Source organism: Bos grunniens, chromosome 14 (genome assembly GCF_055505025.1).
Source record: "Bos grunniens cultivar Pamir isolate PY7600 chromosome 14, Bosgru_T2T1.0, whole genome shotgun sequence".
In the NCBI taxonomy this organism is placed as follows: Eukaryota; Metazoa; Chordata; class Mammalia; order Artiodactyla; family Bovidae; genus Bos; species Bos grunniens.
Genome location: NC_141178.1, coordinates 35,500,442 through 35,572,530, shown reverse-complemented (window position 1 = coordinate 35,572,530; position 72,089 = coordinate 35,500,442). Strand labels below are relative to the sequence as shown.

The 72,089-nt window shown below is 39.5% G+C and overlaps 1 protein-coding gene across 3 annotated transcripts; it reads right to left on the bottom strand.

The window, feature by feature from the left end:
- Window positions 1–16,999: 16,999 nt before the first annotated feature.
- Window positions 17,000–36,054, bottom strand: MED30 (mediator complex subunit 30). 3 transcript variants are annotated; one of them, XM_086336341.1, is made up of 5 exons: window positions 35,748–36,054; window positions 30,003–30,161; window positions 27,954–28,055; window positions 26,089–26,204; window positions 17,000–17,400 (listed from the first exon to the last, which is right to left on the bottom strand). In XM_086336341.1, the coding sequence occupies exons 1-5, from the start codon at window positions 35,922–35,924 to the stop codon at window positions 17,373–17,375; spliced, it is 582 nt and encodes a 193-aa protein (XP_086192467.1). In that variant the 5' UTR covers window positions 35,925–36,054; the 3' UTR covers window positions 17,000–17,372. The 3 variants fall into 3 exon arrangements, with proteins under 3 accessions (XP_086192467.1, XP_086192468.1, XP_086192469.1); XM_086336342.1 differs by lacking the exon at window positions 26,089–26,204; XM_086336343.1 differs by lacking the exons at window positions 26,089–26,204; window positions 27,954–28,055; window positions 30,003–30,161.
- Between the last annotated feature and the right edge of the window lie 36,035 nt (window positions 36,055–72,089).

Genomic DNA, 72,089 nt, shown 5'->3' with positions numbered 1-72,089 from the left:
TTGCTCCTTTTCCTTGAACACTAACCAAAGCCTCAAAGCTTATACTCCAAAAGGGTTGAAAGGCCATACCCTAGTTAGCACCAGAGGAAATGGAGATAAAGAACTCCAAACGTGAGAAAAATTGTCCTGGTATTTGGTCAGCCAGTTCCACAGTGTTCTTCCTCAGGAAGAGAGTAATTGGAATGGGAAGAAAGATTTCTTTTGCCTAGAGACCAAAATCAAAGGGCAGTTCCCTGCTTGTGTGGGTGACTGAAAATGGAGATCAAGAACAAAAGCTGGCTCTGAAATCTGCTTTGCAAGAGATGGCTGCAAACATGATAAATCGATTGCCCACCACAGGCATAATGAATCAGTTGCCTATAGAGGTCATATTAGATTTGGGAGGACCCGGGGCAGCCACTGTGGTTAGGGGTTCTGCCTGATGTCGCTTTTTTATATGTACCACTTTAGTGTTCCTAAGGCATCTTTGAAAGATTAGCACTGGCTTTTGGAGCCAAGAAAACCATTCTTGCTAGTAAAACAATAGGTCTCTCTCTTTTGACGTCCGGACAATAATGGAGTGAGTGTATTTGAGTTTTTCTGGGTATTAAGCATTGTGGTAGTTCACTTAATTTTTTTTCAAATCTCTCACCAATTATGTGGGAAAGGATTACTGTCCATATAGTCAAAGCTATGGTTTTTCCAGTAGTCAGGTATGGATGTGAGAGTTGGACCATAAAGAAGGCTGAGCACCAAAGAGCTGATGCTTTTGAACTGTGGTATTGGAGAAGACTCTTGAGAGTCCCTTGGACAGCAAGGAAATCAAACTAGTCAATCTTAAAGGAAATCAACCCTGAATATTCCCCTGAATATTCATTGGAAGGACTGATGCTGAAGTTCCATCCTTTGGCTGCCTGATGCAAAGAAAGACCTTGATGCTGGGAAAGATTGAAGGCAAAAGGAGAAGGGGGTGACGGAGGATTAGATGTCTGGATGGCATCACCAACTCAATGGATATGAGTTTGAGCAAATTCTGGGGGATAGTGAAGGACAGGGAAGCCTGGCATGCTGCAGTCCATGGAGTCACAAAGAGTCAGACATGACTGACTGACTGAACAACAACAGATTACTGCCTTAATTCTCGAGTGAGAAATTGAGGCACAGTGAGATCACGCAGTGTGCCTGCTGTCAAGGAACAAGTTTCAGAGCCAGAATTTAAACCCAAGTCTGTTTCTGCATTTTCTGTGTACGTTTGTCCTTTTTGCTTCTTAATTGTAAACTTCTGAGAATAAGGATTATGCCTTCTCTCTTTATTTCATCATGGAATACCCAGACAGGATCGTGTCTGTGTGTGTATCTGTTGTTTATATACACAAAATATCTATACACAATACTGTGTTTCTTGGAGCTCTTGGGGACTGAGAACTGTGCAAATAAAAATCCACATTATTTATCTACTTATATGTTCATATAAATCAATATGTTACAAATAATTCCAAGCTATTTTATGATTATTGCATATAATTTTCAGTATGTCACTGGTAGAATTCACTAATAACGTACAAGAAAATACATGCAGTATGGTATGAGCACATATCTGGACCACTCAGGGAGAAGCCAACAAGCCCAACAGCAGAATAGAGTTGGAAAAGCTCTATGTATCCCAGTGGGTATAAGACTGGAAGACACTTAAAAGCTTAGCATGATCAGATCAAGATGATAGAATGGGAGAACTTGTACTCACTTCCTCCTGCAGACACACCAAAACTAAAACTGTTAATGCATATAGAGTAACTATTTCTGAGAACAACCTGAAGATGAGCAGAACCGATTTTCTACAACGAAGGATAAAAACAAACTGTTGTGGATCACAACAAACTGGAAAATTCTTAAAGAGATGGGAATACCAGACCACCTTACCTTCCTCCTGAGAAATCTGTGTATGCAGGTCAAGAAGCAACAGTTAGAACCAGACATGGAACAATGGACTGGTTCCAAATAGTCAAGGCTGTATATTGTCACCCTGCTTATTTAACGTATATGCAGAGTACATCATGTGAAATGCTGGGCTGGATGAAGCACAAGCTGGAATCAATATTGTTGGGAGAAATGTCAATAACCTTAGATATGCAGATGACACCACCTTTATGGCAGAAAGCAAAGAGGAACTATAAAGCCTCTTGATGAAAGTGAAAGAGAAGAGTGAAAAAACTGGCTTAAAACTCAACATTCAGAAAACAAAGATCATGGCATCTGGTCCCATCACTTCTTGGCAAGTAGATGGGGAAACAGTGGAAGCAGTGACAGACTTTATTTTCTTGGGCTCCAAAATCATTGCAGATGGTGACTGCAGCCACGAAATTAAAAGATGCTTGCTCCTTGGAAGAAAAGCCATGACCAACATAGACAGCATATTAAAAAGCAGAGACATTACTTTGCTGACAAAGGTCCGTCTCGTCAAAGCTATGGTTTTTCCAGTAGTCATGTATGGATGTGAGAGTTGGACCATAAAGAAAGCTGGTCTATGTGGCTTCTTATAAACCTCAAACTCAAGTGACACTCGGGAGAGGGAGTTGAATAACCCATGCTCCAGAGCGAGAATCCGAGGTCCACAGCATTAGTGGTCTTCTTGACCACCTTTCATTTGTTCAAGAGCAGGGCACTAATGCTTGAAGTTGTGGACTGCCCCCATCTGGGAAAGGGCTTTCCTTCCTTGTGTTTCTGCTTGCCATGGGTTAAGGGGTCTGTGCTTCTTGAAATGAGAGCCAGATCTGTCAAACTCTAAGCTTTGGAAATGTGCAGACACTGTGGATGTTGGTCCAGTTACTATTTTCTGCTTCCTTCCTGGCAAAGCCAGCCTCTGATGACAATGGCTAAAATGTTAGATACCCACTTGCCCAGTATCTCTATGGCTCCAGGTGGTCATGCCCTTCATTCCTGCCAAATAGATTTAAAGAGAAGTATATTAGGAAGTGGGGCTTCCCTGGTGGTTCAGTGATAAAGAACCTGCCTGCCAGTGCAGGAGTTGGGGGTTTGATCCTTGGGTCAGGAAGATTCCCTGGAGAAGGAAATGGCATCTGGCTCTAGTATTTTTGCCTGAAAAATTCCATAGACAGAGAAGGCTGGCAGGCTACAGTCCATGGGGTAGCAAAGAGTCATACATGTCTGAATGACTGAGCACACACAAACACACACATACGTGTTAGGGAATTCAGGATAAAATTTTCCTCCCTGATGAAAAATTGTGCTGTGACCAAGGAAGTCCTAAATTCCCTCTGTCTTGCCTGTGGTCTGGCGGTGTAAACGTGTAGTGTCTGGAACTATAGCAGCCATCACAACACCACTGTGAGGCAAGGAGCCTAAAGACTGTGAGCGAACATGTCAGGGGTGGAAGGGAGGAAGGATGAATACAGCCAGGGTCCTTGATGTCATTGTTCATTTGCTGACCCAACCCTGGGACCCAGACTCCTTGTTCTGGAGGGTAACTAAAAGTGTTTTTGTTTAAGCCATTGTTAGATGTTCTGTTGCTTGTTATTCAAACCATCCTAAGTGACAAACAACTTATGTACTCTCTCTGAACCTAAAATTTCTCATCTAAAAAGTGAGGTCAGCACCACCTAGGAGAATTGGGAGTAACTAAATAATTTGGTACATAAGTCATCTGACAAAATGCCACCTCAGAATAGATACTCAGCACATTTTAGCTAAACGCAAAGAAAAACTGGGAGTGTGCTGCACTGTATTTGGCCAAATGTGAATGTTGCCACAGCTATTTGATGAACCTTCTCATGTATGGAGTGAACATACAATGATTTTTTTTTCTTTTGCTTTACATTGGTTTATGTTATTACTCTAGAGAAGAAAATAACAGCCCATTCCAATATTCTTGCCTAGAGAACCCCATGGACAGAGGAGCCTGGCAGGCTATGGTCCATGGGGTCCCAGGAGCCAGACACGACTTAGCGATTAAAGAGAGAGGTAAATATGCATACCCACATTTACGGTTTTTTCTCCAGCTGTCATTTTCACTGCTTAGTTGGGGAGCAGGCTATTTCTCCTTTGTCTGGGAAGGAAGGGAGATTATCACAGTTGCGTTTAAAGGCTCAGAAAACAGTCTGGATATATACAATAGCTACCCATTTAAGAACTCTTTCTACAGCTGTCTAGGCTGGTTTAAGCCTCATCATATCAGGTTTTCCTGGTAACATTTTCCGAGTTTGTATAAGCTTCCACAGACCAGACTTTACCAGAACCTTGGACAAGATGCTCATTGACCTACTATGCAAACACTGTGAAACCCAGTTTTCCTCCCAGATGGAGCAAATACATTGCCTGGTGAAGCTTCCTCTCTTTTGTTACCCATCTCTTTGTCCTTTCAGAAGTAGCTGCTCTCACAGACTCCTGGGTGGTTGCTGAAATTGGCTTTATTTTTTGCTTCTTAGAAAGCGATCAACTTTCTATGAAAATCATCTTCCACTGTCAGGCCAACAATGGCTCTTGCAGCCTCTTCTGTGTCTTCAAGTGGAATTCAAAAGGCATCGGTCTCTTCGAATTCTGAAGGGCCAGAAAGCGGCCGAGACTCAGCTCCTGGAGTACCTGATGAAAGTACTCCTGTGTCTTTCTTCCTTCTCAAGGAAGTATACAAAATGGCCCTTTCTCACTGGAAATTTTCAAGAGGGGTGGAGTACACCACTTCTTGTATGTTCCTCTTACCCACTTTTTTTGCAGCACAGTACACTTCAAGATGCAGAGACCCACATCTTTGGTAACAGTGGCTGTGGCCTGGTCTGGCATAGGCTGGTGCTGAATCGGACCAGCTTCCAAGGGAGGCAGCCCTGGGCCCCATACCCATATTTTCCTTGCAGATTGAGGTCATATGGTTGTGTGTGTGTTAGTTGCTCAGTCATGTCCTACTCATTGTGACCCCATGGACTATAGCCTGCTGTCCATGGCATTCACCAGGGAAGACTACTGGAGTGGGTTGTCATACCCTTCTCCAAGGGATTTTCCCCACCCAGGGATCAAACCCAGGTTTCCCGCATTGCAGGTAGATTCTTTACCATCTGAGCCGTGAGGGAAGCCCCATATGGTTGTTCTCACCAAATTCTGAACCAGAACATGGCTCAAAACGCATCTTTCATAACTAGTGTGAACTCCTGGAGGCAGATGCTCAGTATAGACGGTTCAAGTCTTACGACTTCTCAACTTCATGATGGAACATGATACACATTCAGTAGAAGCTGTACTTTGACTTCTGATCTCTTCCCTGGCCTAGGGATATGCAGGGTGATACTCCCTGTGATGCGGGGCCCCTACAGCAAGCCCCAGACCCTAGTCAACCACATGGTCACAAGGGTAGACGGCTGATCCACTGCTGTACCCACTGCACCATTCTGTTTGTCACTTTCGGTACAAGTGCTGCTGAAGGCAGTCCACCCTCTACCAGGAGGTAAAACCTCTTCTCACTCAGTTTTTTGTTTTTTTAATTCTGTGGCCAGTCATGGCTTAGAAGAGCATATCAAACACCACCCAGAGTCCTTAGAGCGCAGGTCTTACTGATTTCTAGCTAACAGACCTTGCAGAGTGAAGTGCTGTGCTCTGCCAAGAATTGCGCTCATTTGCTAGATGCATTTGGATTCTCCTTACAGTGAAATGCCTTGAGTATGCCTGGTGGCTTCTGAGCAAGGATGTCGCTGGAGACAGGAAAAGACGGGAAAACAGGAGGAAGAAAGTGCAAAGGATACCTGGGGGCAGGACATAAAAAGGGAAATGTTGTTACTTCTATTTTTTGATAAGGCTTTCTTTTACCTTTCCATGACCTACCTGTTCAAATAGTCCTTCTCACTACAGAAGGAGAAAATAAGATATAGAGTAATACATCTCCTTCTGTGAAAGCAAGCCAGATTCCATTCTCATGTTCTAGCGAGTCAGTTCTTAATGCTGGTCCTTCCACTGCAGCTAAGGGAAGACAATGGCCACAGCAGGAATGCTTGACATTTACTAAGCACTTGTGTGAACCAGGCCTGTGCCAAGTGCTGGACAGATATCATCACACCGAGTGTTTGTGTGTCTGTCTGTCTGTAAGGGTTCAACCGATTGCTAAGGTCGAGGTCTTCCAGAGGCATTCAGATTATAATACTGCACACCTCAGTCTATGTTTTACTTGTTTTTGCATCTTTTGTCTCATATACTGGTTAAGAATGAGGACCTCAGAGGCAGACTGAGATTTGAATCCAGTTCAAGTACTTTCTAGCTGCATGGCCTAAGGCAAGTGTTTTAATGTCCCTGGGCTTCCATTTCTTGGTTTATAAAGTAGGAGAATTAATAGTTCCTATTTCATGAAGTTGTGTAGATTAAATGAGTTACTACACGGGCCTGGCACACAAAATCTGTCGTTTTCATTGATTCATCCTCCAAGGAAAATAGAGTCATTGCTTTCAGTACTCACCTCCTTTCTAGTATGTGCTTACAGCCCTTGATCTATAAAAAGGGAATAGTGTGTGTCTCACACGCATGTATGCTCAGTTGCTCAGTTGTGTCTGATTGCAGCCCCATGGACTGTGGTCCTCTAGGCTTCTCTGTCCTTGGGATTCTCGAGGCAAGAATACTGGAGCAGGTTGCCATTTCCTTGACTATGCCAAAGCCTTTGACTGTGTGGATCACAACAAACTGTGGAAAATTCTTAAAGAGCTAGGAATACCAGACCACCTGACCTGCCTCCTGAGAAATCTGTATGCAGGTCAGGAAGAAACAGTTGGAACTGGATACAGAAAAACAGACTGGTTCCAAATCGGGAAAGGAGTATGTCAAGGTTGTATATTGTCACTCTGCTTATATGCAGAGTACATCAAGCAAAACGCTGGGCTGGATGAAGCACAAACTGGAATCAAGATTTCTGGGAGAAATATCAATAACCTCAGATATGCAGATGATACCACCCATATGGCAGAAATTGAAGAAGAACTAAAGGGCTTCTTGATGAAAGAGGAGAGTGAAAAAGTTGGCTTAAAACTCAACATTCAGAAAACTAATATCATGGCATCTGGTCCCATAACTTCATGGCAAATAGATGGGGAAACAGTGACAGATTTTGTTTTATTGGGCTCCAAAATCACTGCACATGGTGACTGCAGCCATGAAATTAAAAGATGCTTGTTCCTTGGAAGAAAAACTTTGACCAACTTAGATAGCATATGAAAAAGCAAAGACATTACTTTGCCAACAAAGGTCCATCTAATCAAGGCTATAGTTTTTCCAGTGGTCATGTATGGATATGAGAAATGGACTATAAGGAAAGCTGAGGCTGAAGAATTGATGACTTTGAACTGTGATGTTGGAGAAGACTCTTGAGAGTCCCTTGGACTGCAAGGAGATCCAGTCTGTCAATCCTAAAGGAAATCAGTCCTGAATATTCATTGGAAGGACTGATGCTGAAGCTGAAGCTCCAGTACTTTGGCTACCTGATTCAAAGAACTGACTCACTGGAAAAGACCCTGATGCTAGGAAAGATTGAAGGCAGGAGGAGAAGGGGATGACAGAGCATGAGATGGCTGGATGGCATCACTGACTCGATGGACATGAATTTGAGTAAACTCCAGGAATTGGTGATGAACAGGGAGGCCTGGCATGCTGCAGTCCGTGGGGTCGTAAAGAGTCAGACACAATCGAGTGACTGAACTGAATTGAATGACTTAGGGACTTAATATATGTAAAGTATTACCCTCTATATGAAGTATGTAAAGTATTAAACTTATATGTTCACAGACTGCCTTCCATAAATGAGTTTGATCTTCTCTTGATGTCATAGTATGGAAACTTATTCTAAGATTTTTGTTTTATCTTTAATTTTGTGGGTGCCAATCAATAATACTGGAGTGGGTTGCCATTTCCTTCTCCAGGGGATCTTCCCAACACAGGGATCGAACCCAGGCCTCCCGCATTGCAGGCAGACACTTTAACCACTGAGCCACCAGGGAAGCCAATAATGCATTCATTAATGTATAAATGTACTCATTAATATGTGAATTACTTTGACTTCAAAAGTATTGTTTCTTGCATCAAGTATAATGAAAAAAGAGAAATAACTTTTTAAGGCAATATGTAAAGTTGAAAGGTCACTTCCTAATCAGTAAAAACTTATGAACCAAAATGAACTTCGATTCAGACAAAAGTGAAAGTGTTAGTTGCTCAGTTATGTCTGACCCCATGGACTGTAGCCTACCAGACTCTTCTGTCCATGAGATTTTCCAGGCAAGAATACTGGAAGTGGGTAGCCATTCTCTTCTCCAGAGGATCTTCCCAATCTAGGAATCAAACCCCCAGACTTGACCACTACTAATTGAACATCTATGATGGTCATAGTACTCTGTTGGATAGAGAAAGAGGGAAAATTAATCCAAACCCCAGAGAGCTTTCCATCTCTCCAGGCAGACAAAGCACACACATGAAGCCGCAACATAAGAGCAAAAGGTAGGGCATGATTGACCTAGAAGTCCACTGAGTTCAGAGATGGTGGAAATCAGTGTGAACGCTGTTAGGGCCAGCAGTGGGTTCAGAGGAGCCTTGAAGAATTATTAAGGATTTAACCAGACAGAAGAAGAGTGTGCAGGGCATCCAGGTTGAGGAAGAGGATAAGCCAATGCTGGATTCACCAGCATGTGACATAGAAAGGCTGGAAGTAGAGCCTTCTGAAAGGGAGCTGTCAGCTGTCTGGGTCTGTCCCAGGAAGGTTAGCGTTTAGAATAAAACAGCCAGGGATTGGAGACTGACGGGACAGAAGTGATAGACAGAAACAGATGGAATCGAAAAAGCTCAGGGTAAGGGGAGGGTTGGGCTTCCCAGGTGGCGCTAGTGGTAAAGAACCTGCCTGCCAATGTAGGAGACCTAAGAGGGACCCAGGGTTCGATCCCTGGGTCAGGAAGATCCCCTGGAGGAGGGCATGGCCATCCACTCCAGTATTCTTGCCTGGAGAATCCCCATGGACAGAGGAGCCTGGAGGACTACAGTCTGTAGGATTGCACGGAGTCAGACACGACTGAAGTGACTTAGCATGCACCAGGGGAAGAGTTAGGGATTTGCTGACAGAGAAAATGACATTGGCAATGCATCTACTTGAGCTTTTCAATTTCCTCCGTGTGAGGAAACTTGAGTGCTGCTTTGTCAGAGGCAGTTGGAGGAAGAACTGGCTGCAGAGAGGGGGAAATAAATGATGATGAATTGCAACCTTTATTCTGAACTGAACTCCACATAGAGATAAGGATATCTGACATCTAGGTATTCCTTTCCCTTCTCTGTGGAGACACAAGACTACACCCTTATTTCATCTTATCCTTGTAAATGGCCAAGTGGATTGTTAAGCGAAGCAGTGGTAGATTTAAAGTATTTAGCTTTTGTAAATATAAACTTTCCAGTTTTTAAAAAACGAAGATCATGGCATCTGGTCCCATCACATCATGGCAAATAGATGGGGAAACAATGGAAACAGTGACTCTAAAATCACTGCAGATGGTGACTGCAGCCATGAAATTAAAAGATGCTTGCTCCTTGGATGAAAAGCTATGACCAATCTAGATAGCATATTAAAAAGTAGAGACATTACCTTGCCGACAGAGGTCCAACTGGTCAAAGCTATGGTTTTTCCAGTAGTCACGTATGGATATGAGAGTTGGACCATAAAGAAAGCTGAGCACTGAAGAGCTGATGCTTTTGAACTGTGGTATTGGAGAAGACTCTTGAGAGTCCCTTGGACTGCAAAGAGATCAAAGCAGTCAGTCCTAAAGGAAATCAGTCCTAAATATTCATTGGAAGGACTGATGCTGAAGCTGAAGCTCCAATACTTTGGCCACGTGATGTGAAAAACTGACTCATTGGAAAAGACCCTGATGATAGGAAAGATTAAATGCAAGAGGAGAAGGGGACGGCAGAAAATGAGATGGTTGGATGGCATTACTGACTCGATGGACATGAGTTTGAGCAAGCTTTGGGAGCTGGTGATGAACAGGGAAGCCTGGCGTGCTGCAGTCCGTGGTTTCGCAGAGTTGGACATGACTGAATGACTGAACTGAACTGAAATATAAACTTTTCAGTTTTCCCATCTGTTAAAAATAAGATCCATATAACATACTATTTGTCCCTTGTACAGAGAAGAAAACCAAGTCATAATTAAGCTGAAAAATTTGCCCAAAGGAACAGCTGTGCATGATCAGTCACTCAGTTGCATCTGACTCTTTTGAGACCCTTTGGACGATAGCCCGCCAGGATCCTTCGTCCATGGAATTTTCCAGGCAAGAATACTGGAGTGGGTTGCCATTTTCCTCCTCCAGGGGATCTTCCCAACCCAGGTATTGAACCCATGTCTCCTGAGTCTCCTGCATGGCACGCAGATTCCTCACTTGCTGAGCCATCGGGGAAGCCCAAAGGAACAGCAGGTAAGCAGCAAAGCTGGAATATAGGGAGTTTGTCTTTAAGACTCACTCCCTTGCCAACTCTTCAGCACTCAGTCTCCTAGGGTGAGAATTCTCTAAAAGCTGAGATATTACTCTCATGATCTAGAAGCATGAGACTCTTCACTATCTTCTCCTATCCTCTTCCCCACAAATACAGTGTCTTGTAAACAAGTAAGTAACCCAGACCTTGTGCAAAAATCCTTCAGAGTTTCAGGGAAAAAAATACATGCTCAAAACAGAAGCTAACAGGCCCAGGAAATGCCTCAAACTTTCTGACCTCACAAGGCCAACAGACTGTATTTCTCCAACCTTGCGTGGATTGACAAGAGCAAGCAACATTTAGGAATCCATCAAAATGAGCAAGGTAATAAACATGCTACAACTCTGTTTTATGCTTTGGTTATTTCTCACCTGGACTACTGTTAGCACCTTGGCAGGTCCTTTTCTTTCATCCATCTTGCTTTTACTGTCTATTCAAAACATAGAAGCGCATTTATTTTTTTTCTCCCCCACCAACTGTAATTCTCAAACCACCCTTTGTGCAGGCAATTACACCAGTTTTCTATTTCATCAGAGAATTCAATTTAAAATTTTAGTGCCAGTGGTTCAAATACTTACTTCATACATAGCTTCAGGTTTGTATGCGGTTAATTTACATTTATGTTTCCGTTCACACCTTGCATTCTTTAATTGATTTATTTGTTAGTGATACCATCTGTAGATTTTAAGTACTGAGCTTTCACAAATGACTTTTCTTCCCCTTCCCAAAGCTGTTTGGAAAACTATTTCCCTCACCTTATTGCAATTAAAGCTGAGCTACATTCTTGTTTTCAGAGTGGAACATTTTAAAGGCATTGCCTTCTTGTGTCTTTAAGTTGTTACAAGTCTGGGCATAGATAGTAATTTTTTAACCACAGAGATACTCTTTTCCTGTGGAACCCCTGGGAAGGAGACCTCTAGCTTGAGCTCTGTTATCTGCTCTATAGGCACCAAGAAAATCTAACTTCCTGTACTATAAAACCAGGCCATTGATTCTTTGGGTTGGTTGCTGGGCCTCTAATTTGTAAAGAAGAAATCATCTGAGAAGCCTGGAGTTTGTGTATATGGACAGCTCTCTTCTAGCTTGTATTCTGTAGCATTTGAGAAAGGGTCCTTTCTCTCTTGGTATATCCACTTCCTAATCTGGGGCCCAGAGTCTGTAGGTGATCTACAAATGGCTGTTAAATGAATAAATTATAAATCCAGGTTAGTTATTTTATCAGTCTTAAGACATGGCCATGTTCAGCATGAAACGGGGGACAATTAGTGTCATCTTCCTTTTGTTTTCACTCAGCCTCTCTAATGTCTTGAAATGATTATGACCTGTAAGGATAGAAGATCATGCATCAGCCTGCTTTTCCTTTGCCTCTAAAAGTTGTTGACTTTCTTTCTTCAGTTTTTCCCGTCAATTTGATTGTGACTGAGTAGAGTGAGGGCTCTTTGCTCCTGACATATGAGAGTGTACAGTCAAAAATACCTTGGTTTCCAACCTAGAACCTATTATACAGAATGAAATAAGTCAAAAAGAGAAAGATAAATACCATATTCTAATGCATACATAATCTAGAAAAATGGTACTGAATAATTTACTTACAGGGCAGCAATGGAGAAACAGACATAGCAAATAGACGTGTATGCTTGGGGAGAGGGGAGGAGAGGGTGAGATGTATAGAAAGAGTAACATGGAAATTTACATTACCATGTGTAACATAGATAGCCAAGGGTAATTTGCTGTATGGCTAAGGAAACTCAAACAGGGGCTGTGAATCAACATAGAGGGGTGGGATGGGGAGGGAGATGGGAGAGTTCAAAAGGGAGAGGATATATGTATACCTATGGCTGATTCATGTTGAGGTTTGACAGAAAACAACACAATTCTGTAATGCAATTATGCTTCTATAAAAAATAAATTTAAAAAATACCTTGGTATATAGGTGAGTTTTAGGATTTTGTCCTCTTTAAGATCTTTGCTCCAAATATGTAACTGTTACTGGAAAAATCAATCCTTCCAGATTATTTCCATGCTCATAAGTCTACATACAGCAATGCCTCTTACCTTGGCTGAAGGTTGGAATCACTCGGGAGCTTTAAAATACATTGCTGCCTGGATCCCACTCAAGCCATCCTGATTGAATTGGCCTGGGACATGGCTTCTGCACAGGAGTTTTAACATTTTTCCAGTTGATTCTCACGTTCAAGCCAAGGTTGAAAACTACTCATGTAGAGCATTATTTTTAAATACTTGAAAGGCTAGAACTCTAAATATGGCATGAAACATTTTATATCAGTACTGCTATTTTTAAGAATTTTTTTATGTTAAAATACTCATGACTATCACTGAACTGCATATAAAAAAATGTTTTCCAGTGCACTTGGATATCTTGTCATTAAATATGCATACATTTAGACCCTACCTTAGAGATTCTGATACAGTAAACTTGCGCTAAGTCCAAAATCAGCATTTTTAAGTGCACCCCACTTGATTCCTGTGTTTGCTGAGCTTGACGAGGTACTGCTTCAAAAAGGCATAAGTTAAAACAAGGTAGTTCTGGACAACCTTAGGCTCATGCCACTTGGTGATCTTGTGATCCTGTGTCATAGAAGAGTAAGACCTCAAAGTACAGAGAAAATATAGGTTTACTTTTTCCCTTTAAGTTTTGAACTGTTTTGGGAATGCAAATTACATATTGACAACAGTAAGAATTTTCCCCCCAAAATACATGCGTGAATGAATCATCAGTACATTCATACATTTAGTGATATAAATGCATTAGCGTACAATTCAACCCTATGTAAAAAGATAAAGATATTAACTTAAATATATTAACTCTACTTCAAATTTTAAAAAAAGATATGAAAAAATTCAAGACTGCTTCCTTGTTAAAAATATATATACATCTGGAATACCACCTTTCAATTTAGTCTTTAAAAAAAAACAGTCCTTGGACCACAAATGTTTTAAAGGAATAGGAAAAATTTTAAGGCATCCAGTTATGTTGCACAAATTTAAGAATACTCAGGATAACAAAGTCTTTGAGCTTTAGGACAAAGTACACATTTTAGTTTAAGGCTTAAAGACTCCTCTATCTAGCTTAAACTTCCTTGGGAATTCAAGGAAAAGAAAATGAATTACTCAAACTGGAACTACACCAAAATGTCAAGTTAACACATTTTGGCTTGTAATGGTGCCAAAGGATCTAATGCCTGAGTGATGAGGGCCTTAGGTTTCCAAATCATTTTAAAGATAATTTCATTACCAGGATGCTGGAGCTTTCATTTTATATTTTTCTTAGCTCTTTTCTATTTCTGTTTTAACCCATGCAAGGCTAACCAAGACCTGATAAGATCACATTGCAATTTATTGAAAAACTTGCAAAACAAAACAAAAGACTGCAAAGAAAAATGTCAACACAGAAAACTACAAATCGAGAAAGAAAATTAACAATTTTCTCACAATAATCAGTGATGCATTTAGTTTTCTCTAAACGTTTGTTAGGTTTTTGAGAGTTGAATACCTTATGTTGTCTGTATTAGAAGTATTAGAACCAAGGAAGAACAGCAGTGGACTGTGGTTGCCGTTGTTGTTAGGTTTTTCTTACAAATTTTTCTGATTGGTTCTTTTCCCCCTAGTGTGTGTTCCGTGCTCAGTAACTTTTCCATGATTTTTACACCCAATTCCGAGAGAGATGGGCTTATAACCTGGGTGATCTAATCATAGTACCCATGTACATAACAGTTGGTCCAAAGGTTGGCTACATGACCCAGGCTGTGCTCATCAAGGTCCACTGTGGTTCTTAACATAGAGTGGGAGAAGGGGCCCAGACTCTGGGGTCAGGGCATGGAAAAGATGTAATAAGCCAGTGGGAGGCCGTCTTTCCCAACATATGGAGAAAGCTTGTCTACAGTAGGAGAGGATGAAGCAGAGAGAGAGCGGAAATTAGGGGTAAGCAAAGAGAATCCTAGGGCATTGATTCTTGGTTCTATTTCTTGAAGCCTTGGTTTCTGCAGCTTTTCTATGATGCTATGAGTACTTCTCAAGCATCATTTCTTGCTACATGAACTAGTAAGTTCCCTTTTTGGCTTAAGCCATTTTGAATTGGGTTTCGAACATTTGCAACTAAAATTCTAACACAGAATATAAGATCTGTATAATTAATATAACTAATCCCACTTATCATTGTACAGACAGGAAAACTGAGATTTACTTGTGCAAGGCCACACATCATGACTGAATTGGCTTTCTGGCTCTTCAGTCTCTGGCATGCTCTCCCTCAAGAAAAAGCTGAAATTTTGTTAGGGGAGTCTGTGTTTTTAATAACCCTCGACACATAAGCAGGGCTTCCCAGGTGGCACTAGTGGTAAAGAACCTGCCTGCCAATGTAGGAGACATAAGAGACATAGGTTTTATTCCTGGCTCAGGAAGATCCCCTGGAGAAGGGCATGGCAACCCACTGCGGCATGCTTGACCAGAGAATCCCATGGACAGAGGAGCCTGGTGGGCTACAGTCCATGGGGTCGCAGAATTGGACATGACTGAAACAACTTAGCACAACACATAACCAGTCTCAAGCAGACTAGTGAGGGACTAGTTTTGAGGACTTTGAGAGCAGAGAATTCAAGGTTCTCAGAATTTGGGACTCCTGCTCTGTAGCTGAGTAGCTGCATTGATTCTTGCTCCACAGAGAGGCTAGCTATAGAATCAAGCCCCCAAAGATGCAATTTCCACATTCCCTTCAAGAGCTAAGTTTGTGACACCTTGAATGATCTAAGGAGTTGAGTATGATTTAAAAACAAACAAACAGAAAACCCCACTTGATTAAAACATTTTTTACAACTGTTTTACAAGTTGTCAGTATCAAAACATTAAATTCCCAGTAGTAATCTGCAATCTACTATGCAAAGAACATACAGTAAAAACCTGTAAGAAAAACCCTTACATGTCCACCTGATGATAGGCTAAATAAACTGTAAAACCTTTAGATACTGCAGACTACTGGGGCAGATTGAGTAACTGTCTTCTTATCATAACCTCATATACCTCTGGGCTTCCCAGGTGGCTCTAGTGGTAAAGAATCCACCTGCCATTGTAGGAGACACAGGTTCAATTCCTGGGTCAGAAAGATCCCCCAGAGGAGAAAACGGCAACCGCCTCCACAGCATTCTTGCCTGGAAAATTCCATGGACAGAGGAGCCTGGTGGGCTATAGTCTATGGGGCTGCAGAGAGTCAGACATGACTGAGCGACTAAGCACGCACAGCACACCTATACTTTTACCTTCTGCTTTATAACTGCTGTGCTTTGCACTGTGGGCAGAGTCAGCTCCCCATTTGACGAACACTGTGCTTGCTCAGGTGAACTTGTTCTGATGAATGTACAGTTAGGTCTAAAGATGTCTCCATGCTTTGGCTTGTCTTGTGTTTCCGCCACTTGTTAAAGGTGGGCATTTGGATAACTTAACATGAATAGGCAGTATTTGCAAATGCTGAAAAAAGCCACAGGTCCCTAAGGGTATACACTAAAAAGTAAGCATCTTCTTTACCCTCATCCTCAACCATCCAGGTCCCTCCCCAGAGGAATTTGGTACCCTCGAGATTCCAAATATTACCAAGTCAAATAGCGGTATTTATTGAGTCAGAACCAAGGCCAGGGGGTAGGAGCTACTGGATCAGGCTGGAAAAAGTCCTTCCCGAGGAAAATCTGACTCTCTTATTTGAGGATGCACTATTTATAATCTGAGAGTCCAGCTGCTTGTAGGCAGACCTATAAAGGACTTATTACTGTAGAACCAAGCTACAAAAGAATTTGTCATTTAAACTTAAGAATTCACTGTTTCCAAAATTTGCTTAAGGTTACTTTAGGGTATACTTGAAAAATCAGATAGGGGATTGCTTCGTGGCCTAAAGCAGGTAGCAAATAAACACACAGTTGGCATTTCAACAAAATTTTCTCTCCTTTTAGAGACAGAGCATGCCAAGTAAGAACCACAATAAGAGAAATCTTAATTTTCATCTACTTACAGCAATAGATAAGCTAACTGTTCTTCCATTCTAACTTTCAGTTCAGTCACTCGGTTGTGTCCGACTCTTTGTGACCCCATGAATCGCAGCACACCAGGCCTCCCTGTCCATCACCAACTCCCAGAGTTTACTCAAACTCATGTCTATTGAGTCGGTGATGCCATCAAGCCATCTCATCCTCTGTCATCCCCTTCTCCTCCTGCCTTCAATCATCAGGGTCTTTTCAAATGCATCAGCTCTTCGCATCAGGTGGCCAAAGTATTAGAGTTTCAGCTTCAACGTCAGTCCTTCCAATGAATATTCAGGACTGATTTCCTTTAGGATTGATTGGTTGGATCTCCTTGCAGTCCATGGGACTTTATTGGGACTCAAACTAAAATTTTTAAATTGAGCTCAAATGGTAACTTTTATGTTTAATTTGTACCACAGATGGACTGAACTTGGTATTTTCATCTGCAAGAATATTTAAACCTTTAATTTTCTCCTAAACAGGTAATGAAATGAACAAAACAATCAGTGTCAAATTTAGAAATTTATTTACAAAAGTTAATTATTTTTGCTTTTAAAAAACAATTATTCAATTCATGAAGAGTAACCAAAAACAAATCTCATCAAAATGTATTACAACAGTCTTTCACAGAATCAATAGCTTTTTAAAAAACCATCAGTGAATACTTTAATATAAAACCACAGTGTAAAAAATAGAAATTTTAATTCTAGTGACTAGACTGAAAGCCGATAAATAATCTTCTTCAAAGGGAAAAAGTACTTAAGGGGAAAAAAAACAGTGTAACATGTGTAAAGCCGGAAATTTAAATATCAGTTTAGTTCCTCATTGCTAACATGGCATTTATATCCCAGATGAGATTTCGTAATTGATCCATAATTTGCTTCAGCTGTTGATTCTTCTGTTTGAGTTTCTGCAGAAACAAAAGAATTTATCAAAAAATGTTTCATGAAGTACAGACCATGAAGATATAAGATTAAAATGTCATTAAGTCAGAACTCTAATGAACCAGACAGAAATTAAGCTAAACACTTCCTTAAGGCAAGGTAGGAATACGAAATGGCACCCACTCCAGTATTCTTGCCTGGAAAATTCCATGGACAGAGGAGCCTGGTGGGCTACAGTCCACAGGGTCCCAAAGAGTCAGACATGACTGAGGGACTAAGCACGCACTTCCTTAAGGCAGAAGGTCTCAATACTTTTCTGGCCGCAAACATCCACTGAAAGGCATAATAAATTCTAATTCGGCCTACAGAGCCTATGGCTCCAGCCCCCTACCTCCTTTTCCTCCTCCACTCGAACCACCAAAGAAAATAAGCTAAAATATTCAATTTTAAGACCTAAGCATATAGGTTTCCACAAGGCAGTGTAGCTTAATGGTTAAGAACACAAGCCCTAAAGCCTGGGTTCTCTGGGTTTACGCTCACCTCCTTCACTAGGTAAATATTACTTAATCTCTCTGTGCGTCAGCTTCCACAACACAAAAATGGGGATAATAACTGAACGTATTTCATAAGGGTTGTTATAAAGAGTAAAAGACCTGATTCACATCAAGTGTTAGCAGTGCACCTAGCATACAAGTAAGTGAAAGTGAATGAAAAGTCAAAGTGTTAGTTGCTCAGTTGTGTCGGACTCTTTGAGACCCCATAGACAACAGCCTGCCAGGCTCCTCTGTCCATGTGATTCTCCATGCAAGAATACTGGAGTGGGTAGACGTAAGCATTCAACAAATGTTACTGGTAGGCACAGAACATAAACTGTCAATAGAGAATATAAAGTATAATAAAAATGCAATTTATCCTTCAAACATGTGGCAGAAGTCACTACTTTCTCTAAGCACGAAGTGCAATCTACTTCTAATTCTGAAAAGTGAAGACAGGATGCCACAGCCCCGATAGAATCTTCTTCATAACTGAGATTTGCTGGATGCCCTGAATGCACATAGAATGTGTCTGTTATCTCCAGATCTGGCTCTCTAACAGGCCACAGTTTATCAACTTCTTATTAAGCATCTTTTCTTCAAATCGTATGTAGTACATGTCTGTGTAGATAAAACAAGATCAAAACAGAGAATTTCAAAGTGTTCACTAGTTATTATGATAATCATTACTGTTAAGTGACCTCTTGGAAATATTACGTTTGGAAGTAATATAGTTAGTTAGATAATTTTAAAGACACTACATTAAAATACCTCTAGATTAAGTCATACATGTTCATTATAAGGAGACCTAGAAATCTTAATTTTGATTTATTAAAGAGCAAACTGAGATTAAATAAATTGTTCATATTCTATCTAGAGTCAGGGAACAGGAGCAAAGAAGCCAAAAGGGAGGAGGAAGAAATTCCTATTGGTATTCAACTTCTTGAAAGGCCAAGTTTGGTGAAAGAAGCTTAGTGATCACATTTTCAGTATTCATTAAGAAGTAACTGGAAGTAATAAAATTATATTAATGAGTGGTTAAAAAGAGACTTTCAAATCAGTATCAAAACAGAGGTTACAGATGGCTCCCACAATGGTTTCATCAATGGAATAAATGCTACTTTAAAGAATACTCACTTGGAAGTATAAATTCTGATATTAAAAAATTTAGCTTCATTAACTCAAAAAATAAAGATAACTAAAAAACGGTAGGATATTTTCAAGGTAATACTCAACTTTGGGGAACAGTAAAAATTTTTTATTTAAAGAATGCCATATTATAAGGCATTAGGATAGTTTGTCTCAAAGAGACCACTAAGTTTTAAATTAAAAAAAATTAGCATACAACTAAAAAATACCTGGGGCCAAAACACATCATGAAAATATCAACACCAAAGCTGACAGCTATGCTTATTAGTGGTTAAACTGTAAATAAATTTTCATGACATGATACAGGATTTAATATATACAATCTTGCCACTGATTGGTTTTAACAGAGGTTGACAGCTGCTATTATCAAAATCCATCAGCTGTGCCTAATTTGTTACATTAACAGGTGAATGTGTAAGTAGAGTACTTAAAAAATGTTTATGCTAAGTAATACTGTGTAATTTAATATTCACCCAAAAGCTGTGACAATTGATCAAAGCAGTCTGTCCTCTGTATCCATGGTTCTGCATCTTTAGATGCAGTCAGCTGCAGATTGTGCAGTACCGTAGTATTTTATTGACAAAAATCTGCATGTAAGCGGACCTGCACTATCCAGACCTGTGTTGGTCAAGGCACAACTGTGGTTGAAAAATCAAACCAATTAATTTCGACTTTTAATAGCATCTGTGTAATTATGTAATTAAATTGTTGTTTAGTCGCTTAGTCATGTCTGACTCTCTTGTGACCCCATGGACTACAGCCTGTCCATGGGACTCCCTAGGCAAGAATACTAGAGTGGGTTGCCATTTCCTTCTCCAGGGGATCTTCTCAACCCAGGGACTGAACCCACATCTCCTACATTGGCAGGCAGATTCTTTACCACTAAGCTACCAGGGAAGCCTGTAATTAGATTAGACCAACATTTTACCATCTGAAGGTGGTTATTTCAAATAAACATTTTTCACAAAAACACTCAGGTATGTGTGCCATTAAGGCAGAAAAATATATCAATGATCATGAGTTTACTCAGTATTTTATAATTTTTCAACTATATTTTAATCTTATATTCCAGAAGGGAGGTACAAAATTTGAATAAGTAGAGGAAAGGAAAAAATAATTAGTGGCACTAACTATACATAAGATAACTTGGTTAATAGGATATGAATTATGTTTAATTCACATTTATGATGCTTTATTTAAGGAATGAGTTAAAAACCTCTTTGGGTCAAAAAATCCACTTTGGTTTTTAGCTGTTAACTTTATTCTCTTTTGCTTTTTTAAGGGGAATTTCAATTTGAGTTAACCAAAACTTAGGCCTCTCCCCTTTAAAAAAAAAAAAAAAATATATATATATATTTTTTTTTTTTTTTTCAAACTTTAAACTTTTTAGGATGGACCTACAGAGTGTCATTCAGAGTGAAGTAAGCCTCTCCCTTTTTTTTTTTTTATTGGTCTGTTTATCACTTAGTTCTTCAGTCTTTCCTCAAATTAGACTAACAGTTTCCAGGAAGTAAGAGAGAGCCATGAGGCCAATCAAATGAATACTTCTCCTGCCTCTCAAGAGAAGATACATTCTCTCTAAATTCTCTTTAAAATTTTTTCCAGTGGAAATATAGGGCTAAGCTTTAAATCTGTTTAATTTAAAACATTTAATGGATTCTTTCCTTTTTGTAATAATTTTCAGTTCAATACCATGTTAATGAAACAAGTTTTACCCCAAAGCCAGAAGCACATACAACAGCAAATTCAACAGATTCAAATGGTTTAATCAAAATCAAAAAGCGTTCTCAAATGCCTGAAGTAGAAATGGGAACAGAATTTAAAATATGGGCTTTTATTCCAAAAATAGATAAACCTTCAGAAATACTATTTTGTGTATTGAAATAAACTTACTGCAGATAAACACTGTGGACTAAACACGTATTTCTTTTTTTTCTCAAACCCTAATAAAATGGCAGGAGGGGAATGAAAAGGCTATAAATTCATATGGAGAAAAATGATCAGAAAGGAGACAATAGTAGATGCCAGGTGGCACATTTTAAGGTGGGGCATAGAAGGGGTATAGTAAATGAGAGGAATGGTAAATGAATGGGAGGAAACCACTGTCCCACCCAGAAGGATGCCCCTGAGAATGGCTGATCTCCATGGAGGCAGGTGCCATGGCAAAGTCTGCTGTGAGGCCTGGGGACGGAAGCTGGAGGGGAAGAGCTACAGAAACAAGCAAGAGCCTAGGCTGCTCATTCCTACTCCTCACCAACACGGGACTGAGTCCCCTCTCCAGACTTCCGTACCCACTCCCCCTTTCAGGGAACCAGGTTTGTTTCTTATGAACCGAATAGCTGGGGATTCAGGGATTCAGTGCCACCAGCACAGCAGAAAGCAAGAAGACAAGAGACTATCCCTCTGTGTAGGACACTGGAAGATTCTGAACAGCCCTAAAGAAAAAAATGTCAGTAAAAGATCCTTGGGGATCCTCCAAAGAAAAAAGCCAGCTTGTTTCCAATCTTGCTATGATGAAGGCCAATTCACAAAGCCTATGATTAGTGTCTTAGTGCCTCACTCCCAAATAGAAACGCCTCATGTTTAAGCATCTGATGCTCCACAGATCTTTGATCCTCCATCTACAAAGACAACAAAACGTAATAGACAAACTATGGCACGTGACCTGTTTTTGTAAGGCCTGTGAACTAAGGATGGTTTTTACATCAGAACAAGGCTTTTTGTCTCACAGAGCCTAAAAATATTTATAACTAGGCTCTTTAAAATCTACCAAATGCCATATGAGGAGATTATGGAAGAACACCTTCTAATTCCTGAGGGAAATTAATTTACAACATATAATTTTATATCCAACCAAACAATCATCTGGACAGATACACAAAGACTAAAAACTTAAGTCCCTGCATTTCTCCTGAAGAAGCCACTGATGTATGAACCTTACAAACAAGGGAGGAAATAAACGAAGAAAGAGGAAGATGGAAGACTGAGGAGATAGTAAAATTAACTGAAGAGGTGAAGGAAAGGCCCCAGGACAGTAGTTGAATACCAGGCTTAGTGAGCATTCAATTCAGACCTAGCAAGATGGTCCCAGCAAGAAGGAGGACTCTGGGGGCAGGGTGGAATTGGGGGAACAAACCTGTAAGTCATCTGATAATTTGATGCTGGAAAGTTGGAAAACAGTACTGAGCTGCTCCCACAGATCCATAAAGAACTAATCAAAAATTTTCAAAATTACAGAACTATTAACTCTAGGAAAACAAAAAATTGTTCCAGGAAATATAACTCTGGTTTCCTATGTGGTTTAGCAATAAACAGTATCTATGTGCCATAATAATACAAACACAGAATATTTACTGAATCCCAATTATGACATAACCACACTGAAACAACTGGGGAAAGGAAAGAGGTAGGTGGGTCCTAGACAGAGACCATAAAGAGACCTACATCCAAATGTGGAGAAAAACATATCAAATGCTTTGTATCAATTATATCCTTATCTTAAAATTCACAAAATTCTAGCTAGTAAGAGTGTTTTGATTACACACTGTCAAGGAATGACTATATTCTGATTATTTGAAAAGAAAGTGAAAGTGAAGTCGCTCAGTCGTGTCTCTTTGCGGTCCCATGAACTGTAGCCCACCAGACTCCTCCATAGAATAGGCTATTTCAAAACCATATTAGAAAAAGGGAGAAACTTAGAGAAATAGGAAGTGTAATGAAACTTATCTTTAGAGAAATGATCTCATTCTGGAGCTTTTCTCTCCCCTGCCCCACCAAAATATCATAATATCTTCTAGGTTAGAGAACAAACTATATTTAAGTCACACGTAGCATTACGAAATCAAAGTAATCATCACACACAATGGTGTTTCATTTACCTATACATTTCATTCTATAACTAACATCCTTACTACAGAGAAAAATAATAGGATATATCCATTGTGAATTAATATATAAGATTATCAACCTTAACATAAAACACTTAATATATGGATGTCTCATCTCTGGACTACCAAACACCACTTACTCTTCAAGATCTAACTTAAAAGTTTCCCCTCCTAATCCCTACTGTAAATTCTTTATGCTTATTATTGTCAAATTTGCTGTAAATATTCTTAATGTATAGTTTACCTCATAAAATTTTCTTAAATGTTATTTTAGAAAAATCTTTTTTTTCTGAGTTTTTATATATATTTTTCTTTTAGTTTTCTAGTATTTTGTTTTACAAGTCTTATTTTCAACTGTGAAATTCATTTTGACACATGGTATAATGTAAAAACTAGCTAAAATTTCCCCAAAGTGTCTATTTTTAAAGACTAATTTTCCACATAATCCCTCTTATGTCATATTAAATTGTCACATATTAATATAATAGTAAAACAGTTTTTCTGAATATTATTTCACTAATCTGTCTGTATAATCATAAGGGATTTGATTTAGGTCATACCTGAATGGTCTAGTGGTTTTCCCTACTTTTCTTCAATTTAAGTCTGAATTTGGCAATAAGGAGTTTGTGATCTGAGCCACAGTCAGCTCCCGGTCTTGTTTTTGCTGACTGAGTAGAGCTTCTACACCTCTGGCCGCAAAGAATGTAATCAATCTGATTTCAGTATCGACCATCTGGTGATGTCCACGTGTAGAGTCTTCTCTTGTGTTGTTGGAAGAGGGTGTTTGCTATGACCAGTGCGTTCTCTTAGCAAAACTCTTAGCCTTTGCCCTGCTTTTTTCTGTACTCCAAGGCCAAATCTGCCTGTTACCCCAGGTATTTCTTGACTTCCCACTTTTGCATTCCAGTCCCCTATAATGAAAAGGACATCTTTTTTGGGTGTTAGTTCTAGAAGGTCTTGTAGGTCTTCATAGAACAGTTCAACTTCAGCTTCTTCAGCATTACTAGTCAGGGCATAGACTTGGATTACTGTGATATCGAATGGTTTGCCTTGGAAATGAAAAGAGATCATTCTGTCGTTTTTGAGATTGCATCCAAGTATTGCATTTTGGACTCCTGTTGACTATGATGGCTACTCCATTTCTTCTAAGGGATTCTTGCCCACAGTAGTAGATATAATGGTCATCTGAGTTAAATTCACCCATTCCAGTCCATTTTAGTTTGCTGATTCCTAAAATGTCGATATTCACTCTTGCCATCTCCTGTTTGACCACTTCCAATTTGCCTTGATTCATGAACCTAACATTCCAGGTTCCTATGCAATATTGCTCTTTACAGCATCGGACCTTGCTTCTATCACCATTCACATCTACAAGTGGATGGTGTTTTTGCTTTGGCTCCATCTCTTCATTCTTTCTGAACTATGGATGGAGGTTCATGACACAGTACAGGAGATAGAGATCAAGACCATCCCCAAGAAAAAGAAATGCAAAAAAGCAAAATGGCTGTCTGAGGAGGCCTTACAAATAGCTATGAAAAGAAGAGAAGCAAAAAGCAAAGGAGAAAAGGAAAGATATACCCATTTGAATACAGAGTTCCAAAAAATACCAAAGAGAGATAAGAAAGCCTTCCTCAGCGATCAATACAAAGAAATAGAGGAAAACAATAGAACGGGAAAGACTAGCGATCCCTTCAAGAAATTTAGATACCAAGGGAACATTTCATGCAGAGATGCGCTCAATAAAGGATATAAATGGTATGGACCTAACAGAAGCAGAAGATATTAAGAAAAGGTTGCAAGAATACACAGAAGAACCATACAAAAGAGATCTTCACGACCCAGATAACCATGATGGTGTGATCACCGACCTAGAGCCAGACATCCTGGAATGTGAAGTCAAGTGGGCCGTAGGAAGCATCACTATGAACAGAGGTAGTGGAGGTGATGGAATTCCAGTTGAGCTATTTCAAATCCTAAATGATGATGCTGTCAAAGTGCTGCACTCAATATGCCAGCAAATTTGGAAAACTCAGCGGTGGCCACAGGACTGGAAAATGTCAGTTTTCATTCCAATGGATGTGAGAGTTGGACTATAAAGAAAGCTGAGCGCCGAAGAATTGATGCTTTTGAACTGTGGTGTTGGAGAAGACTCTTGAGAATCCCTTGGACTGCAAGGAGATCCCACCAGCCCATTCTAAAGGAAATCAGCCCTGAATATTCATTGGAAGGACTGATGTTGAAGCTGAAACTCCCAATACTTTGGCTACCTGATGCGAAGAACTGAATCATTGGAAAAGACCCTGATGCTGGAAAAGATTGAAGGTGGGAGGAGAAGGGGATGACAGAGGATGAGATGGTTGGATGGCATCACCAACTCAATGGATATAAGTTTAAGTGATGGACAGGGAGGCCTGGCACGCTGAAGTCCACAGGGTCACAGAGTCAGACACAACTGAGCGACTGAACTGAATCTGTCTGTTCTTATGCCAGGATTTCACACTTACTGTTTTTATAATGTGCTTCATCTAACATTTTAATTTTTGAAGCAGAGTCTGTTCATTTTATTACTCTTACTGGAATTTTTTTTTATTATATACGTTTGAGTATGCTCTCAAGGAAAAAAGTTCCAATTTTTTATTTGTTTTTTGATTGGTATTGCACTAAAATCTTACTATTTTGTGCAATTTCAAGAGAATTCACATTTGTACTTGGAGTGTTGCTAACACTATTCTGTAAAGCAATTATCCTTGAATTAAAAAAATAAATAACTATGAAATAATCAAGACTGGCATTTTTAGAGTAGTTATTGCCCATGTAAGAATGTCATGTGTTTTTTCAGCTGTTCAAAATTTCTTTATGAGTCTGGCAAAGGGTTTATGAATTCTGTTTATCTTTTCAAAGTACCAGCTTTTAGTTTCATTCATCTTTGCAACTGTTTTCTTTGTCTCTATTTCATTTATTTCTGCTCTGATCTTTGATTTATTTCCTTCTACTAACTTTAGGTTTTATCTGATCTTTCTCTAGTCATTTTAGGTGTAAGGTTAGGTTCTTTATTTGGGATTTTTCTTGGGAAGGGACAGTTAGGGAGTTCGCGTTAGACATGTATACACTTTTGTATTTAAAATGGATAACAAAAAGGACCTACTGTACAGCACATGGAATTCTGCTCAATGGTATGCGGCAGCCGGAATGGGAGGGCAGTTTGGAGGAGAATGGATACATGTGTAAGTATGGCTGAGTCCCTTTGCTGTTCACCTGAAACTATCATAATATTGTTAATCAGCTATACTCCAATATAACATAAAAAGTTTTACCAAAAAAATCCTTTTATATATACTAAGTTTAGTGTCATATATTATGGAAATACTAACAACTTAATATTTGTTGTTGCAATTGTGAATAGGATCTTATAATCTAACTGGTTTATGACATTATAGGAAAATGGTATAAATCTTTAAGCTCTTTTATCAAATACTTATTGCTTCTACTTGTTAATCAGTGAGCTGCTTTGAGCTTCAGAAGCTTAAGCTATAATGTTATGTACTACCTTAATAAACTTAACAAATTTTTATATAATATTATAACTTCTGTTTCATAAAGTTTGTTTCACTGGCTATAATTTCTAAAATAGCATCAAACACAGTAGTATAAGGCATCTTATTTTCTGCCTGTTTTTAATATGACTGGAGAAGGAAATGGCAATCCACTCCAGTATTCTTGCCTGGAGAATCCCGTGGACAGAGGAGCCTGGTGGGCTGCTGTCCATGGGGTCGCACAGAGTCGGACACGACTGAAGTGACTTAGCAGCAGCAGCAGCAATATGACTAGTTTTGTATTTCATTTCTATGAAAAATGTTGGCTACATATCTGAAATAAAAAGTTTTTTTTTAAAGACTATCACATTAATAATTGTAAGCATTCTTTGAGTCCTCAACATTTGAAGTCTATCAAATGTCTTCTGCTGCTGCTGCTGCTAAAATTTTTTTTCAGTTTAGCCTACAGACCTTATATAAGTAAACTAAGTCTTCCTCCTCTACCTCAGAAAACCCTCTTTGGCTGTGGTAGATTAATTAATGTCCTGATGAATTCTATTAACTAGCATTAGGAATTTCAGGAGTGAGGCAGGAGGTGGGGGCACTTATTTGAAAGTAAAGCACCAAGACTGGTAGTTTTATTTTGTGTGCTATTTGTTAGCCACGCTTCTATCCCAGAATGGACCGACAACATCCCTTATTTCCCTATGCTTCAAGAGAACTATCTGAACATTATCTTCTGAACTTCTGAAAGTAATCAGCATTAAATTCAAGTTAGGAACTTTTGTGGGGTGAAGGGTAGGATGGGGTAGTGCTTTGATAACTCTCAGTTTCTTATTCAGCTGTTGAGACATTCACATCTCCTACTTGTAAAGTATTATCATTTGCTGCTCCTAACATGCTGTAACCTAGAGAGCTACAATTCTGCCTAGAGAAGAAAATGTAAATGGGCTGTGACAGAGCGCCTATGAGGCCTTTCTACGAGCTTTACTGCCTGAATTCTGTGATCTTCTGACTAACCAGATGGCATTTCTGTTTACCTCTGAGTTTTGAGTTGTAATCTGCTGCTGCTGCTAAGTCGCTTCAGTCATGTCCGACTCTGTGCGACCCCATAGGCAGCAGCCCATGAGGCTCCCGTCCCTGGGATTCTCCAGGCAAGAATACTGGAGTGGGTTGCCATTTCCTTCTCCAATGCATGAAAGTGAAAAGTGAAAGCCAAGTCGCTCAGTCGTGTCCGACTCTGTGCGACTCCATAGACTGCAGCCCACCAGGCTCTTCTGCCCATGGGATTTTCTAGGCAAGAATACTGGAGTGGGTCGCTAGTGCCTTCTCTGGAGTTGTAATCTAACTAGGTTAAATTTGCCAAGAAACAACTTCATGTAATTCTATAATTCAAATTATGTTTTTGAGTTATATAGACTCCCTTTTAATTTTTATCAATATTCAGAAATGTAAGACATACAGACTAGCAACTCACTTTATTGACTTCAGCAATTTCTCGCCTCTCTTCACTAGCAAACCGAGGTGGGCCAGCCCGGTCATCTTTTGAGCCATCTTCTTCCACATATGGAATAAGTTGCTGAGAGTGACAGACACAAGTTAAAAGTCAAAGATATGACACACAATTTCCAATTATACTGACATAGATAATACATCTAATTAAGATAAATTTTTATACTTTTATCTTAACAGTACAAAAATATATTTTAATTCAAGTGATGGCCTAAAATAAAAGCATTAGAAGTATATATCATTTCAATGAGTTCTATACATTTGCTTTTTGGGTTTCTTTTGCAAAACAGTCCTTTTAGCAAAATTAGTTGTCACATTTAATTAAGTAATATCCTACTCAGTCAATCAGCAAATATTTAATTGGCAGACACTGGGTGAGCAGACACTGCAAAAATAATGCCAAATAAGATACAAGTCCTACCCTTAAGTACTTTATGTCCATTCAGCTAGAATAGGCTTCCTTGATCTATACTAGAAAGAAAGGAACTTCATGGACATATATAATTGTGATTTACTTGCTATTGAAGTGTCTATGTAGATTTCTAGATGTCTTATATTTGGGAGAAAGTTTTTTTGTAAGAGAAAAAGTTTATATAGCAATGAAACTTCCAGCAGAATTATAATTAAATATGTATAGATTTGTGATGACATTTGTTTGATGAAACCCCTTGTACAGTCACCAGAGACTTGTCTCTTCCATCTTATATTACCAATGCAGGAATAGGACAGAGGTAAGTAACTAGTATAACCAGTAATCAATCTAGCCAAACTTCTGTGAATTCTTGGGACAAATATAAATTTGCCTACATCCACAACTACTTTCTTCCTTTCCTCTCTCCAAATGCGGACAGTGGTCCTTCATCTCAAATACATTTAGTCTTCATTCCTGTACACTGATTCCTCTGCCCTCCCGACTTCATTATTTATTTCCCCTGACCTCACCTGACTGTTTTCTTCCATTTTCATCTAAACAAGTTCTCCCATTTGGAAGGGGCGGGGTGGGGGGTGGTGGGGGGGAACCCAAACTCTATCCCTCCTACCACCTACTTCTTCTTTTGTTTTTAGTCTAAGCTTCTTGAAAGATGGATATCCACTTTTTGGCTTCAGTTCCTTACCTCCTGTTTAATCTTCAGCTCACTGTGATCTGACTTCTGTTGCTATCTTTCTACCAAAGCTCTGACCAAATATACCAACAGTTTTCCTCTAGCAAAATCTGCTGGACAGTTTTCATTCCTTATTTTCCTTGACTTTTCTGCAGCCTCTGTCAGAGTCCACTATATTTCTGACCCTCCACATCTGACCACTTTTTTTCAGGCTGTATTGCAGTTTACTCTTTGTCTGTTCACCCCATACATGCTGATCACTCAAATAAGAAAGCACTGACGACATGGAACTGTTCTTTATATAGAGTGAGAGAACATCTAACCCCACTCTCTGCCACCAGCTACCTCTGGTGGCAGAGATTATCACTTGTCAACAGGAAAGGACCACCTATAAAAATAACCGTATACCTGATTAACTAAAATATACCTACGATCCAATATTAAACTTAAAGAAATATATTTAAAACTAGAGTGATTCTACTAAGATAATTTAATAATGATGAAAATGGTCATAACCTTTTATCCATAAAGAACTTACATGAAAACCACTGTAAAAGTATTTTACAATACTATTAAAATGTCTACTAAGACATCATGCACTGACTTAATTAAAATGAGACACTGACAGCAATAATATAAGTGCCACAGATAATCTCCGATAATCTCCCCCAACAACAAAAATTCACCATCAGCCTGGATGCTAAAGTCTGCAAGAAATTATCAACATGAAAAGACAGTTCTATATATATATACACACACACATATATCTCACAATTTAATCTTTTCTAGTCAAAAGTGAAACCAGTATGATCAAAATCTGAAAATACTGTGAAAATAGAAGAGAAAAAGGGAAAAAATTACAAATGTCCTAAGACTCTTACATTCACCCTCCCTCGACCACTAAAACTTGCCTCTACTGGAATCGGATCCATCCCTCCGCAGTTTTCATTGCATTTATCATAGACCAATCTCAGCTTCCTGAAGAGAATAGAAAGTTGGCGAAGGTGATCCTGTAGTTTTGCTAACCGGTCTTGGTATGTTCCAGTATGGTAAGTGACACCATTTGGCAGCTTCTCGGACAAAAACCCAGAAACAAAAAGTAATAAAAATCAAGATTTTCTTTAAGCAAAGCTAACGAACAGAAACAATCTTTGAGCAATGCATAAAAGCAAGCTGTTCCTCACAATGAATCAAGTGCAACTTTAAGAATTTAACAGTAATACATGCTCATTTATTAATTAGCTCCTTAGCATACTGTCAAGCAGTTCTACAAGACTTTGTGATAAGCCTTTCTGATCAGTTGAAATGCTTTCTGCCTCTAACTTTTGATTATATTTATACCATAGCTTTGTATTATAACTAAAAAGAATACACAATTTTAATATCACTTAAGATAATGTAAAAGCAGCAAGGTGCTGAACTCAACCAGGAGCTGAATTCAAACAACTCAAAATACAATTTTAAGAAAAAGAAGAAGAAAAGGAAAAAAATGAAGATAGGACTTTTCAGTAGAAGAAAAAGAAGAGTATGCTGCCGTTGTTGCAAAAATAATCTCAAGATACCTTAACTATTATAATTAAGATGTTCTGGGCATGCATTAAAACATAAAGCTGTCACCAAAAGTTTTACTTTAAAAGAAATCAATAGCAGGTGATATATAGTAACAAATCAATCTGTACTTGAATATTATTAATAAATTATTGCAAATAACTTCTATGATCATAACTCTGTCTTGGATGCTTATATATTTTTAATTCAGGAATTTTACCAAAAGAAGCCAAAATACATACTGAAATGACAAAAATCACAGATAAATGGAAAAACTACTACTTACTTACAACTAAATGCATATTTTGTGCAGTGCTGAAACTTACAAAATCTTCCTCTCTGTGTACATCTTTACAATATTTTATTCCCACAATTTGATCTGTGAAATTATCCTAAAACTAGAATTAACAAAGTTTGTACAATGGTTTCTAGTATACAATTTCATTAAAATCACTAATTCATACACTTAGGGATTACAAAGTGACTTAAAATCAAAACTCCAAATAATGTTTAAAGCTAGAAGATCAATCCAGTCTTTTCTAAACCTCACTTCATCCTTTTTTTCTTTCCTAAACAGCTGAGGTAGGAATCAAAAAAAGCCTGATACAGTGTTCAGAGAAGAAAGAAAATAAGAGCCACTATTGTTCCAAGTAGGTAAAACCATAAGCACAGAGGGGGAAAAAAAAAGACCAAAGGTGTATACGTAATTATACATATACAGTTATTAAAAGGTGTGAGTCAAGTTGCTCAGTCATGTCCGACTCTTTGCAGCCCCATGGACTGTAGCCTACCAGGCTCCTCCCTCCATGGGATTCTCCAGGCAAGAGTACTGGAGTGGGTTGCCATTTCCTTCTCCAATTAAAAGGTGTAATAGTTCATAAAAGATTTAACAGGAAGATAGGCTTAATAATTGATTTTCTTCTTTTATCTCACTTCTAAATTTCCTGTAATGTTATGGTTTACAATTTAAGGAGATGGATCTTTTAAAATTCTTTGAAATTAGTTTTTATAATATTAGGATTTTGGGAAATTTTCAAGCATTAAAACATTCTGAAGATGATATCTCAAAGAAAAGGGTTAAAGTATCAAAGACTGAATTAGTGAAAACAGTTTAAAGGACAAAAGCATTGAGAGTTCACCCTCCACAATACTATGTGGGATTTCTCATGATCTTTCAATTTATGAAGTTTCAAAACATTAAAAAATAAGAAAAAATTTTCAAAGGGTCACTGCTTTCTTGTTTGGGTGACAATAAGAAATATAATAATTACACTTTACATACAGAAGCAGGCTATACCTTTATTATGGTACTACATTTTTTGTACCTACATTGTAGGTACTACATACTTTGCCTATATTTTGTATTTAATAAAGACTAAAGATACTCATGATGTACTCTGCATATAAGTTAAATAAGCAGGGTGACAATATACAGCCTTGACATACTCCTTTTCCTATTTGGGACCAGTCTGTTGTTCCATGTCCAGTTCTAACTGTTGCTTCCTGACCTGCATACAGGTTTCTCAAGAGGCAGGTCAGGTGGTCTGGTATTCCCATCTCTTTCAGAATTGTCCACAGTTTATTGTGATCCACACAGTCAAAGGCTTTGGCATAGTCAATAAAGAAGAAATAGATGTTTTTCTGGAACTCTCTTGTGTTTTCCATGATCCAGTGGATGTTGGCAATTTGATCTCTGGTTCCTCTGCCTTTTCTAAAACCAGCTTGAACATCTGGAAGTTCACGGTTCATGTATTGCTGAAGCCTGGCTTGGAGAATTTTGAGCATTATTTTACTAGCTTGTGAGATGAGTGCAATTGTGCGGTAGTTTGAGCATTCTTTGGCATTGCCTTTCTTTGGAATTGGAATGAAAACTGACCTTTTCCAGTCCTGTGGCCACTGCTGAGTTTTGTGCTGGGCTTGAAGACGCACAAGCTGGAATCAAGATTGCCAGGAGAAATATTAATAACCACAGATATTCAGATGACACCACCCTTATGGCAGAAAGTGAAGAGGAGCTAAAGAGCCTCTTGATGAAAGTTAAAGAGGAGACTCACAAGGTTGGCTTAAAGCTCAACATTCAGAAAACTAAGATCATGGCATCTGGTCCCATCACTTCATGGGAAATAGATGGGGAAACAGTGGAAACAGTGTCAGACTTTATTTTTGGGGGCTCCAAAATCACTGTAGATGGAGATTGCAACCATGAAATTAAAAGACGCTTACTCTTTGGAAGGAAAGTTATGACCAACCTAGACAGCATATTAAAAAGCAGAGACATTACTTTGCCAACGAAGGTCCATCTAGTCAAGGCTATGGTTTTTCCAGTGGTCATGTATGGATGTAAGAGTTGGACTGTGAAGAAAGCTGAGCACCAAAGAATTGATGCTTTTGAACTGTGGTGTTGGAGAAGACTCTTGCGAGTCCCTTGGACTGCAGGGAGATCCAACCAGTCGATTCTGAAGGAGATCAGCCCTGGGATTTCTTTACAAGGAATGATGCTAAAGCTGAAACTCCAGTACTTTGGCCACCTCATGCAAAGAGTTGACTCATTGGAAAAGACTCTGATGCTGGGAAGGATTGGGGGCAAGAGGAGAAGGGGACGACAGAGGATGAGATGGCTGGATGGCATCACTGACTCCATGGACGTCTCAGTGAACTCCGGGAGTTGGTGATGGACAGGGAGGCCTGGCATGCTGCAATTCATGGGGTCGCAAAGAGTCGGACACGACTGAGCGACTGATCTGATCTGATCTGATCCTTCTGGATTAATAATATAGAAGATAATTTTAAAAATTTGAAATTAAAAATGTATTAACAAATAGTTTATATGTAGTCTTGTTTGTACCACTTCTCCTCCCAGCTTTCTATAAATTAAGGAGCACACTGTTGCTTAATTTACAGCCAATTATGATATGGCCCAAAGGTTCTTAGTGAGTTAAAACACAGAATTCACAAGCACAAAGAAAAAGTTATTGTAGTCCTTACAAATTGATTTTGAATATATGTCCACATGTAATCTAGTTATTGATAGTATTTTTGAAAGAGTTCAGTTCTTTCACTGTCAGTCATGGATGTGTATTAGATCTCTGTTAATAATACAAACTGTTGATAGCAAGTTAGTATAATAAAAAGGTTAGTAGAAAAAGCTACCAGTCATATATGATGTTGAGTAAATCCTTCAAGTCTCAGTTTCCTTAATTGTAAAATAGAGATAAAAATACTTCTTAGAACTGTTCTTACAACAATGTTCCTAAGGAAAGTATTTGATAAATGTTAGCTAGTAGCTCTACTAGTCCAATACAGCAGCTTAAAAATAAATATTTGCTAAATTCTAAGAGATCATTTAATCTATTTTAATCATCTTACATTTTAATCTATATATTTTTAAAACAATTGCCAAAGATTTCATATCTCCTCTTGGATTCCCTTTTTATCTCACAGTGGCTTATTAACAGGGTCTTAAAATATTTCCATACAGTTGTATTACTTCTAGAATCAATAGGAAAAACACCCCAACCATTGTATTTAAAAAGGCAATAAAACAATCTTTAGTGCAGCTGAAATAAGAGTTCGAAAGTTCTAAGAGTCTGAGGACCTGGTTTCAAATTTACCCTACACTGACTATCACCTCTGTCACTTCACCTCTCAGAATAGAGAGGTGAATCCATAGAATCCTCATCCATAAAACAAGAATGATATCCACATCACACACTAGTAAGATAAGCCTTAAACATGGGTTAGTAAAACAGTAAAATGGTGCTGGACTGACATGATATCCAAACGCAAAAAAAAAAACAGATCTATATCTATCAGTATTTTTAAAAAGTAACTCCATGTGGATCATAGACCTAAATGTAAAACCTAAGACTATAAAACTTCAGAAGAAAACATAAGAAATCTTTGGGTTAGGCAAAGACTTCTTAGGTATGGTACCAAAACCCAAAATCTGTAAAAGGACAAATCAATAAATTGGATTCCATTAAAGTTTAAAATATCTGTTCTTCAAAAGACAATGTGAAGAGAATAAAAAGACATGCCACAGACTGGGAGAAAGTACTGATGAAACAGAAAGACATACAATTCCAAAAAAAAAAAAAAAACCAAGGAAAAAGACAGTAACAACTACTGGCAAGGATGAGGAAACTTTTGGAAAAGTTTCTTAGAATAGTAATCAATCATTTCCCTCATAACCCAGCAATTCCACGCCTAGGCATCTACCTACTCAAGAGAAATGAAACATATGTTCACACAAACATTTGTAGCTGAACACTCAGAAGTGTTATTTATAATAGCTCCAAAGTGGATACAGACCAAATGGCCATCAACAGATACACTAATTGTGATATATTCATACAATAGAATACTGTTCAGCAATGAAAAGGAATGACCTATTGATATTTGTTGAGTGAAAGAAGCCAGATCCGCATCCCCCCTCCCCCCGCCCCCAATCATAGTGTATGATATCATGTGTAGGAAACTCTAGAAAATGCCAACTAGCTATGATGCCAGAAATCAAAAGAGAGACTGCCTGTGGACGGAAAGCCAGAAGTAAATTTAAAAGGGGCACGAGAATGTGCTCACTTCTCCACAGAGGGAACTGTGGGGTGATGGACGTTGGTTTCACAAGTACACATGCGTCAAAACTTTGAATAAATGCATTGTATTGGGAATCAGTTATACCAAAATAAAGCTGTTTAGCAAAAATGGTTAGCAGAATCTGAATTCAACTCCTTGAACCATCACAAAGTATTCTGTGGAAAAATATGAGATTAAAATAACCCAAAGAGCGTGGAGGAGTGAGGCCCACCTCTACCTTGAAAGATACGAGTTCACCTAGAGCCTACAGAACCTGGTCGAATCTAGAAAATGCGGCTTCATCCTTTTCAGAAATCCGGTCTGGAAAACATCACCTTCACATCTTGGGGACAGACACTTTATCGGGGAACACTTCTGAATGTAAATGGGGGCGACTCCATACTCGTGGATTGCCCAGGGCAGCCGCATCGACGCCGAGGGACCTCAGGTAACAAACAAGCTGCTCCTTCCCTCGCAGAAGCACCTCGCTTTCTCCAAGCACGCCCCGGAGAGGGGCCCGCCCTCCTTCCCACCTGCATGTTCCTCAGGAGCTGGAAGATCTCCATGGTGCGGTACACGATGTCTTGGACCGTTTCCTGCCCGATTCTGCAGAGCGATGCAGTGTTGACCTCTCGGGCCGCCTGCTGGGCCTGGGGCCCGGCGAAGGGCCCGGGCGCCATCCCCGACGCCGCCAGCGGAGGGGTGGACATGGCGTGGCAGCGGCGTCAGGTCAGCAGGGCTGGAGGATAGGTGTCGGGGATGTCCCCCGACGCTGCTCGACCTCAGGCCTCGGCGTAAGCAGGAGCTTGTGAGACTCGAGCGGTCTGATTTCAAAACAGCGGCCGCGACTTCCGCCACGGTGACGTGAAGCGCCGTCAGACGTCACAGGGCCCGCCCACTCGGCTGGTCCCTGGGAACTTGCGGTTCAAGGACGGCTGGGATTGGACTGGACGCGCGGGGGGTCGGATCGGACATGTTGAGCAGCCAATCACCGGGTGAACTCCAGACAGAGGGGGCGGTGCGCGGGGTGGAAGACAGGTGGGCTTTCCCACAGTTCGTTTCCCAGTCTCAGCCAGTGGTTAAAATTCTTAATAGAACTCTGAATTCGTGTTAATTTCCTTGCTGATTATTGCCTTGTCACGAGCCTACGAAGTTTGTAGTATTACTTTCCTTTCACAGCTAGAAGGCAGACTCAGAGGGGCTAGTTCGACATGTTTCGTCACAAACAACTTGCAACTGAAAACCTGAAATTTGAGTTTTTGATAGTCCAAGCTTTACTGTGACGTGATACTAATTTCCCATTTGTTGTTGTTTCCTGCTAAAAAGTCCGTTTATTTGACAAGCTTTCCTGATCACAGAAAGTATAAAATTAACACTTCTGTCTCTCATGGCACACAATTCCTCCACTTCCTTCCCTTTTCTGACTTTGGCACTATGTTATATATAATTTTCAGTCTGTCTTCTTTCTGACTTATCCTTGCCTTATTCACACAGACCAGATATCCTGGACTAAAATTCAAAGTTAGCACTGCCCAACTGTGGACAAATCACATCAGCTTCCATGTAAAAGCGTGGGAGTAACCATCAGTTCAGTCCAGTCTCTCAGTTGTGTCAGACGCTTTGAAACCACATGGACTGTGGCCAGACTTTCCTGTCCATCACCAACTTATTGAGCTTGCTCAGACTCATGTCCATCCAGTCGGTGATGCCATCCAACCATCTCATCCTCTGTTGCCTCCTCCTCCTCCTGCCTTCAACCTTTCGCAGCGTCAGGGTCTTTTCCAGTGAGTCAGTTCTTCGCGTCAGGTGGCCAAAGTATTGGAGCTTCAGCTTCGGCATCAGTCCTTCCAATAAATATTCAGGGCTGATTTCTTTTAGGACAGAATGGTTGGATCTCCTTGCAGTCCAAGAGACTCTTCAAGAGTCTTCTCCAGCACCATAGTTCAAAAGCATCAATTCTTCGGTGCTCAGCTTTCCTTATAGTCCAACTCTCACATCCATACATAATTACTGAAAAAACCATAGCTTTGACTACGTGGACCTTTGTTGGCAAAGTAATGTCTCTGCTTTTTAATATGCTGTCTAAGTTGTTCATGGGCTTCCCTAGTAGCTCAGATGGTAAAGCATCCACCTGTAATGCAGGAGACCAGGGTTCAATCCCTGGGTCAGGAAGATCCCCTGGAGAAGGAAATGGCAACCCACTCCAGTATTCTTGCTTGGAGAATCCCACGGACAGAGGAGCCTGGTGGGCTACAATCTATAGGGTCGCAAAGAGTCAGACACGACTGAGCAACTAACACACACACAAGTTGTTCATAGCTTTTCTTCCAAGGAGCAAGTGTCTTTTAATTTCATGGCTGCAGTCACCATCTGCAGTGATTTTGGAGCCCAAGAAAATAAAGTCTGTCACTGTTTCCATTGTTTCCCCATCTATTTGCATGAAGTGATGGGACCAGATGCCATGATCTTCGTTTTTTTGATGTTGAGTTTTAAGCCAACTTTTTCACTCTCCTTTTTCACTTTCAAGCAAGTTTTTTTCATTCTTCTTTGCTTTCTGCCATAAGGATGGTGTCATCTGCATATCTGAGATTATTGATATTTCTCCTGGCAATCTTGATTCCAGCTTGTGCTTCACCTAGCCGGGCATTTCGCATGATGGGAAACCTTTGGGATTCTTGATAGTATTAAGTGAGATTCTGAATATAAAGTACTTATAGTTCAAAGCATAAGTATTCAATAAATGTGTTCACATGTGTAACAGTGAGAAGAAATAGGTAAAGTGAGAAGTAAGGAATAAAGTTGTCCCAGGACAGAGGCGATAGGAATACTAAGAGACAGAAACAGGAAAAGAAGACCATAATAACAAAGTTGACAATAGCCTGAGAGATTGAAGGAAAATCAAGATTATATCATACCATGGAAGCCACAGGAAGCACAGGTTAGGAAAGGAGCTCTTGGTGAACAGTGTCGAATACTACTGTAAAAGGAGGTATCTTAATTTAAAGAATAGGAATGCTGCTGCTGCTGGAATATTAAGTGGAAAATTCTTGCCTGACATAGTGTAGAAAAAATGGTGAAGTGAGATAGCAACTATGTGTTCAATCCAGGAGCTATGCTGCCTTTTTCCTTTGCAACATAATGTCTGATTTTAATAGACATCAGGGTGAATATATGTCTCAGTTTTCATTACATGTTGGCAAGGCTGTTTTACTTGGTCATAGCCAGTGGGTTAGAAGCATGGGTGACATGTGAGGCTATTGGCAGTTATGTCTAAAAGAAGGGAACCATCTGAAGAGCATGATAACCAATGAAACAAACAGGCAACCTGTGGAATGGGAGAAAATATTTTGCAAACCATAATATTCACATAAGGGGCTAATATCCAAAATATATAGGAACTTATACCACTAAATAGCAAAAGGACAAATAATTCATTTAAAAATTTGACAGAGGCTCTCAATGGATATTTTTCTAAAGAAGACGTAAAAATGGCCAAAGAGTCCATGGAAAAAATCAAATCAAAATCATCAGAGAAATGCAAATCAAAATCACAAGGAGATATCACCTCACACCTATTAAAATGGCTATTATCAAAGATAAGAGATAAGAGTTGGCTATAATGTAGAGAAAAGGGAACCTTTGTGCACTGGTGGTAGAAATGTGAATTGGAACAGCCACTGTGGAAAAGAGTATGGAGGTTCCTCAAAAACTTAAAAATAAAACTACCATATTATATAGCAATCACACTCCTGAGTATATATCAAGAAGAATTGAAATGAGGATTTCAAAGAGATATCTACATTCCCATGTTCATTGCAGCATTATTCACAATAGCAGAAATGTAGAAATGACCCAAATAGTCATCAACAAATGAATGGATAAAGAAAATGTGGTGCGTGCATGTATTTCAACCTTTAAAAAGAAGCAGATTCCATCCCTTGTGATAACAAGGATAGACCTACAAGACGTTGTGCTACGTTAATTAAGTCAGTCACAGAAGATCAAATGCAGCCATGATTTATGTTATATGAGGGGTCTAAAATAGTCAAATGTATAGAAGTAGATAATAGAATTGGAGAAGGAAATGGCAACCCACTCCAGTGTTCTTGCCTGGAGAATCTCAGGGACACGGGAGCCTGGTGGGCTGCTGTCTCTGGGTTTGCACAGAGTCGGACACGACTGAAGTGACTTAGCATAGCATAGCATACCAGGGAATGGAGACAGAGGTTTATGGGGAGTTGTTCTAATGGATAAAGGTTAATTATGCAAGATGAGAAAGTTCCAGAGATGTGATGTACAATATAATTGGTATAGTTAATAAGATACTGTATACTTAAAAATGTGTTATGAGGGTTAATCTCATATTGTATCCTTAACACACACACACACACACACACACACAACCCCAAAGGGACACAAGGAAATTGCTGGAGGTGATGAATATATGTATTACCTTGATTGTGATGATGGTAAAATGAGTATATACCTATTTCCAAACTCACCAAATTGTGTACATTAATTGTGTGCAGTTCTTTGTATACCAGTTATTCTTCAATAAAGCTTGAGGGGTGGACAAAAAGAAGAGAGCCTCCAATTTCTCCTTCCAACTGGAATTCAGACATTGTGGCTGCAGCTCAAATGAGCTCTTATTTGGGGACATTTTTTGTCACATGCAGCTGAATCTAATTCTAGCTGCTGAAGTGGCAACTTTGGAATTAGACCTGAGCTCCATTTAGTTCTTCTTGATTCCAACGTAGTTTCTCCTAATATTATGATTTACCGCCTCTCCTTTAAATGATCCAAAAAAACAGACCAGAGCCCCTTTTGACCTGGTCCACCATCCCCAATGGTGCCACGAGCTCTTGTGTACTTTCAAGAGTGGAGTTAGCTTTGCTTCTGTTCCCACAGAAAGTGCTCACCTCTGCACTTTCTAGAACCTGGGCATGCTCAATTGTTCAGTCATGTCCAACTCTTTGAGACCCCATGGACTATAGTTTGCCAGGCTCTTCTGTCTGTGGAATTTTCCAGGCAAGAATCCTGGAATGGGTTGCCATTTCCTCCCCCAGAGGATCTTCTTGACTGAGGGACTGAATGCCCATCTCCATCTCCTCCATTGGCAGGTGAATTCTTTACCATTGAGCCACCTGGGAAACCTAGCACCTAGGAGATGAACGATCCTGGGATGTTTTGTGGAGTTAGGATACTGTGCTAGTTAAATCAAAGGTTGTAGGTCACTGCTGTTAGTCTGAACCTAAAAGCCAGTATTTGAGAGTACACTGACTGGAAAGCAGTGGACACTCAGGGTAGGGAAGAGAGAAACATAGATTATGGAAAGATATAATGAAAGGAAAACCCCTCTCAAGTCAGCACAATGGAAACCAGATTTGCTTTGTCTTTACATAGGTTAGTGGGCTTAAGCTGGTCTATCGGCCAAGGCAATGGCATCCCACTCCAGTACTGTTACCTAGAAAATCCCATGGACGGAGGAGCCTGGTAGGCTGCAGTCCACAGGGTCACTAACAGTCAGACACGACTGAGCGACTTCACTTTCACTTTTCACTTTCATGCATTGGAGAAGGAAATGGCAACCCACTCCAGTGTTCTTGCCTGGAGAATCCCAGGGACGGGGGAGCCTGGTGGGCTGCCATCTATAGGGTCGCACAGAGTCGGACACCAGTGAAGGGACCTAGCAGCAGCAAGCTGGTCTATAATCTGTTTCACTCATAAACTCTAACACTTTTCATGAACTCACACATGCCATAGAAAAGCTTCAAACTAACCTAGGGACATTTGGAAATTTTACCACATAGGACCTAACAAAGCAAAGGATTGGGTGTAAACCATCATTGACATGACCTTGGCCTGCCAGTAGTGATGTTGAAATGCCCATTTGTGCACAATTTATTCATGACTAATAGACTATATTTTTCACTTCAGCCACTCATGTCAAGAATATTCCCTCTGGATATAGAGTTATTGAATTTAAACAAACACTTATTGGGCACCTGTAATTGGTCCAACTAACAAGCATTTAGGTTGATTTAGACTATTGCCTACACATAATTAGTATTCCAATTTAACAAACTATGCTAACTAGTCCCTGAAGATTCATTAGTAAAGGTTTTCTTTGCTTCACAAATGCTCAGTTAGAATTCCATACTTAAGAAATGCACGAATTAAATCACCACTTCACACCAAAGAATGGTTCCTCCCCCAAGTTTAGAGAACTTGTGTGCCCTGGTCAACTGTTTTGGGTATTTAAATACTTAATGTCTCTTTTTTCCCTACGTGTCACATATATTGCCATCCAAAGTCTGCTATTCAGACACATTTAGCAGGGATCAGGAGATGTTTTTAAATACCAGTAATGACAGCATGAGGCTTTAAATAAGCAAACATGGTTTGGTGGAAAGGCTCAAGTTGTATATGAATTGGCCTATTGTTTGTGGTGGGTTGTCTCACAATTACATAAGCTGATAATGGTTGATAGTTATTCTTTTGTTGTGCTTGAAGTCAGTATTCTCCTTCTTTTTGAGTTGTATGACCATCAAACAAACTAGCAAAAACTTATTATAAGGGCTTTGTGATCATTGATACTTCAAGGTGAGTTGTAAGTGAAACAGAATACAGTGAATAATTCACCTGTCAGAATTTTCAGTACCCTTGTCTGCTACGACTTCTTTTAAAGTTTGTTTGTTTCAAACTTTTTCATGGAGTACTGGATGGAAAGCCTTCTGCATTACTGTTAATGCCTAAAGCGTGATCTTCAGATTCCTTAGGATATTAGAATGATTGGGTGTGATCATTCACCTAGAGCCAGACATCCTGGAATGTGAAGTCAAGTGGGCCTTAGAAAGCATCACTACGAATATAGCTAGTGGAGGTGATGAAATTCCAGTGGAGCTATTTCAAATCCTGAAAGACGATGCTGTGAAAGTGCTGCACTCCATATGCCAGCAAATTTGGAAAACTCAGCAGTGGCCACAGGACTGGAAAAGGTCAGTTTTCATTCCAATTCCAAAGAAAGGCAATGCCAAAGAATGCTCCAACTACCGCATAATTGCACTCATCTCACACGCTAGTAAAGTAATGCTCAAAATTCTCCAAGCCAGGCTTCAGCAATATGTGAACCATGAACTTCCAGATGTTCAAGCTGGTTATAGAAAAGGCAGAGGAACCAGAGATCAAATTGCCAACATCTGCTGGATCATCAAAAAAGCAAGAGAGTTCCAGAAAAACATCTATTTCTGCTTTATTGATCATGCCAAAGCCTTTGACTATGTGGATCACAATAAACTGTGGAAAATTCTGGAAGAGATGGGAATACCAGAGCATCTGACCTGACTCTTGAGAAACCTGTATGCAGGTCAAGAAGCAACAGTTAGAACTGGACATGGAACAACAGACTGGTTCCAAATAGGGAGAGGAGTACGTCAAGGCTGTATATTGTTACCTGCTTATTTAACTTACATGAAGAGTACATCATGAGAAACGCTGGGCTGGAAGAAGCACAAGCTGGAATCAAGATTGCCGGGAGAAATGTCAATCACCTCAGATATGCAGATGACACCACCCTTATGGCAGAAAGTGAAGAGAAACTAAAAAGCCTCTTGATGAAGGTGAAAGAGGAGAGTGAAAAAGTTGGCTTAAAACTCAACATTCAGAAAACGAAGATCATGGCATCTGGTCCCATCACTTCACGGGAAATAGATGAGGAAACAGTGGAAACAGTGTCAGACTTTATTTTTGGGGGCTTCAAAATCACTGCAGATGGTGATTGCAGCCATGAAATTAAAAGACGCTTACTCCTGGGAAGGGAAGTTATGACCAACCTAGATAGCATATTAAAAAGCAGAGACATTACTTTACCAACAGAGGTCTGTCTAGTCAAGGCTATGGTTTTTCCTGTGGTCATGTATGGATGTGAGAGTTGGACTGTGAAGAAGGCTGAGTGCCAAAGAATTGATGCTTTTGAACTGTGGTGTTGGAGAAGACTCTTGAGAGTCCCTTGGACTGCAAGGAGATCCAACCAGTCCATTCTGAAGGAGATCAGTCCTTGGTGTTCTTTGGAAGGAATGATACTAAAGCTGAAACTCCAATACTTTGGCCACCTCATGCGAAGAGTTGACTCATTGGAAAAGACTCTGATGCTGGGAGGGATTGGGGGCAGGAGGAGAAGGGGACGACAGAGGATGAGATGGCTGGATGGCATTGATGACTTGATGGACGTGAGTCTCAGTGAATTCCGGGAGTTGGTGATAGACAGGGAGCCCTGGCGTGCTGCAATTCATGGGGTTGCAAAGAGTCAGACACGACTGAGTGACTGAACTGAACTGAACTGTTTAAAAATGTCAGTATTGGCTGCATTCACGCTGCCCCAATCTACTGCTTCAGTATCTAAGGGGATGCCTGGGAAACTCTTTCAAATTACACCTTTTTTGTCTCTCTTTCTTACCCTAGCCCCTCAATTCCATTTGTATTTTGATATAATTTATTTCCCCACCTCTCACCTTAGCTTATTGAAAACTTCTGATCTGAAAAACAGATTCCTTCATCGATTGCTTTAGAGAGAATCATCTTACAACCAATTTTGTTTAGTTAGGGTAATAATGTAAAGTGAAAATACCTGTATTTTAAAATGTTAACACATATTCTGAGAGGTAAAACTATTAAGGTATGGTAAGCCAATGCATTTCTCTTAGGAGAACATCATGTAAAGATTGAATTTTGAGCAGATTTTTGAGAGAGGAGTAACAGATAATGGTGTGGCCGAGGGGCGGGGAGGCATCTCGTGTTTTGGCAAAGGATGAAACAGACAAATCAGGGGTGAGGAATCAAAAATGTTCAGGACAGCAATAATGTTGGGAGAAAGTACTGACTGGTCACTGGCCAAGTTTTCAGAAAGAACCAATTTGACAAACAGCTCCTACTTTCACTCACTTTTTCCCAAGGTCAGGGAGGTGAATGAGTGATGAGACTGGATCTAGGATGAATTAATCAGTCTCCCCTCCCCCTACCTTCTTTCTCTTCCTTTGGCTAGCCTCCACAGTGCCTTATTCTCACCTCGCCCTCAGGCGCTGTCCCTACCCGGCCTGGGACTGGTCGGCAATTCCAGAGAAAGGCAAAGGAAAACCATATTCTATAACCTAGCTGATACTCCAGGAGAAGGCTAATATTTTGCCTTTATCCCTTTGAATTTTCTGTACCTACTTCTCATTGTATTTGTTCTGCTGGGTTAAAAGAAAGGCAATATTATGTCCTTTAAATCTCAACGCCTGGTCTAATTGCAAAGAAAGTAGAGAATTAAGATAAATCTACTTATCTCCCTGAAACTCCGCTTTCACCATGTTAGTCTCTGTTTATCTCCTTCATATGATTCCAATCATCTCCATAAAAAGTCTCAGTTTCTCTGACTTCTCAAGGCCTCCCATTTTTTACTTCTACTTTGCATAAACAATCTTATTTCTCACTGTGTGGAGCGGATCAATCATGGTCCTTGCCATCCTCAGGGCCCTTTCTAAGGGAAACTGTTCTTCCTACTTAGGCGGCAGTCTTAGGTATCCATTTCCATACCATATGACTCCTGGTCCCAGCTGAAGATTAGGGATAGGCATGTGACCCAAGGGCAACCAGTGTGTACGCTGACCAGCAGTATGTCACCTGACTTTGTACAAAAAGCTCTGCTCAAACCAGGATGAAAGTAATAAACTGGGATGATCAGGAAGTGTTTCTCAGGACTTTGAAGGCGAAAGAAAGAGTGAATCAGGCAGTAATCTAAGGGAACAGGGTAGTTGGGAACTAGACAAGAAATGAACTCAAAGAGAAGCAGAGACTGACAGAGGCTGGTAGTGTTGGAAGGGACGACTGGAAGAAGCTTGCATTTCAGGACCATGAGACCTCATGCACCATCTTTCTACCATAATTCATTTGACCTCAGAGGATGTGCTTTTCCACACAAGTTGCTCACAAATTTGCACAGAAGCTCTGGACTCCTGAACATGCCTGATGGGGTCCTGCATGTTCTGTTTATGTCCTACCTTTTCTTAGCTCTTGCCTCTTTTGCACCCATGCACTGAGCATTGTCACATTGTCCTTGAAGCTTTTCGAAGGTGCCAAGTTCTTTCCAACCTTGGAGTTTTCCTACAGGTTCTTCCCATGCTGTGAATTACTTTTCCCCACCTCACTCACTCCCAACACTTATTTCCCTCCTGGCTTCCTCTTCATTTAAATTCCAAGTGAAATGTTACTCCCTTGTACTTTCCCAAGTGAAATGTGATCTCTGTCTTATTCTGAGCACTTCCTGTTCCATCCTTTCATAGCACCAGTCATCGTTTGCAATGATATCTTTACTTGCACATTTATTTATTTGATGACTACTCCTTCCAAGTCTAGAAGCTACATGTGGAATAAGGAGAAGGTATATTTCTTCACCACTGTGTTCTTTGCATTTAGCTCAATGCCTAGGACATTGTAGATTTTTAATAGCCATTAAATGAATGAATGAATGAAATATATTAAATGATTTCCCCACTTTGGCTCAATCCTAACTACCTTTCTTAATTCAGATGTCAGATCCTTCACTCCCTTCTCTATCTCAGTGCTTCTTTTTTCTCCCATCTTTTAATTACGTTTATAGTTCAATCACTAAAAGTGTATTTGACATATATTATTATATTATTCGTTATTCCTTAATTGTTTTATGCATGCTTGGTTAATTTATCCACTGATTAAAGCAGGGATTGTGACACATGCCATGGATCCCCTCCTTCCTCAAAGTGCCTAACACAGTACTAGACATGTTATGAAAATTTAATAAATACTTGGCAGCCTGAATCAAGTCCCTTTCTGTGATTGCACCAAAACACAGATATGAGATGCTATGCAGTTCTAGAGACTTACATTGAAGTCTCACGTGTTAGGAAAAAAGTTCATCAGGATAAGAAAGTGAAAAGAAAATGAAAGTGAAGTTGCTCAGTCATGTCCGACTCTTTGCGACCCCATGGACTGTAGCCCATCAGGCTCCTCCGTCCATGGGATTCTCCAGGCAAGAATACTGGAGTGGGTTGCCATTTGCTTTTCCAGGAAATCTTCCCAACCCAGGGATCGAACCTGGGTCTCCCGCACTGCAGGCCGACGCTTTAACCTCTGAGCCACCAGGGAAAGGCCCACAGATGAAGATCTGGAATAAGCCCTGGGGAGGTTTTAAAGTCCATCTAAAAACATAGTCCTAATGTGTTTTTCAATTAATACTTAGCCAACTAAGACCTGCTTTATGCTTTGAATACTAATAATCAGATTCATTGGTTCACTTTGCATGAGCAAAGTCATAAGTGGGGAGAAAACCCTGTTTATTCATCTCAAATTAGACTTTAACATTTCCTAGCATAAGATTCAAAAGTATTGCTTTTAGTTCTACTTTTTGGACCTAGCCACCTTAATTTAAAAAATCTTATCTTTATCTCACCTCCATATCTAGATTATAAAAATCTTTGAAAGCAGGCACCGTATCTTCTTTCTTTTCAAAGAAATGGTTTTTATTAATTTAGTTTTACATGCAATAAAGCTGCACATATTTCAAGTGTACAGTTTGAGTTTTGACATATGTTTACGGAGAAGGCAATGGCACCCCACTCCAGTACTCTTGCCCAGAAAATCCCATGGACGGAGGAGCCTGGAAGGCTGCAGTCCATGGAGTCGCTGAGGGTCAGACACGACTGAGCGACTTCACTTTCACTTTTCACTTTCATGCATTGGAGAAGGAAATGGCAACCCACTCCAGTGTTCTTGCCTGGAGAATCCCAGGGATGGGGGAGCCTGTTGGGCTGCCGTCTATGGGGTCACACAGAGTCAGACACGACTGAAGCGACTTAGCAGTAGCAGTACACCGAATAACTACCACAGTCAAGATGCTGAACTTTCTTAAAATTTTATTTATTTCTTTCTGGCTGTGCTGGCTCTTTGTTACTGCTCAGGCTTTTCTCTAGTTGTGGCGAGTGGGGGCTCCTCTCCAGCTGCAGGGCACAAGCTTCTTACTGTGGTGGTGTCTTTTGTTGCAGAGCCCCGGCTCTAGGGTACGTGGGCTCCAGTAGTTGGCAGCTCACAGGCTTAGCTGGTCTGGGGCCTGAGGGATCTTCCTAGACCAGGGATCGGAACTGTGTCCACTACATTGGCGGGTGGATTATTAACCACTGGGCCAGCAGGGAACCCCAAGACACGGAACATTTCTAACACCTCCAAACTTTCAATGTGATGTTTTCCCTCGTGCCTCACTGTGTGTCCCTTATGTTATGAAATCACTTACCTATTTCTATTATTATAGATAAATGTTCATTTTATAGACTTTTATAAAAGTGTAAACATCAGTATGTGCACTTTATTGCCTGGATTTTTTTCATTGAGTATAATAATTTTGAGTCATTACCTGTTGATGCAAATATTAGTGAGTGGTACCTTTTGACTGCTGAGTACTATTCCACTGCATGGTCATACCATATTTTGTTTATCTCTTCACTCCTGATGGATATTTGGGTTATTTCCACTTTTAGCATATTACAAATGAAGCTGCTATGAACATCTGTAAACATGTTTTCGTATAGAATCAGGTTATAGATGGTGGATTCACTGGCTTATAGATAGTGCCTGTTTAAATTTTAACAAATCCACTAAACTGTTTTCTAAAGCGTTTGTACAATTTGACATTCCCACCAACACTCTGAGGTGAGATCACCCCCAGCACTTGGTATTGCCAGTGTTTTTAATTCTAATTGTTATGAAAAATATTTAATTTATGTATATCATTGTTTATGTTTTTCTCATGATGAGGAACATTTTTTTCCATGTGCTTATTATCCATGTCTATCTTTTATGACGTGTCTGTCAAATCTTTTTCACATTTGTAAACTGGCACGTTGTTTGAGTTCTTTTTAAATTCTGGATTCAAGTTCTTTGATATAACTTTCAAATTTTAGCTTCTTGTGGAATTTCAGGTCACTGAGAATTTGTATTTTTCTGCTTCTTTGTGTTTTGGGGTATTTTGGATTCTACCATGGGCATTCTGAAAGTTTTGTTGTATAGACTCTGGGTTCTATTATATTCCTCTGAGAAACTTTGTTGATGTTTCCTTTTTTACCATCAAGTAATTTGGTACAACATAAGCCAGAACTCTTTTCTTACTTTCTGTGGGCAGTCATCTAAATTTTAGTTCAATTCTTTAGGCCTTTGCTGTATTGTTTTAAATCTGTCCCATATATGCTTGGTTAAAGTGTCAACATGAACCTTTTAAAAAAGTTTTCATGCATAGGATTAGAGATTTACCTAATCCTCTGGGATTCTCTTTCCACCATCCAGTATTGGCTGCTGTACAGGCTCTTTCCTTGGTTCTTCTTTCAAGGAAGATGGTGGGGCTTCTCTTATAGTTTTAGCTTCTTGAGTTTCAATAAACTCTGTTCAGTTCAGTTCAGTTCAGTTCAGTCGCTCAGTCGTGTCTGACTCTTTGCGACCCCATGAATCACAGCATACCAGGCCTCCCTGTCTATCACCAACTCCTGGAGTTCACCCAGACTCACATCCTTTGAGTTGGTGATGCCATCCAGCCATCTCATCCTCTGTCGTCCCCTTCTCCTCCTGCCCCCAATCCCTCCCGGCATCAGAGTCTTTTCCAATGAGTCAACTTTTCGCATGAGGTGGCCAAAGTACTGGAGTTTCAGCTTTAGCATCATTCCTTCCAAAGAAATCCTAGGACTGATCTCCTTCAGAAGAGACTGGTTGGATCTCCTTGCAGTCCAAGGGACTTTCAAGAGTCTTCTCCAACATCACAGTTCAAAAGTATCAATTCTTCGGCACTCAGCCTTCTTCACAGTCCAACTCTCACATCCATACATGACCAAAGGAAAAACCATAGCCTTGACTAGATGAACCTTTGTTGGCAAAGTAATGTCTCTGCTTTTGAATATGCTGTCTAGGTTGGTCATAACTTTCCTTCCAAGGAGTAAACTCTGTTACTGCAGCCCAAGTCTGGGGCAAAACCATAGGAAAATGCAGAACTTACCCCATGCTTGTTGCTGCTCCACATTTCTATACTTCCCTCCATAATCTGCCTGCTTTTGTTTACTCTTCAGAATCTTCAGGTTTATTTTTTTTTTCCAGAGTCTATAATTGTTACAAGGGGGAAGATTAGTCTAAAAGGGGGTTATGCCCCCATAACTGAAGGGAACTCCATTATATTCTTATCCCTTATCTGTTATCTTATCCCTTGCTCCATCTCTGTAAAGCTATGGCGGGAGCTTAGAGATCAGGTCTCCATTTTTCTTTCTGCTTCTTCATGAATACACATAGCCAAGACAATTGAAAAGACATACAGGATTCAAACAGAAGTTGGGAGGTTCGGGATGTTGTTAAGGGAGAGAGCAGAAGTGTCAAATTTTCCTAAGCATTGCAGAATAGATATTTTGGTTCTTAAAGTCTCAATTAGTGGACTATATCCACTTTTTTCCTGCTTGTTTATACTACCTACCAGTGTTGAGTTTCTACTGTGTGCCAGTAGAAATTGTGCTTTATATACATTATCTTTAATTCGTACGTCTACAACAACTAAAGATTTTTTTTTTTTTCAACTCTGTCTCCTCACATTAGGGAATAGGTCTCAGGAAAGTTAAACACACTGTGCAATAGTCACATAGTTCCTTGTGCTTAGTCACTCAGTCGTGTCTGACTCTTTGTGATCCCACGGACTATAGCCCGCCAGGCTCCTCTGTCCATGGGGATTCTTCAGGCAAGAATACTGGAGTGGATTGCCATGCTCTCCTCCAGGGGATCTTCCCAACCCAGGGATCAAACCCAGGTCTCCCTCTTGCAGGCATATTCTTTACAATCTGAGCCATCAAGGAAACCCAAGAATACTAGAGGGGTAGCCTATCCCTTTTCCAGGGGAACTTCCCGATCCAGGAATTGAACCAGGGTCTCTTGCATTGCAGGTGGATTCTTTACCAGCTGAGTTACCCTTGAAGCCCTTGGAGCACAAATCCTCTTCTTTCTATTATGAAGCCCTATCCCATTCCCCTCATCACTCTACTTTTCAAGCTTGGATTCAGTGTTAGTGTCTTTGCCTCTCCATAATATTTTGACACGGGCATCATTTCTTTTGTTGACTTAGAGAGCTGTTAATTTCTCCCAGAGGAGTTACCATCTCTGCAACATATGCTCAGATCTAAACAAAAATTGGGAACTGAAAAAAAGTCTGTATTTGCGTTACAAAGGGAAGGCCAGTCTCATTTCCCTTTTTTTTTTTTCCATTTCCCTTTTTTATCAAAAAGTGTGCTTCAGGTATTTGCTCACACAAGCCTTCAATAAATGCTTGCTGAAATGAATTGAGTCCTTGGGAAAGTGTTTAGGAAGATCAAGCAAATCACTGAAATAACCATGACAGTTCAAAATCGTATACAACTTAAGATCTATTAGCACTTTCAATTGTACCTTAACACATACATTGTAGCAACTTGAAACTCATTAGCAGCTTGTTTTCTGACTTGTATGATCAGTGTTTGCTTTCCACTTATAAGATTTTTCTCCTTGCTCTGCTTCACAAAAGAAGAGATGAGAGCTAATGGATCAGTTCAGTTCAGTTGCTCAGTCGTGTCCGACTCTTTGCGACCCAACCCCATGAATCGCAGCACGCCAGACCTCCCTGTCCATCACCAACTCCCAGAGTTCACTCAAACTCACGTCCATCGAGTCAGTGATGCCATCCAGCCATCTCATCCTCTGTCGTCCCCTTCTCCTCCTGCCCCCAATCCCTCCCAGCATCAGAGTCTTTTCCAATGAGTCAACTCTTCGCATGAGGTGGCCAAAGTACTGGAGTTTCAGCTTTAGCATCATTCCTTCCAAAGAAATCCTAGGACTGATCTCCTTCAGAATGGACTGGTTGGATCTCCTTGCAGTCCAAGGGACTCTCAAGAGTCTTCTCCAACACCACAGTTCAAAAGCATCAGTTCTTCAGCGCTCAGCTTTCTTCACAGTCCAACTCTCACATCCATACATGACTACTGGAAAAACCATAGCCTTCACTAGATGGAGCTTTGTTGGCAAAGTAATGTATCTGCTTTTGAATATAAACATACCCAAATCAGGGAAGTTTTATGCATTCTTAAGAAGCTTCTTAACATTTTTTAACATCTTTCAGAGTTAAAAACATAGGGGCTTAAGTCCATGAGTTCTTTTCTTTACATAATATTATCATTCTGGTTATTTCTGAAAAAGCTACAGATTTTTCTTTCTATGACTCATTCAGTGTTTATTTAACAAACTTTTATTGAGCACCTGACTTGTGCCTGACACTGTTCTAAGCCCTGGAGCTAATGAAATGAAGAAAATAAATAAAAATCCTGGCCCACCTGAGCTTACCTTCTAGTTGGGGGAAGAGACAGTAAACTGTTGTTGTTCAGTTGCTAAGTCGTGTCCAACTCTTTGTGACCCCATGGACTGCAACACATCAGGCCCCTCTGTCCTCGACTATCTCCTGGAGTTTGCTCAGATTCATGTCCCTATCCAACCATCTCATCCTCTGCTGCCCCCTTCTCCTTTGGCCTTCAATCTTTCCCAACATCAGGGTCTTTTCCAATGAATTGTCTCTTTCCATCAGGTGGCCAAAGTATAGGAGCTTTAGTTTCAGCATCAGTCCTTCCAATGAATATTCATGGTTGACTTCCTGAATACACTAAGACATTAATAAAATGACAGACAAAAAAAAGTGAAATATATACTATGTCAATGGTGGAGAAAACCAAATCAGAGAAAGGAGATAGACAATGTTGTTTAATTAAACTAGCCAGAGAAGACATCACATAGTAGATAATCTTTGGTGACCTGAAGGAGATAAGGAGTCAGGCTCTGATGTATTGAGTATTAACTTTTCAGCTTGAGAGTGACAGCTTGTCATCTCTCTTGCCTGACCAATGGTTTGAGGGCCTTGAGCAGGGAGGTACTGAGAAGGGAGCTGCCTGGCATGTTCAAGACCCAGCAAGTAGGTCTGTAGGGCTAGCACATTGCAAACATTGGCAGGTGGAAAGAGGTTGGCATATCATTCAGTTCAGTTCAGTCACTAAGTCATGTCCAACTCATTGAGACGCCATGGACTGTAGCATGCCAGGATTCCCGGTCCATCACCAACTTCCAAAGCTTGCGCAAACTCTTGTCCATCGAGTCAGTGATACCATCCAACCATCTCATCCTCTGTCGTCCCCTTCTCCTCCTGCCTTCAATCTTTTCCAGCATCAGGGTCTTTTCCAATTAGTCAGTTCTTCACATCAGGTGGCCAAAGTATTGGAGCTTCAGTGTCAGTCCTTCCAATGAATATTCAGGGCTGATTTCCTTTAGGATTGACTGGTTTGATCTCCTTGCAGTCCAAGAGACTCTCAAGAGTCTACTCCAACACCACAGTTCAAAAGCAGCAATTCTTTGGTGCTCAGCTTTCTTTGTAGTCCAACTCTCTTGAAGAAAGTAGGGGAAACCACTAGACCATTTGGGTATGACCTAAATAAAATGGCTTACAATTGTATAGTGGAATTGACAAATAGATTCCAGAGATTAGATCTGATAGAGTGCCTGAAGAACTATGGATGGAGGTTCATGACATTACAGGAGGCAGGGATCAAGACCATCCGAAGAAAAAGAAAGGCAAAAAGGCAAGATGGTTGCCTGAGGAGGCCTTACAAATAGTTCAGAAAAGAAGAGAAGCTAAAGGCAGAGGAGAAAAGGAAAGATATACCCATTTGAATGCAGAGTTCCAAAGAATAGCAAGGAGAGATAAGAAAACCTTCCTCAGTGATCAGTGCAAAGAAATAGAGGAAGATAATAGAATGGGAAAGACTACTAGAGATCTCTTCAAGAAAATTAGAGATACCAAGGGAACATTTCATGCAAAGATGGGCTCGATAAAGGACAGAAATGGCATGGGCCTAACAGAAGCAGAAGATATTAAGAAGAGGTGGCAAGAATACACAGAAGAACTGTACAAAAAAGATCTTCATGACCCAGATAATCACAATGGTGTGATCACTCACCTAGAGCCAGACATCCTGGAATGCAAAGTCAAGTGTGCCTTGGGAAGCATCATCATGAACAAAGCTAGACGTGGAATTCCAGTTCATATAGCATATAAGGCACTTATTCTAGAAAGAAATGGGGGTGCAGAGCTGGTTTGAACAGAGGAGGGATGGTCTGACTTTTATTTGAGCAGGATTTCTCTGAATAGAATAGACTATAGGAGACCCCGGAGAAGGCAATGGCACCCCACTCCAGTACTCTTGCCTGGAAAATCCCATGGACGGAGGGGCCTGGTGCGCTGCAGTCCATGGGGTCGCTAAGAGTTGGACACAACTGAGCGAATTCACTTTCACTTTTCACTTTCATGCATTGGAGAAGGAAATGGCAACCCACTCCAGTGTTCTTGCCTGGAGAATCCCAGGGACGGGGGAGCCTGTTGGGCTGCCGTCTATGGGGTCGCACAGAGTCGGACACTACCGAAGTGACTTAGCAGCAGCAGTAGCAGCAGCATAGGAGACCCAGATTGGGGAGGGTAGGGCATAACAGACAAACAACAGTGCAGACAGCTAAAATAATTCAGAGGCAGCCCATCTTGAAAAATATTTCACACAGTGCACGTTGGGATGAAGGTGCATTCCACTCTCATTGACAGTTTTGGTTTTTTTTTATTAATTTTTATTGGAGTATAGTTGCTTTACAATGTTGAGTTATTTTCTACTGTGAAGCAAAGTGGATCAGATTGGGACTGACATCTACACACTACTATATATAAAGTAGATAACTAATAAGAATCTGCTGCTGCTGCTGCTGCTGCGTTGCTTCAGTCATGTCCGACTCTGTGCAACCCCATAGATGACAGCCCACCAGGCTCCCCCGTCCCTGGGATTCTCCAGGCAAGAACACTGGAGTGCATTGCCATTTCCTTCTCAAGTGCATGAAAGTGAAAAGTGAAAGTGAAGTCGCTCAGTCGTGTCTGACTCCTAGCGACCCCATGAACTACAGCCCACCACGCTCCTCCATCCATGGGATTTTCCAGGCAAAAGTACTGGAGTGCGGTGCCATTGCCTTCTCTGAATAAGAACCTACTGTATAGCATAGGGAACTCTTCTCAATACTCTGTAATGACCTATATGAGAAAAGAATTAAAGAGTGGAGATATATATATATAATTGATTATCTTTGTTGTACAGCAGAAATATAACATTGTAAATCAACTTACTCCAATAAAAATTAAAAAAAAAAATAGTTCAGAGGCAGGATCTGAAAGGTTGGACCGGGGTAGTGATAGGGGCAGAGGAGAGGAGTGGTCACACTCTGGATTTGTTTTGAAGGGAGAGCCAGAAGGAACTGCTGAGTGTAAGGAGAGCAAAAGAGAGGTCAGGAATGCATCCAGAGCTGTGGCTAGAGCACCAGGACCGATGTAGTCATCAGTAACTCAGAGAGAGAAGGCCTTGAGAAGAGTACATTCTGGAAAAATAAGAGGATAGTTTTAACCTGTAATGTATGAAATGTCCATCAGACATCCAAATAGTTAGACACAAGCATGCAGAGGTTAGGAGAGAGGTGGGCCTAAAGTTATGGTGGTGAGAATTTTCAGAATATAGATGATGTTTAATACCACAAGGATGATTAAGATTGCTGCCGATTTCTGGAGTGCTGTAAAATTAAGAGATCCTAGAGATGAGAAATGATAAGGACAATAGGCTGAGAAGGTGAGGACAGTGATACAGGTGGCAAACAAGGAGAGTGTCCTGAAACCCAAATTAAGAGAGTATTTCAAGCAAGTGAGCAATCAGCGAGTCAGATGCTCCTCACGGGTCAAATAAGGTGAGGAATAACAACACAGAGGCCATCAGAGATCATGATCACATTAAAACAGTTTAGTTTGAGTGAAGACTGGTTGTGAAATATTATAGAGGTAATTGAAAGAGAGGAACTGTTGCTGGTGAATATAGAGAATGTTTTCCAGGAATTTTCCTCTAAAAGAAAGGCAGAGAAATAGAAGGTACCTGGAGGAAGCTGGAGGGTCAAGAGATTTTTTTTTAATTTCATAAGATGGGAGAAATTACAATATGGTTATATGTCCCTAGAAATGATCGAACAAAGAGAAAGAAATGATGGTGCAGCAGAAAGTGGGGGAAATTACTGCCAAATTCTAGGAGCGTGTGCTAGAAATGATAGAAAAAAGAGAAAGAAATGATGGTGCAACAGCAAGTGGGGAAAGAAAGGGGATGGAATCTAGTGCATGAGTAAAAGAGTTGGCCTTGGATGAGAGTTCATCCAAGAGTAAAGAGGAGAGAGGAGGGAAGACTGAGTGTCTTGGCAGAGATACAGGCGCATGTGGAATTTTCATTCTAATTGCCAAAACTTTAGTTGGTAAGAGGAAGATTAAAAAATTTAAAACTGTGTTGGCATGTAACATAAAGGCATAGTAAATATTAATAATTTTTAATTGAGAAAAATCAAAGCTGGAAGATGTCAGCTTCTCAGGTCTTTCATTTTTCAAGATGATAAACCAAGACCAAGACATTAACAAGCTAGTTGGTGCTTGAATTGGTTTCATCTCATAATCCTGTGCTTAGCTCATGATGTTGTTTTACTTTGTTACCTAAAAAAGGTACCTACCATTTGCATTGGTAAATGCAACATTTTAAATGGAGTATCTGTTTGTGAAAAAAAAAATTTACATCAATAAGAAATACATATACCAAGTAAGTACATAGTATTAGGAAATCCTAAATTACAGTCTTTTATATTATTTCACCCAGCCATCACAACAACCATGAGTTATGCATTATTGTTACCAATTGTGCAGATAAAATTAGCATCTCAAAGCACTTAGCTGACTTGGGTAAGAATCCACAGCCACAGGTAGCAGAATCAGATCTGAAATCCAGGTTTTCTGACTCAAAACCTATATATTCTCTAATATATTTTGTTATTTCTGGTAATGAGATCTCAATTCATATTCTCGAGCTATCCAAAAGTTTCTATTATCTTTAATGTCTTCTATTAAGATAGGAAAATAAACAAGTCAAATGGAGTTAAAATGAATGTGCTAACACTTGAGGGAGTCGTTTCAGTTGTATGAAGATACAGCTTGTCCAGAACTCCCCTTTTCCCCATGATAAATGAAACGTGGAAACATGAAAGAGAACTGATGTTTAGAAGGCAACAAATGAAAATAAAACTTTTGGGGAGTGGATTTAACTTAAAACTGAAACAAACACACTTAAAAGTTACTGATGCTTTGTAGAATGGGAACATTTTTAATATTTCTTAGACCTTGAAGTCACTGGTGGAAAGAAAATCTGATATTTGAGAGACGTGATAAAAGAGATGATTCCAGCGTATGTAGCTTGCAACCCAAGAAGCTGAAAAATCCAAATATTTCAGAATCAAAGTTTTTGCATTAGTTTTGTGCCTGATACCCACAATCCAGCTAATGTGAGCAGAAGCTAGCTTTCTCAGGACTGCTGAAGTAGAAAGTTGATTGGAAAACATTGCCCTACTTCCTCTCATTTAACCTTGAGACACATGCTATCTATCCCTGGGTCAGTTTATCTCAGTCTGGATGCTAGACTGTTCCTCTGGATCTTTTGTAGAATTTTTGTGGTCTTTTGGGCCAGTCAGTTATCTCTGTGATTGAAACTGAGGTTTTGCCATCTTATTGATAGGAATGTATCTCCTATCGACTTTCTCATCTTAAACTTTTGGTAGCTCTTTACTGTGGTGAAATGTTTTTGTCAAGAAGTAATAAAATAATGACAATTTATGGGGTATTTACCAGATGGTAGTCATTTTACAGAACACTTTAAAAAATGTTTTAAAGTGTAAAAACCCTTTAAAGAAAAGGTTCATTTTCTTCTACCAGTGATCTTATGTAAGTAGTATTTTTATCCTTCTTATTCTACACATGAGTAATGTGAAGTTTAGAGAAGTTACATGACTTGTCCAGGGTCCTACGGCTAGTCAACATTGCTTATTTAACTCTGGGTATTCTTTCATGAAGGGAGGACTTAGGGGAGAGGCTTCGAACTGCTTTGCTTTTGTGAGAGAGGCCTGGAGAGAAAGGTGGAAAGAGATAACAAGTTGACAATACAGTCTTTCTAGTAGTTTATGGTCTCCTTCTCGCTGGAAATCTCTGTAGTCCTCAGAAAGGCAGTTATTATGGGACCATCAGCTGGGAGATGCACCAAGAAAGGTTTGACTTTCCCTTGTATACTCCAATCTGCAAGGTGAGAATCCCTGTTCTAATTGAGTGTGGACTTCAAACTCAGGTTGGTATTATAGTCAATGCTTTAATGGAAATGAAGACTAGACAAAAGAAGTTAGAAGTCAATTGAGAGAGTACATTGACATATATACACTACGATGTGTAAGGTAGCTAGCATTTTGGGACAGAATACACAAACTTACCACCAAAACTAAACAGCTGTAGCACATATTTTTTCAAGAACAGATTGATGAGGAAAAAAGTCTTAAATACTGTATTGTTAAAATAAGCACACACACACACACACACACACAAATCCCAGAGCTATTTTGGTAAATAATTTGATTTTTAAAAGACCCCCAGTCATGGCACTGTGCAATTACAATTTTAATAAGTAACTACAAACTTTAATTAACTAGCTGTGAAATGCAAACTGTCTAAGCTACATAGGCATTATGTGTTAAACATGACTTCAGAATGAAACAAGCTAATTTAATTCTAGTAATCAAGTTAATACATAAGAGATTCATTGAGTATTGCCTTTTCCTACATTCTATTAATGGTTTGTGTAAAACTCAGCCGCATAAAATGTAAAATTGCCTCAAAATTGCAGGCTACATATCTAATTGAATCAAGAGAAAATAAATATCAATAAAAGGCTGACTCGTGGAAACAATATCCACTATTCAAATATGGTTGCTTGGTATGTGTTTTGCTTATGCACTTTCTTCTTCATATTCACTTTGATATCTGTGTTTTTCTTGGAAGTCCAGAATTTATATCTTGGGGATAATATATGAACAGTGGAGAATCTGAATTTAATGACTTACTACATCAGAAAATCTTTTTTCTTTTAGAACGTCATACACACCTACATATACACACACACACACATATGTGCTATGTGTGCATGCTCAGTCATGCCCAACTCTTTGTGACCCCATGGATTGCAGCTCATCAAACTCCTCTGACCTTGGGATTTCCCAGGCAAGAATACAGGAGTGGGTTGCCATTTCTTTCTTCAGGGGATCTTCCAAAACCAAGGATCAAACCTGTGCCTCCTACTTTGGCAGGCGGATTCTTTACCACTGCTCCACTATATAAATACTTTAGTGTAACTCATTGTGATACCAGATTTATTAATAGTCAATAAATATTTATGAAACTGAACTTGATCTTGCATGTCTCCATCCAAATGATAATTGTGCTATATTTCCTACCCCTTTCATTGTGTATGAAGTAAAGCCTATCCATACTGTATCTACCAAATCTTACAGGCTATTGACAACTCAACATATCCAGGAGAAATTCATCCTCTTTTGAACCATAGATGGTTCGTGTCATCAACATCTGCCTAATCATGCAAGCCAGGAATTTGAAAGTCATCTTTTCTTTGCTCTCTTTCAATCATCCCTGTCCATCCATTTCTGTCAGCTTTGTCACTACTCCATATATGACCACTGCCTTATTTTAGTGCACCATATTTTTATTTTTTATTTTTATTTTTTTTAGTGCACCATATTTTTATCCAGGCTTCCACAGCATGCTCCTAAATGGCCTCTGTGACTTCTTTTGCCCCTATCATCCTACACCCTGTTACTAGAGTTATTTTTCTAAGATACAGTTTTCATCCTTTCCCTTTTGGAAATTTTTTCAAGTAAAGTGTGTGTTAGTTGCTCAGTCATGTCTGACTCTTTACAACTCCATGGACTGGTATAGCCTGCCAGGCTCCTCTGTCCATGGAATTCTCCAGGCAAGAAGACTCGAGTGGGTAGCCATTTCCTTCTCCAGGGGATCTTCCTGATGCAGGGATTGAATTCCCATCTCCTGCATTGCAGACAAATTCTTTACTGTCTGAGCACACAGGAAAGCCCAAAAGAAAGTGTTAGTCACTCTCTCAAGTATAAGATGGAGTCAAAATTCTTCAGCACAACAGTTCAGAAGTCTATCTCTTTCAGCCCCATCTATGGTCTCTTTCTCCAGCACTTACTTCAAGCTCACTGAAATTCTTAAGTTCCAGAAACATGCTATAAACATCTCTACATCTATTCTTTTACTCATACTGTTTTCTCTGGCTGGTAAATTTCTTTTTTCCAGTTTTGGTTTAAACATTATTTATTGTTCACTCGCTCAGTCATGTCGAACTCTTTGTGACCCCATGGACTGTAGCACACCAGGTTTCTCCTTCACCATTTCCCAGAGTTTGCTCAAACTCATGTCCATTGAATCAGTGAGACCATCCAACCATCTCGTCCTCTGTTGTCCTCTTTTCCTTCTGCCCTCAATCTTTCCCAACATCAGGGTCTTTTCCAATGAGTCAGCTCTTCCCATCAGGTGGCTAAATTATTGGAGCTTCAGCATCGGTCCTTCCAATGAATATTCAGGACTGATTTCCTTTAGGATTGGCTGGTTTGATCTCCTTGCAATCTAAGGGACTCTCAAGAGTCTTCTCCAATACTGCAGTTTAAAAGCATCGATTTTTTGGCGCTCACCCTTCTTCATGGTCCAACTCTCATATACGTACACAACTACTGGAAAAACCAAAGCTTTGATCATACTGACCTTTGTTGGCAAAGTAATGTCTCTGCTTTTTAATATGCTGTCTAGGTTTGTTATAGTTTTCCTTCCAAGGAGCAAGCGTCTTTTAATTTCATGGCTGCAGTCACTGTCCATAGTGATTTTGGAGCCCAAGAAGATAAAGTCAACATTATTTACTTCTAATGAATAAAGTGTGGCACAAGTAATGCATTACCTTCCAAGACTTGGTGATACAAAGCTTTGGTTGTTGTCTTGGTGCTCAGCTTCTCTTGCTCTCTCACTTGCTTTCTCTGAGGGAAGCCAGCTGTCAGGTTGTGAGTTACCCATGTAACTCGGAATTGAGCATGGCTTCTGTCTGTAAAGAAGTGAGGCCTTGGGTCCAAGAGCCTGTGAGGAGCCAAATCCTATCAACAAGTATGTAAGGGAGCTTGGAAAAAGATATTTTCCCAGCAGTAGAAAAACAATATACTCTCTTTGATATCATGGTATCACTATATCACATTGCCCTTTGAGGAAGATTTATTTGAGGTCTCCTTCCAAGGGTTACCCAGGTACTATGCTAGGCAGTAATTCAAAAATCAAAAAGGATAGGTTTCTTCTTCTTCCTCTTCTTTCTAAAGCTGCTTCCTGTCTGCCTGCAGGCAAGCTCAGGTCTTCCCTGTCCTATCCAAGTAAAAATGAAAACCCTGAAAACTCTTGCCTCAACACTCATCTCTTCATCTACTTTTCAACTGCATGATGAGTCCTTAGAACAAAAAGACTGCCAGTGTGATATGGACACAGTAATAAAGGGAATAATACATGAGGTGGGGCCAGAGGAGAAGGTTATTAAGACTCACATAGAGCAATATAGGTCATGATGCAAAACTTGAAAGTGAAAGTGAAGTTGCTCAGTCATGTCCGACTCTGCGACCCCATGGACAGTAGCCCACCAGGCTTCTCCCTCCATGGGATTCTCCAGGCAAGAGTACTGGAGTGGGTTGCCATTTCCTTCTCCAGGGGATCTTCCCGACCCAGGGATCTAACCCCGGTCTCCTGAATTCCAGGCAGATGCTTTAACCTCTGAGCCACCAGGTAATACTGTGAGAAGATAGCATCATTAGTGGTAACCAAATGGCAGTTTTATCTATTAGGCATTATAACCTTAGTGGCTAGACTAGTATATGAGCTTGTCAATAGCTTTTTTAAGATCTGGAAAAAAATTCAGAAGGTTTCTAAAAATTTCAGAAACCTCTCAAAAAATTTTTAGAGAAGCTGTATTTAGCAAGTGACATGGGTGTGATTTTATATGTTTGAAATGATATTGGGTGGGAGCCTCTAAACTTTAGAAACTAAGGAGGTCTCTTAATAGCTGTAGATCAGCTTTCAAATACCTAAAAAGAGCAAAATATCTCAGGGGACAAGAATGAATCAAAAAGTGAATAACATATATGTATATAAGTATCTGTGAATAATATCCTGTAGTCCTCTGAGATAGTAAAAATGTATGCATATACATAATATTGGATATTAAATATCAGATATTAAATATACATTTCAGGCAGCTGTCATTTTTTATTTGTATATAAGATGCATGCAATCAAGACTTCAGTTACAATATATACATCACTAATATATAATCCTTCCCCTTGAGTAAGGATCGAGTTTATTTTCAATGTCATAACAAGATATATCTGGCAGTTCTTAAAACTAGACCCAATAAATATTTACTTGATATTTTCCTTGACAAGTATCTGAGAATTTATTTTCTAGTTGACTAGCAAACTGGGCTACTTTTTCCCTTTGTTAATTTTTGCATCATATTTATTAGATACATACAAAAACATGTTCTTATGCACAAATACACACAAACATATATATAAACACACAATTATAATGATCAGGCATCTCACATCACCAAAGAAAATTGAAGTGAGTTTTTGCTTTTTCTTTATGTTTTAATATAACCTGGAACCCTGCCAGCCACATCAGAATTGGATACCATCTGTGAAATTAATTTGAAATTCACTAGGTTTAATTTGCTTGCCTCTAAATCAGCCATGGCATCCTTCCAAATTTATTTTTCCAAGTTTAGACTTTAATTTTATTCTGAGATCCTTCTCCTGAGTGTATTTTGGTCCCTTTCACTAGAGAACTATCCGTTTTCACCTTAACCATTTATATTTCCTGTCTTCCTAGTAGTTGAGTCAGTAGTTTGTGTCTCAAACTAAGCCTTAGTAAAGTTAAAAAGGAACCATGTTCTTTAGTTCCATAATTCCCAAGTCATTAAAAATTTTAGTTTTTTTAGTTGCTGGTTTCTACACATGTTCAGGCTTCCCCAGTGGCTCAGTGGTAAAGAATCTGCCTGCAGTGCAGGCAATGTGGGTTTGATCCCTGGGTCAGGAAGATCCCCTGGAGAAGGAAATGGCAACCCACTCCAGTATCATTGCCTGGAAAATGCCATAGAGAGAGGAGCCTGGTGGGCTACAGTCCATAGCATCACAAAGAGTCGTACATAACTGAAGCGACTGAGCATGTGCCCACTCTACAAATGTTCAGCTTGATTTGGAAGTTGTGCATGGCAGGGAAGATAATGAAGGGTGAAAAAAAAATCAACGCAGCCATTTTTAACCTTTTTAGCCCAGGAAATCCTTTGGCATAATTTTAAGGTCCCAGGGAATTCCTGTATAAAATTATTATATCTATAGCTGTCAGTAAATTAGTTGAGTCAGTGAGTTGTAGATATAGGAAACCATTAATAATCCTCAACACTTTTTTGAGCGTAGAAACGTGCTTTTCTCCAGGTCAGTTTATTTGACCAGCGTTTGAGGTATTCTTTTTGTACGGTTCTCCCTTCTCACGTTCTAATACTAGTCAGTAGTGAAGGTGCAGTAAACATCAGTTCTTTTGGCTCTTAAATTCTTGCTTGATTTTTTTTTTAACTTCATCCAAGTAGGCTTGACTAATTTCTACCACTGAGTTGCTGAGGATCTATTGTATAAGGCAGATGACATGTAGAGAGTAGTTTTACTTCCTACTTAAAACTGAAAATATCTTTGTTGCCAAACTTTCCTAAAAACCTCTAGTAGGTAAGCTCAGTTAAGCTTTTTTGAAATTATTTTTTCTTTCTTTTTAATATTAAACAAACTCATAAGGCAAAGATAATAAATTTCTGTAAAATAATTGACTTGAGCCAGAAGAAGAGTTTAATTTGTTGAAAGGTAGGCTTGGTAGATTCAATAAAAACCTGAATAGATTTTTTAACATGTCATTCATATATGAAAATTGTTGGCAAGTATTATTAATACATTGACTTATTGTACTAACAGTGAAACCTTTACAGCTTCTGACGCTACATATGTCCTCATATTTTACCCACTTGAACATAACATCCTGGCATTATTAGGTTCTTAACATTTATGGGCACTACATTCTACCACTGAATAACTTGGCTCCTGCTCCTTTTCATTGGGAAAAATTATATCTCTATATTTCTATAGACATTGATTTTTTTTTAACAAAAGCATTGGCATTCCGTTGTAGCGCCAAACTTTATGTACGTGTGTGTATGTCTATTTCACTAATGCAGTGAAATGACTCACAAGATTATAAATCTTCATCAGTAGACATAGACTGTTTATAAACCAGAGAGTAGAATCCTTATCTTTCACCTCATACCTACCTTGAAACTTAACCACATTACATCATCAGACATGTTTTTAAACCCAAACATTAATAATATATAAAATATAAAGGTATATAGAAAGCCAAATGAGAAAATCACCCAATACGTAAAAACTTTATAACAAAATTGCATTAGAAGTTACACAATTCATATTCTGCAACATTCACAATAGTAAAGTGGCAGGAGGTGGCTAGGCCATAAGATACGAAAATTCCTTCTTAAAGATAGAAATTTCTCATAAGTTGGTTGGTGACACATGATGGGAGGTTAGGGGAAATAAGCTGACACCATCAGTCTCCTGTCCTCTTTGCGCTTTAGTGCAGTTAAGTGTTCACCAATTATCAGCAACCTCCTTTATCCCACATCAAAAACTGAAAATTGACTCAAGCAGATGAACTCACGGTCCTACTGAACTCTCTTTCAGGATTGACAGACCTCTGTCAAAATACCTAACAGGGCCATTCAGTCAATACTTATCTCTGCGAACACTAACACTAAATGGCCCAACACGTTTAAAAGATACAGTGTTTTTTTTTCCTTTCCAGTTACAATCTCTGTTGTAGAACCCTTAACTACAGGGAATCCTTCTGAGAAATACTGTTTTACAATTGAACAATCCCACCTCTCCCTCCTTCCCTACTTTGACTAAGAAGTCAAAGATTCTTTTGTGCATCTACTGAAGATACACATATTGTTCTGGTGATCTAGAGCTTGACCTATGACCCAGTGTATTTCTCTGAGTGGATACAAGTGTGGCCAATGTGGAGATGCACTACTCAGTTCTTTCAAGATACAATTCCCAGCCCAGCTGACAGTCTGCAGTGCCATGCATCCTCCTCATACACTGCAGTATTTGAGCCAGAGTCTTGTTATTCTCAGGTCAGTCCCTGGCCAGTGACCAAGCAGGGTGATGGAATGAGGTGTTAGCCATTTCCACCCAGTGACAGGTTCCTCCAACGAACAGTCTTTGTTCCAGAGTTCTCCTTTGGACTAGCAGAGACTTGTGACATCTATATCACAGTCTAATACCAACCGCCCCCATCTAACCCAGCTTCCTTCCTTTTCCTTTTATAGGAGTTAGTCTCTAAAAAACAGCTAACATTCCAAAGTCCATCTCAGCCTTTCCCTCCTAGAGGATCCAACATAGCACAGTTGGTACCAGGAGTGGCTGAATAAACAGGCGTGTAAAATGGTGCTTTGGAAATGGACCATTCACTGATTGGCTGGTAATGAGGATCTTATCCCTCACAGATACCCACTAATACAAGGTAGTGGCCTAATTGTTAAAATGTTTACCCGTGGGGAGCAGGAAGTTGAGCTGGGATGGGACGTGTACTGACCAGGGCGATAGATCAGAGTTTGACATGTACCAAGAAATAATAAAGATCAAGACAATGGAAATGGATGGTTATTACTATGTTGCATTGAATATCTTTGCTAACTTATAAAGAAACTTTCATCTTATGCAACAAAAGCTGATGGTTGAGTTCAAGATTTGATACAGTGGCTGAACTCCGAAGATGAGTTGAAGGTTCAAATGAGGCAGACCTGTTATGTCAAAGTCAAGACAAGTTGAGAAATCCTAGGACCCTGGTTGGACTTTTGGCCTAAAGATTTGGTTTCCCAGACTGATCTGGTCTTCTGGCCTTGAAGAAGTTACCCACTCCTTCCCTTAAGAACTAGCAAGTCCTGCCCCAACTCCCACCAAACTGGAAGACTAGACAAGAGGTTTTCCACAATAGAAGCAGCTTTGACTGCTTTCCTGATTCCAGGTCCTTAACCAGGGTTAAATAGCAGCATAACTCAGCCAGGGATGAAATGCATCTGATAAAGAAAAATAGAGCTATACTCCCAAGGAGCTTTAAGACCAGCCATCATAGATAAGAAGGGGCAGGGGTGGACCTTTTCTTTCTTTTTTTTTTAAAAGTAAAACTAGGAACATTTAAAATAAGAATTATGAACTTAATTATAAATAATGTTAATGACAAGAACACTTAAGGACAAAAGGTAGGAAAAGATAAAATTAAAAAAAAAAAACTTTAAAAAATATTCACATTACAAACCCAAGGTATACATGGCAATGGATCCATCCACTCCCACTTTAAAAGTACTATAATCTGAAATATAAATATAATTGTTCTTGTCCCTTTCAAAGAAGAAATTTTTCCCCAATGTCCCCATTCAGTCATAGCCTTGAGTGTGTTCTGGAGGCTAAGGGTGCTTGAACAAAGCAGTTCAAATATAAGATTGGTAATTGGAGAGTTTATTGACTTGGGGACACTTGTTTGGGGTACAGGATTTAACCTTATAACAACAGCCCCAGAGGATGGTGCAAACTTGTGGCTAGGATGGCTTCTACAGCCTAGATAAGGCAATGACTCATATTGAGTGAGGTTGAAATGCTTAACATTGCCTAGTAAAATACACTAGAGAAAGGAATTAAAAGGCTGAGTGAAGTAGACAAGCTGGAATGCATATATTATGTGAGGCAAGAAGAATCAGCATAGAGGACTATGGTCCATGGACAGGTCCCCAAATCAGCATAGAGGACTATGGTCCATGGACAGGTCCCCAAATCAAACTTTCACCTAGGTGGTCGGGAATTCACTGGTGAGAAGAATATTAACATCACTGTGGAGTCCAGTGTTGGCTGTCTTCTGTAAACCAGAGCTGAAGGCAGAAGAAGCTGTCATTGAAATTGGCTCACTAATAGCAATGCAGATATTTGAGATCCAATATAATGGTGTCCAGTCTTACATTTAAGTTTTTAATCCATTTACAGTTTAGTTTTATGTATGGTGTTAGGAAGTGTTCTAATTTCATGCTTTTACATGTCGCTGTCCAGTTTTCCCAGTATCACTTATTGAAGAGAAAGTCTTTTCTCCATTGCATATTCTTGCCTCTTTTGTCATAGATTAGGTGACTATGTGAAAAGTGAAAGTGAAAGTTGCTCAGTTATGTCTAACTCTTTGGGACTCCATGGACTACACAAGTCCATGGAATTCTCCAGGCCAGAATACTGGAGTGGGTAGCCTTTCCTTTCTCTAGGAAATCTTCCCAACCCAGGGATTGAACCCAGTGTGGATTTATCCCTGGGTTTTCTATCCTATTCCATTGATCTATATTTCTGTTTTTGTGTCAATACCATACTGTCTTGATCACTGCAGTTTTGTAGTATAGTCTGAAGTCAGGAAGCCTGATTCCTCCAGCTCCAGTTTTATTTCTCAAGATTGCTTTGGCTATTTGGGGTCTTTGTGTTTCCATCCAACCTGTCTGTCATCCAGTGTGAAGTAAGTTAGAAAGAGACAAAAAGATATCATATATTAACACGTATATGTGGAATCTAGAAAAATGGTACAGATGAACCTATTTGTAGGACAGGAATAAAGATGCAGAAGTAGAGAACAGATGTGCGGACATGAGGGCCAGGGGACAGAGAGGTGGCATGAACTGGGAGACTGGGATTGACATATATACATTTGATTTGGTTCAGTTCAGTCTCTCAGTCGTGTCTGACTCTTTGCGACCCCATGAATTGCAGCACACCAGGCCTCCCTGTCCATCACCAACTCCCAGAGTTCACTCAGACTCACGTCCATCGAGTCAGTGATGCCATTCCAGCCATCTCATCCTCTGTCATCCCCTTCTCCTCCTGCCCCCAATCCCTCCCAGCATCAGAGTCTTTTCCAATGATACCATGTGCAAAACAGATAAACTAGTACAAACCTGCTATATAGCACAGGGAGCTCAGCTCTGTGCTCTGTGGTGACCTAGATGGGTGGGATGGGCGATGGGAATGGGAAGAAGGTCCAAGAGAGAAGCGATATATGTATACATATAGTGATTCACTTTGATGTACAGCAGAAACCAACACAACATTGTAAAGCAACCATACCCCAATTAAAAAAAAGGAATATATTCATTTTATTGTAGGCAATAGGGAGTCATTAATTTTTAGTTTTTTTTTTTTTTGTAGAAGACTAGCTTAGCAATAGTTTTTTTTAGAAAATTTGATAAAGTCCCATGTACATAATGGTCTAAGGATGTTGGGTGCTCTTAGACAGATAGTTTAGCCTTTTACAATTTGTTATTCCTCCCCCATCTCACCTCAAATATACTCATCCAAAACATTTGTTGAGAATTTCCCCAGTGGTTCAGTGATTAAGACTCCAGGCTTCTACTGCAGAGGGCATGGGTTTGATCCCTGGTCTGCGAAGTTCTGCTTGCCACGTGGTGTGGCCAAAAAGAAAAAAGAAAAAGGAAAAAAAAAAAAAAAAAAAGAAAGCAAAAGCAAACCATGTGTCAAATTGAGGGCCTTGGAGAAGAGGGGTGAGGATGGGATTGTGTGCATGACCTTTTCTATTTTGTCCCTTCTTGATTCAGAGCTAATTTTTTCTAACTTATAGTTTGCAGTGGAGTGGCTGTTTCATCCCCTGCTCCAAAAGACTGGAAAAGTCATTTCCATCAGTGCCTTTGTTACTGCTCAGATCCACTACAACCAAATTGCATGTCTTGGGGAATTCATTAACAGTGAGCTTTTACCTGTATATTGTAAGTACTGCATTGCCTGCAAAGGACTTTTGAGTTCCTTGGAGAATCATGTTAGTATTTATTTTTTGCAGCTCTTTTAGAACCTCTTCAAAGTGTTAGACTTCCAACAGACTGGAAATATTTTCTAACAGGAAAAGTAGTGCAATTGTTATTAGACACAGAACAGTGGAACATTTGTAGTAATCAAGATAATCAAAGCAAATGAGGTCTTTCAATACAAAATTTTGCTTCCATGATCAGGATAATGGAGTTAATCTTGTTGTTTGCTTGCAATAATAAATATTTGTGGAATTAATATATTAGTCATATAATTTGTATTAGAAAACAGTAACACAGTTTGCCAAGTATGCCTTAATTGAGGCTGAGAGAGAGAGAAATTACACTTTGCTCTCCAAACTCTCTTTTGTCTTTTAATGAAATCTTGTTATCAAACAATGTATAAATATAGGCCCAGAGGTGACTTCATAGGTTGGTATTACTTGCTTTTTCCCTAAGTGTAGGTCATTAGTCAGGAATTGTCTTCCGGTTTCCAGTGCGTTTCTCCTGGGATTAAGGCCAAGTTACTACTTGCCTAAGAGCTCCCTCCACTGGAGGCTGAGATTTAAAATTCTTTCTGCCTAGTGTTTGCCTTCCTTCAAGACAGTCCCTTTCCTGCATACCACCTAGTGCTGGCAGATGAAAGCAACACAGCACTGAGCAATGTCACTCAGGAGAGCGGCACGTAAGCCCATTTATCAATCCAAGGAGGCTGAACTGGAGAGAACAAGAAAAACTCTTACAGCTCTTCCTGTCATTCTCAAGTCACATGGCTGCACAGAATATGTTCTTGGAAGCCTGGAGCATAAACTGACGGTAATCACATACCTTCAAGGTCTTGGCCCGGTTTTTCATCAAATGCACTTTTTCATGAATTATTGCTTTCAAGGAACGTTAGAGGTTTACATCCCCAAAGCGCTACCTCAGGGTCAACTGTTTTCTTTAAGAAAGTTGACAGATTTGGCTGTATTTCTGAAAAAAATGAAAACTTACTATATTTAACATTGTTTTAGGGCATTTGGGTTAATCAAATAGTCTAGTTAATCCTGAGTGACTGCTTTTGTCATACTTGGATTGCTTATTTTCAATGGATTGGAATAAAATAAGACCAGGTAATTAACACAAACTATATAGGTCATGTTCAACCATTCTTAGGAGGTCTACGGTTCACCATTATGAATATTCATTACTAGCTGTATAACCTCTGTTAACTTACATAAGCATTTTGAAAATGTTTCTTTGTCTAAAAATGGAGCTATTTAACACGTTACTTACCTCTTGTACCAAACAATAAATTAAGTAATGAATGTGAAGCGCTTTGTAAACCATGAAACCTTTTATAGGAGGTATGACTATGAGGTAGATGTTTTCAGAGTGACTGGCTGAACTTTGTAATAAAATGCGTGAATGAGTATCATGTGTAGAATTAATATCCTTTCTATAGAAACACACTCCATGCCATAGAATGTACAAGAGCTGGTTCATAAAGACAGTTGGTTAGCCAGATAACATTTGGCCCAATAGAAGGTACTATCTTTTCACAGAATAGAAACACATTAATGATTTTTTTTTAAACTGATGCTATTTTTCTGAACTCAGTTCTTTTCCATTTGAAAGGAAAGAGAAAAGGTGAAATTTCACCTTGCAGAGTTGATTTGCTCTTTTAAGTGAGCAAATGTTTCTAACCTATCATAGTTTCATAGGGTCTGTGAAATTTGAGTGTCTTTGCATAAATTACACTGTCAGAGTCAACATAAACCAACTGATGCATACAGTCCTCCAAAAATAAATTGGGTTGTATGATCCCAGTGCTGCATGTATATGTGTATGTACTCATTTAAATTATCTACTTCCTAACACATTTCTCCTTCCCCCATGTCACAAATCCAGTCACATCAGTGGGAGCTCAATAAATCTTGGTGGAAGGTAGTCATTATGCTTACATATCATAGAAATACCAGGCTCCCTGGAAGAAGATTACAATTAAATATTAGAATTTTTCATATATTGAAAAAACCAGAGGCACCTAGCATGTGAGCTACTTAAGTATACTTCAGGTATTTTTTCTATAGAGTGAATACTTCTTCTCAATTGGAAATCATTGTATAATTTGCTCAATAAATGTTTGCTGATGACTCCGATATTATATTATTTCAGAATTTATTTCATTTCCTATGACCAGATAAGGTGAGAACCAAACAGTCTTTCTTTAGAGGTTCAAATTTCATTATATTTATGTATTTTTGAGAGTTGCATCTCGTTACCTCCATCTTTTCCTTCTTTCCTTATCTTTCCTGGTAGCGTGATGGACTTCCCTGTCAGTGTTAAAATAATTCTTTGTAAATTCCACAACACATCAAATCTTTCTTTTTTTACTTCTTTTTCAAGGAGACTCTGACTCCTTGGAGGTATTTTTTTATTTTTTTACTACCTATGTCCGACTATGGACTGCAGCACGCCAGGCTTCCCTGTCCTTCACCATCTCCTGGAGCTTGCTCAAACTCATGTCCATAAAGCATCTCAATATACCATTGCTGTATAATGAGAGAGTAACAAAAGAAAATACATTGATTCTCGCACTGTCTTGTTAAAATCCTTGAAATGTGACAAGGTAGTATCCTTGAGAAAATATTCTTAAGCATAGGAGCAACCACTCGCTTGATTCAATAATTTGCCTATAAAATCTAACTAGAAAAATCTGTACTTCCCGGGGGATAAAAGTAAATGATAATTTGGTTGTTGTTGTTTAGGGCTGGAACATTTGAAGTGAGCAGCTGGGATGATAACCTCCTTGCACTTTGTTCATACATAAGGAAAAGTGAAAATTCTGAAAAGACATCTGTATTGTAAATCAAAATACACTGCTGAAATCAATGTAGAGTTGACATTTCTGCTTGCAAATATTCTTTTGAGATTGGTTCTTGTAAATCTCTTTCCCATCTGGTTTTTATGTCTGCTCCGGGACTTGTATGCACATAGTTGTCTAGGATCTGCTCAGAATGTTGAAATAAAGTACGTGGTTTTTAATAAAAAGTTAGCCGGGAGGGGAAGACACTGTCTTGGTCATGTCTAAACTGCTTGTATATCTTGTGGTTCGGCTTTACTTTTAGAAACTTTGGGACATCTTTTCTTAGAAAAAGAAAACTTATTTGAAGTCATGAAATAATCCTACCCTACAACTTATATCTTTATAAAGAACATTTGCCAGAAGGATAATTTCTATTTTTAAACACAGGAAGAGGGAGCAGCAGGGAAGAGTTGGTGATTGCAATTTCCTCTCTTACCATAATCACACTATTTCCATTAAATTAATGATGGAGAAGAACAATTGTTTATATAAAAGTTTCTTTTGTTATTGAAAGTTAGCTAATTTGGGAATGTCTACTACTTCCTAGAAGACAAATGCAATGATGACAAAGGAAAACAAATCAGTCTGATATGTGTCATAATTTTTAAAAGCCCATGATTATAAAGTAACATCTGGAATTAATATTCCTCCTTGAGTTTTGTGAAGGAATGGCGTTGCGAATGGACTCTTCCATATGAGAACATAATCACCATTGTCATCACACAATGTTTACTCAACTCCAGTCTCCAGTTGCAGGTTGATGGTTAATCTTTATGCAGCCACCCATCTAGGATTCATACAAAGAAAAAGAGAGATCATCCTGCTCCTCAGAAGTATGAAGTCGCGTGTGTGTCAGGGCCTCCCAGAGGTCACCCACATCTTATAGCAACAGCAAGACTGTCATGTATCAAGGATTTAGATTTATTTTCAACCAAAATGGGTAAACCATTTGCAAAATGGAATATTTAAAAAATCTCTACTGA

Excerpts from the sequence above, each read along its gene's own strand:
- MED30 (XM_086336341.1), bottom strand. The coding sequence starts at position 35,924 with ATGTCCACCCCTCCGCTGGCGGCGTCGGGGATGGCGCCCGGGCCCTTC. Across the intron at positions 26,205-27,953 it reads AAATTGCTGAAGTCAATAAA|TTTCAGGTGAACAGCAAAGG; the intron begins GTGAGTTGCTAG and ends ATATTATGATAG. Across the intron at positions 17,401-26,088 it reads AGAATTCCATGTGCTGTACA|AAACTCAAACAGAAGAATCA; the intron begins GTAGGTCCTTTT and ends TTGTTTCTGCAG.